The 72,089-nt window shown below is 38.5% G+C and overlaps 1 protein-coding gene across 1 annotated transcript; it reads left to right on the top strand.

Moving 5' to 3' along the window:
- The first annotated feature begins 29,940 nt into the window (after positions 1-29,940).
- On the top strand, positions 29,941-58,200 carry LOC128644620 (proton channel OTOP2). Its single transcript, XM_053697166.1, has 7 exons — positions 29,941-30,717; positions 32,573-32,942; positions 35,140-35,276; positions 38,546-38,604; positions 48,480-48,607; positions 49,105-49,949; positions 57,395-58,200. The coding sequence occupies exons 1-7, from the start codon at positions 30,625-30,627 to the stop codon at positions 57,563-57,565; spliced, it is 1,803 nt and encodes a 600-aa protein (XP_053553141.1). The 5' UTR covers positions 29,941-30,624; the 3' UTR covers positions 57,566-58,200.
- The last annotated feature ends 13,889 nt before the right edge of the window (positions 58,201-72,089 follow it).

Raw genomic sequence — 72,089 nt, 5'->3', positions numbered from 1 at the left:
ACTATAAAGCTAAGCCTTACTGGGTTAAATCATTTGATACATATTTACCAAAATAGAGTTCCAACACTGCAGTGCTTGCCACAAATCAAGACTGCAAAAATGAGACTTTTTATATATATAACTCAATTTAATTGCCTTGGAACACACCTGAGCAGGGTGGTGTGCTTTAACCAGTAGAGAGATTTGGTCAGTCTTCCTGAGAATTAAGAACTACAAGAGGGTTTGGTTTTGCACACGTAACAAAAACATTTTATATATTAGCACACATACTGTGGGAGTGCTGCTAAAATGACCAAAAGAATTTATAATACAAAAAACAAGTATTGGCGCGCATACAAACACATAAGACCACATATATTTTCACATATTTTTAACAAATTTATAAATGCTGCAAACATTTTTTGCCTTCTTAATATTTTTAAACTTTTAAATTTTTTAAATAAAGTTGGGATTTTGCAGCATTTATAAATATGTTAAAAATATGTGAAAATATATGTGGTCTTATGTGTTTGTATGTGCGCCAATAATCGTTTTTGTATTATAAGTTCTTTTGGTCATTTTGGAAGCACTCCCACAGTATGTGTGCTAATATATAAAATGTTTTTGTTATGTGTGCAAAACCAAACCTTCTTGTTATGGAAGTGAATTTACCATCACTTTAAACGTTGTGCAGATCTAGGCCCCCATCCGATATGCAGCGTCGCCCGCAAAAGCGGCGATGCTGGTTTTTGCGCGGGTTTGGTATCCTATATACAGCGCCGCATATAAATGCGGCACGTATATTTCACCCGTCGGATGTAGTTTTTTCACTGATAGACTAACATATAAAACCTGCGCAATTTGGTATCCAATATCCAGCGCAAGGCCTTACGTGCCATAAATGGAGAAATCTTACTCCATTTTCACCTCGCCATAAAAAGCATCCATAGCAGGCCTTGCGCTGAGTATGGGAGCACCGTAACTCCCTAAAATGCCTGCAAAAAAAAAACCTAACCTAACGCATGCGCAAAGTCTATCTACCTGTCAACCGCAATCCCCACTGCAATACCTAATAAAGTGTATTAACCCCTAAACCGCCACTCCCGGAGCCCACCACCACCTACATTATATGTATTAACCCCTAAACCACCGCTCCCGGACCCCGCCGAAACCTACATTAAATTTATTAACCCCTAATCTGACCCCCCTACACTGCCGCCACCTACATTAAATATATTAACCTCTAATCTGACCCCCCCTACACCGCCGCCACCTACATTAAATGTATTACCCCCTGAACCTAAGTCTAACCCTAACACCCCCTAACTTAATTATTATTTAAATAAATCTAAATAATATTAATATTATTAACTAAATTATTCCTATTTAAAACTAAATACTTACCTATAAAATAAACCCTAAAATAGCTACAATATAATTAATAATTACATTGTAGCTATTTTAGGGTTTATATTTATTTTACAGCCAACTTTGTATTTATTTTAGCTAGGTACAATAGCTATTAAATAGTTAATAACTATTTAATAGCTACCTAGTTAAAATAATTACAAAATTACCTGTAAAATAAATCCTAAACCTAAGTTACAAAGCACCTAACACTACACTATCAATAAATTAATTAAAAAATTAACTACAAATATCTAAAATGAAATACACATTAATACCAATCAGCAATCGATTGAACTTCAATCCGATTGGCTGATTAAATCAACCAATCAGATTTTTCCTACCTTAATTCGATTGGCTGAATCGAAATTCGAAGGGGACGCCATCTTGGATGACGTCATTTAAATGAATATTCATTCGTCGTTAGGTCCGTCGGCCTAGAGGGCTGTTCCGTGCCGGAGGTCTTCAAGATGGAGCCGTTCCCTTGTCGGATGGATGAAGATAGAAGATGCCGCTTGGATGAAGAATGTCTGCCGGTCCAGATGTCCTCTTCTGCCCGCGGTCTAGAAGTCCTCTTCTGGCCCATCGGATGAAGACTTCGGCCCGGCTGGGTGAAGACGGCTCAAGGTAGGGGTGATCTTCAATGGGGTAGTTGTTAGTTTTTTTTAAGGGGGGGATCGGGGTGGGTTTTAGAGTAGGGTGTGTGGGTGGTGGGTTGTAATGTTGGGGGGGGATTGTTCTTTTTTTTACAGGTAAAAGAGCTGATTACTTTGGGGCAATGCCCCGCAAAAAAAGCCCTTTTAAGGGCTATTTGTAATTTAGTTTAGGAAATTTATATTTTTGGGGGGCTTTTTTATTTTATTAGGGGGCTTAGATTAGGTGTAATTAGTTTTAAACTTCTTGTAATATTTTTTATTTTTTGTAATTTAGTGTTTGTTTTTGTACTATAGTTTAGTTTATTTATTGTATTTTATTTAAGATAATTGTAGTTAATTTATTTAATTACGGTAATTTATTGATAGTGTAGTGTTAGGTGCATTTGTAACTTAGGTTAGGATTTATTTTACAGGTAATTTTGTAATTATTTTAACTAGGTAGCTATTAAATAGTTATTAACTATTTAATAGCTATTGTACCTAGTTAAAATAAATACAAAGTTGCCTGTAAAATAAATATAAACCCTAAAATAGCTACAATGTAATTATTAATTATATTGTCGCTATCTTAGGGTTTATTTTATAGGTAAGTATGTAGTTTTAAATAGGAATAATTTAGTTAAAGGACCAGTCAACACTTTAGATTTGCATAATCAACAAATGCAAGATAACAAGACAATGCAATAGCACTTAGTCTGAACTTCAAATGAGTAGTAGATTTTTTTTTAACAAATTGCAAAGTTATGTATATTTCCACTCCCCTTGTACTATGTGTCAGCAATCAGCCAATCACAAATGCATATACGTATAGTCTGTGAATTCTTGCACATGCTCAGTAGGATCTGGTGACTCAAAAATTGTAAATATAAAAGATTGTGCCCATTTTTATTAATAGAAGTAAATTGGAAAGTTGTTTAAAATTACATGCTGTATCTGAATCATGAAAATTTAATTTAACCTGAGTGTCCCTTATAATATTAATATTTATTTAAATAATAATTAAGTTAGGCGGGTGTTAGGGTTAGACATAGGTTTTAGGGGATAATACATTTAATGTAAGTGGCGGAGGTGTAAGGGGGTCAGATTAGAGGTTAATAAATTTATTGTAGGTGGCGGCGGTTGTAGGCGTGTCAGATTAGAGGTTAATATATTAATGTAGGTGGTGGCGGTGTAGGGGGGGTCAGATTAGGGGTTAATAAATTTAATGTAGGTGGTGGGCGGGGTCCGGGAGTGGCGGTTTAGAGGTTAAACACTTTATTTGGGTGCGACTGGGTCCGGGGGTGGGCGGTTTAGGGGTTAAACACTTTATTTAGGTGCGGCGGGTGTCCGGGAGCGAGGATTAGGGGTTAATACATATAATGTAGGCGGCGGTGGGCTCCGGGGAGCGGCGGTTTAGGGGTTAATACTAGGATAGGTTTATTGCAGTGTGCGCTATGGTGGTTTAGGGGTTAATAATTAGGCTTATTGCGTTGTGGGGGGTTGTCGGTCTAGGGGTTAATACATTTATTATTAGGAGTGAGAGGGGGGATTGCGTATATAGGGGTATACGTGTCGGGCTATTTTTGGGAGGCGTGTTAGACAGTTACAGGAGATTTAATATTTTAGTTAATTTTTTTAGGCACAGGCAGTTTCTAAAGTGCCGTAAGTCACCTGGCGACTCCAGAAATTTGTAGTTACGCTTATTTCTGGACATCGCTAGTTTATTCCGACTTACGGCACTTTAGCAACTGCCGGCGGGATATATGTAATACCCCCGATGTGCGAGGTGAAACTACGGGCGGCGTGGTTTCCTCGCTTGCGCCGAAAACTATGCCGTATATCGGATCGCGCCCCTAATCTGCAACTACTGGAAATGTTCATTAGGTTATTTCTGCCAAAGGAGGATCAACTGGCTAATAAATCCAAATGTTCGCTTACATTTTCAACAGCACTGTGAATGTTTAATGGGATGTGTTCAATACAGATATGAAGGATTATAATTGTGTGTTGTTAGCTTAAGCACATTATGTATTTGTGACTTTGATGAAGATGAGATGACATTCTTTTTTTTGCCATTGTGTATGAGAAAATCACACACACACACACAGGTAAAGATATATTTACCAAAACAACATCAGATATGTATTGAAATATTTATTTAAGAATAAATAGAACATATTCTGCTATTTCAAGAACATTGGAATGTGAAATATTTATATAACTCCATTCTATGGTTGAAAACATTAATGTGTTTGGGATATTTGAAGTTTGGCTTTTTGCGCATGTCGGGTTAGTGCTCATGCACAAACATTTTCTTTCAGCTTGCAATACGAGCGCAACCCAACGCTCACAAAAAGCCTCTATCAAGCGAAGTTAATGCGCAAGCGGGCGCTCCACTCGTAATCAGCCCTAAATATGGTCCCCTGTCCCTAAGCATCTTAATGTGTTTTCTTTCACCTAGTTATTCATTGATAAACTGGTGACATCTCATGTATAAGTGTGAGTGACAACACTAATTGTGTCAGACAAGTTGTATTAGTTTACATTGGCAATGTCATGGGACTCATCCACAGGTAATGACATATTCTGTTATGATGCTGCACATATTCTTTGTTCCAAGTGTTTAGATGCTACATTACTGTCACAGTAAAAGCCATTTGTTTAGAGAATGTCACTAACATTAACAAAGTGTACATTTAACTATAATCATCAGTACTTTGTAATGTGTACATAGTGTATGTATAGTAACAGTTTCATTGTATTTCCTGGTCTGTAAACAACAGAAAAATAAACAAAATCCTGGCCTAGTCATTTCTCTTAATGGCAGCTGTTCATTCTGATCTATTGTGACTGCGGTTCTGATGAGGACTCTAAAGCTATTGTTTTGGATATCTAAGTAAGGCTGCAAGACTGTAGCACTGGGGACTGGAATAGAGCTGCAGTGCTGTAGTTCTGGGTATTAGAATAGGGCTGCAGAGCTGTAATTCTGGGGGCTGGAATAGAGCTGCAGTGCTGTAGTTCTGGGTATTAGAATTTGGCTGCAGAGCTGTAATTCTGGGGGCTGGAATAGGGCTGCAGTGCTGTAGTTCTGGGTATTAGAATATTGCTGCAGAGCTGTAATTCTGGGGGCTGGAATAGGGCTGCAGGGCTATAGTTCTGGAACTGGAATAGGGCCGCAGGGCTGTAGTTCTGGAAACTGGAATAGGGCTGCAGTGCTGTATTTCTAGGACTGGAATATGGCTGCAGTAATGTAGTTCTAGGGGATGGAATAGGTCTGCAATGCTGTAGTTCTGGGGGCTAGAATAGGGCTGTAGAGCTGTAGTTCTGAGGACTGGAATAGTGCTCAGTGCTGTAGTTCTGGGGACTGGAATAGGGCTGTAGAGCTGTAGTTCTGAGGACTGGAATAGCGCTGCAGTGCTGTAGTTCTGGGGACTGGAATAGGGCTGCAGGGCTGTAGTTCTGGGGGCTGGAATAGGGCTGCAGTGCTCTAGTTCTGGGGACTGGAATAGGGCTGTAGTGCTGTAGTTCTGGGGACTGGAATAGGGCTGTAGTTCTGGGGACTGGAAAAGGGCTGCAGAGCTGTAGTTCTGGGGACTGGAATAGGGCTGCAGTGCTGTAGTTCTGGGGACTGGGATAGGGCTGCAGTGCTGTAGTTCTGGGACTGGAATATGGCTACAGTTCTGTGATTCTGGGGGCTGGAATAGGACTGCAGTGCTGTAGTTCTGGGGACTGGAATAGGGCTACAGAGCTGTAGTTCTGAAGGCTGGGATAGGACTGCAGGGCTGTAGCTCTGAGGACTGGAATAGTGCTCCAGAGCTGTAGTTCTAGGACTGGAAAAGGGCTACAGTGCTGTAGTTCTGAAGGCTGGAAAAGGGCTGCAGTGCTCTCGTTCTGTGGGATGGAATAGGGCTACAGTGCTCTAGTTCTGGGGGATGGAATAGGGCTACAGTGCTCTCGTTCTGGGGGATGGAATAGGGCTACAGTGCTCTAGTTCTGGGGACTGGGATAGGGCTGTAGAGCTGTAGTTCTGGGGACTGGAATAGGGCTGCAGTGCTGTAGTTCTGGGGGCTGGAATAGGGCTGCAGTGCTGTAGTTCTGGGGGCTGGAATAGGGCTGCAGTGCTGTAGTTCTGGGGGCTGGAATAGAACTGCAGTGCTGTAGTTCTGGGGGCTGGAATAGGACTGCAGTGCTTGTAGTTCTGGGGGCTGGAATAGGGCTGCAGTGCTGTAGTTCTGGGGGCTGGAATAGGGCTGCAGTGCTGTAGTTCTGGGGGCTGGAATAGGACTGCAGTGCTGTAGTTCTGGGGGCTGGAATAGGGCTGCAGTGCTGTAGTTCTGGAGACTGGAATAGGACTGCAGTGCTTGTAGTTCTGGGGGCTGGAATAGGGCTGCAGTGCTGTAATTCTGGGGGCTGGAATAGGGCTGCAGTGCTGTAGTTCTGGGGGCTGGAATAGCGCTGCAGTGCTGTATTTCTGGGGGCTGGAATAGCGCTGCAGTGCTGTATTTCTGGGGTCTGGAATAGGGCTGCAGTGCTCTAGTTCTGGGGACTGGAATAGGGCTGCAGTGCTGTAGTTCTGTGGGGGTGGATTAGGGCTGTAGTGCTGTAGTTCTGGGGACTGGAATAGGGCTGTAGTGCTGTATTTCTGGGGACTGGAATAGGGCTGTAGTGCTGTAGTTCTGGGGACTGGAATAGGGCTGCAGTGCTCTAGTTCTGGGTGGGGGGGAATAGGGCTGTAGTGCTGTAGTTCTGGGGACTGGAATAGGGCTGCAGTGCTCTAGTTCTGGGTGGGGGGGGGAATAGGGCTGTAGTGCTGTAGTTCTGGGGACTGGAATAGGGCTGCAGTGCTGTAGTTCTGGGGACTGGAATAGGGCTGCAGTGCTGTAGTTCTGGGGGATGGAAAAGGACTGCAGTGCTGTAGTTCTGGGAAGCTGAGAAGAGCATTTGTGTTGTAGGTCTCAGGGCTTTAATAGGGCTAAATTGCTTTATGAAAACTAAAGTGTATTAGCTGGCCACATGAGGGCAGTAGAGACAATAAATTGCATTTTACTCTAGACCCTACCACTTGCAGATGACAAGCAATAACTGTCCCATAGGGCATCTTTAAAGTGAATGCAAAGTTGAATGAATGAGTTCCTGTTTTTTAAAAATACTAATAAAAACCGGGGCACTTTTATTCATGAAACTTTACATTGCAGTGTTTTTTATTTAAATACCTTTTTCTTTAGCAAACACAGACCGGTGATCCTCCGCCCGCAGCTCCTCTGTACTTAGCACAGCAATGACGAAACCGGCTTCCTCCAATCAGGACATGCACCCCAGAGCGTCCATCTCATGAGGCCACGCCATGATTGGAGGAAGCCGGTTTCGTCATTGAAGTGCTAAGTACAGAGGAGCTGCGGGCGGAGGATCACCGGTCTTTGTTTGCTAAAGAAAAAGGTAAGTTTTAAAAAAAAAAACGCTGCACTATAAACTTGCATCAATGAAAGTACCCCTGTTTTTAATAGTATTTTTAAAAAACCGGGCACTCATTCATGAAACTTTACATTCACTTTAAAGATCTAATCTGCACAATCAAACCAATATCATGGATCATCTGCTTGTAATAACACACACAGGTCCAACAAATAAGCCTTATAGGAGATAACAACAGAAAGGGGACAACTGCACATTTAATTCTAAACACTGCTACTGTGAAAATCTCACTCATCTCAAATGAAGGTTACTTTAAAGTTACACTCCTGTCAAGGAAATTGCAACTTTTTGCTAAAGACCTTTACACTTTTTACACACTTTGCTTAAAGTGAATATAAAGTTAGCTATAAAAGCAAAAGTGAAACGATAGTATTGAAAAAATGAATGAGTTTCATTCATGAAATCGTTAGTAGATACTTATCTTCCGAGAATTTCCCTATTAACGCTACACGGCTAATAGCTAAAGCTACGGTCGCCATTTTCAGAATTTGATTGACAGATGAATCATCTGCCATCAACTAATCGTTGTTTCCTCCCCGGGGGGATCCAACCCCTTTGCACAAACGTCACTGCCCGGGGGAAACAACGATTAGTTAATTGCAGATGATTCATCTGTCAATCAAATTCTGAAAATGGCGACCAGAGGTTCAGCTATTAACCGTGTAGCGCTTATAGGGAAATATCTCTGAAGATAAGTATCTACTAACGATTTCATGAATGAAAACTCTCATTCATTTTTTCAATACTATTGTTTCACTTTTGCTTATATAGCTACCTTTACATTCACTTTAATTGCTCATCTTTCATGATTCAGACAGAGCAGCCATTTTAAAGAAGTTTCTAATTTACTTCTGTTATCAAATTGTCTTTGTTCTTTGGTATCTTTTGTTGAAAAGCAGGGATGTAAGCTCAGGAGCGTGCATGGGTCTGGAGCACTATATGGGTGCTGTTTTCCAAGAATGTGATCTATTTTCAGGAGCACTGGAGGGCACTATTTCCTGTCATGTAGAGCTCCAGATGCCTACCTAGGTATCTCTACAACAAGGAATACAATGGGAACAAACAAATTTGATATTAGAAGCAAATTGGAAACATTTTTAAACTTGTGGTCTCTGTCTGAATCTTTTTCTACACAAACTTCTGAGGCGCCAGTTCCTACTGAGCACAGATAAGATCTCACAGTATATAAATAAATATGCATTTGTTATTGGCTGATTCCTCTCATATGATGCAGGGGGTAGGGTAAATGGAAGTAATTTTTGCACATTTCTCAGAACCTCTACCATTTCCACTGTTGGCCTAAGTTGTCTATTAGATAAAATCTTATAGATAGAGCTGGAGTAACCTAAATGGTGCGTTCCTTTATGGTATCCTATGTCTTCTCATACCATTTCAGCATTTGGGGAGGAAAGATTCGGATATCTGGTCAGAATTCTATCCCAACGCGGAACATGTTATTGAAAAGAAAGAAAGAACAAGATGATTCGGGCAATTCCCAGGCAACCAACAAAGAATTAATTCAAAAATGGAAAACAGCACACCTCAAACTGGGGCACCGAGTCACAGACTTGCCAAGTCCTCACCAGTATTCATCATTCATGTAGACTCCAAATCTGTTAAAATACCTTTTATTGTTTCATTGTTGGGTCCAAACAGAGAATACAACATTTGAAGCCTGCATTAGGCCCTTAGTCATGTATAATTGATTACATACAGGTCTGTACCTATTATACCCCTCACCTGTTATACAAAAAAAAATCACAAACTATATCATAATGACATCTTGTGGCCAAATTTGGTACTATACTTTATCCATCTTTTTCACTCATTATTGATATACAGTAGATTGCTCATAAATAAAATAACAAGCATAAAAAACTGTATGTACAATTAAAAAAGTAGCACAATGCACAACATGATATATAAGGATATATATATAGATATAGATATACATATAGATATAGATATATATCTATATATATATGTCTACATGAATGATGAATACCTAACAAAGAATCAACAGTAGTCAGAGACCGCCACCTAGTGCCACAATGTATATTGATTTTTATTTTATTTTTTTACTTTTTACAATAGGCTTTTAAGCCTTATTTTAATATTTATGTTTAAAATGTTGATAAAAAGGGTGACTTAAATAGCAGCTATTTTCAAATTAAAAACATTCGGCTAGATTTTGCGTTAGTGGCTATGCGAAGCTAACAAGCAGTTTTCCCTCACCGCTCACTTACATGCAGTGCTGGTATTGCGAGTTTTTACAAACACGTTGTTAAAAGACAAGAAGTGAGCATTGAGCTAAATTTTGCTCATTACCGCACTCCAATACCAGCGCTGCTTAAGTCAGCGGTGAGCTGGTCGTAAGTGCTCGTGCACGATTTCCCCATAGGAATCAATGGGGAGAGCCAGCTGAGAAAAAGCCTAACACCTGCAAAATAGCAGCGTAAAACTCCTTAATGCAGCCCCATTGATTCCTATGGGGAAACAAAAGTTATGTCTACACCTAACACCCTAACATGAACCCCGAGTCTAAACACCCCGAATATTACACTTATTAACCCTAATCTGCTGCCCCCGACATCGCCAACACCTACATTACACTTATTAACCCCTAATCTGCCGCCCCCGACATCGCTGACACCTGCATTATATTTATTAACCCCTAATCTGCTGCTCCGGACACCGCCGCCACCTACATTATATTTATTAACCCCTAATCTGCCGCCCCCAATGTCGCCGCCACCTACCTACACTTATTAACCCCTAATCTGCCGCCCCAATCGCCTCCACTATAATAAACATATTAATCCCTAAACCGCTGCACTCCCGCCTCGCAAACATTAGTTAAATATTATTAACCCCTAATCTGCCGTCCCTAATATCGACGCCACTATATTAAAGTTATTAACCCCTAAATCTAAGCCTAACCCTAACACCCCCTAACTTAAATATAATTTAAATAAGTCTAAATAAAATTCCTATCATTAACTAAATTATTCCTATTTAAAACTAAATACTTACCTATAACATAAACCCTAAGCTAGCTACAATATAGCTAATAGTTACATTGTAGCTAGCTTAGGGTTTATTTTTATTTTACAGGCAAGTTTGTATTTATTTTAACTAGGTAGAATAGTTATTAAATAGTTATTAACTATTTAATAACTACCTAGCTAAAATAAATACAAAAGTACCTGTAAAATAAAACCTAACCTAAGTTACAATAACTCCTAACACTACACTATAATTAAATAAATTAACTAAATTAACAACAATTAAATCAATTAAATTAAATTAGCTAAAGTACAAAAAACCCCCACTAAATTACAGAAAATAATAAACAAATTAAAAGATATTTAAACTAATTACACCTAATCTAATAGCCCTATCAAAATAAAAAAAGCCCCCAAAATAAAAAAAAACCCTAGCCTAAACTAAACTACCAATAGCCTTTAAAATGGCCTTTTGCGGGGCATTGCCCCAAAGTAATCAGCTCTTTTACCTGAAGAAAAAAATACAAACAACCCCCCCAACAGTAAAACCCACCACCCACACAACCAACCCCCCCAAATAAAATGCTAACTAAAAAAACCTAAGCTCCCCATTGCCCTGAAAAGGGCATTTGGATGGGCATTGCCCTTTAAAGGGCAGTTAGCTCTTTTGCAAGCCCAAAGTCCCTAACCTAAAAATAAAACCCACCCAATACACCCTAAAAAAACCTAACACTAACCCTCTGAAGAATGACTTACCAGGAGAAGTCTTCTTCCAAGCCAGGCCAAAGTCCTCAACGAAGCCAGGAGAAGTCTTCATCCAAGCCGGGCAAAGTGGTCATCCAGACGGCATCTTCTATCTTCATCCATCCAGCGCAGAGCGAGTCCATCTTCAAGACATCCAGCGCGGAGCATCCTCTTCCAACGGAATTAAGGTAGAGAAAATCCTATTGGCTGATGCAATCAGCCAATAGGATTGAACTTCAATCCTATTGGCTGATCCAATCAGCCAATAGGATTGAGCTCGCATTCTATTGGCTGTTCCAATCAGCCAATAGAATGCAAGCTCAATCCTATTGGCTGATTGCATCAGCCAATAGAATTTGTTCTACCTTAATTCCAATTGGCTGATAGAATTCTATCAGCCAATCGGAATCTAAGGGAAGCCATCTTGGATGACGTCACTTAAAGGAACTGTCATTTAGTAAGAAGACTTCATCGGAAGAGGATGCTCCGCGCCGGATGTCTTGAAGATGGACCCCTGCGCGCCGGATGAATGAAGATAGAAGATGCCGTCTGGATGAAGACTTCTGCCTGTCTGGAGGGACCACTTTGCCCGGCTTGGATGAAGACTTCTCCCGTCTTCGTTGAGGACTTCGGCCAGGCTTGGATGAAGACTTCTCCCGGTAAGTCGATCTTCAGGGGGTTAGTGTTAGGTTTTTTTAAGGGTGTATTGGGTGGGTTTTATTTTTAGGTTAAGGACTTTGGGCTTGCAAAAGAGCTAATCACCCTTTTAAGGGCAATGCCCATCCAAATGCCCTTTTCAGGGCAATGGGGAGCTTAGTTTTTTTTAGGTAGGTAGGTGGCGTCGATGTTAGGGACGGCAGATTAGGGGTTAATAATATTTAACTAATGTTTGAGAGACGGGAGTGCGGCGGTTTAGGGGTTAATATGTTTATTAACCCCTAGGACCTCTTAACGCTGCTTTTTCAGCCTAACGCACAACTCGTAATCTAGCCGAATGTTTGAAGAAAGAAAAAATGAAACAGAGCTAAATATCAGCACAATAATGTCCGCACTAAAATGTATATAAGTATTTTTTATTTAAAAAATGAATAATGTTAAACTTGTAATTCAGTAAATATATTTTGCATAATGCGCACACAAAAAAAGTTATAAAGTACATTTGCAATGTATAAATTGAAATATGTTATACGAGTTGCACATTAACAGTTACGCGCAAGCGAAAAGGAATTTATCACGGGTTTTGCGCATAGCAGGTTTACCTCTCATATTACAAGTTGAAAGTAAATGTAATCGTTTGAGTACAAGTTCGATTTATGCTAGAATGATCACCGTGTCCTCAGAGCTCTGTTCAACTGTTTCGCTAAACAAAAAAGTGTCACAAAACACATTAAACATACATTACAAAGTATAGTTACACTCATAATAACACTAATAAAAATTATTTTAAAACCAATTGCAACAAAAAAGTTATACTTGTTTCTAGTTTGTTTGATTGAGAGCTTGCATTTTATGGTTGTATTAGGAACCAAGGTTTTGGCAGAGACCTTGACGTGGTACCTGGACTTGTCCCATTTGGCCAGATTTGGCAACTAACACATCCAGTTTTGCTTTTAATCTTAGCTGAGTGCTTGCAATTGAGTGCTGAACTTGCTCTGTGTGTTGTATTGATTTGTTTTGTAATTTTCCTATTGGCCTTGTACGCAGACTTGTCTGGGGTTAGCTGCCTGGGACTCTGGGAAGGGTGCAGCTGCCTGAGAGTGCTGTTGAGCACCCAGGGCTGTGCATGTTGTAGGGTCATAGGATGTGTACCCAGTCCAGTCTGAGAGTGCAGTCCCCTTCTGTGTTTTGTGTATATATATATATATATATATATATATATATGTACATTGGAGCCCTTTGCCATCAAATACCTAAAAACACGAGAAACAATTTTTATTCAATTGTAATATTTAATTAAATGTTTAATTGTGTAATGCTCTAAACCCAAAGGTAGTTATACATATTTTACATTCCAATGTTCTTCATATAGAAAAAAATATTCTTTTTATTTTAAAACATATATTTCTATATGTATCTCATATACATTTAATATGTATATATACAGGTATAGATATATACAGATATTTATGGAAATATATATTTATATTTAACATTCCAAGAACATTGGAATATTAAATATTTACAGTAAAACACAGTTAAACACATTATTAAATATTGCAATTGGTTGAAATGATTGTTCACATTTCAAGATATTTCACTACAAAGGGCTTTAAAGTGTATATATATAGGTATGTATTTATATTTATGTATGCATATATAAGTGTATATATATTTATATATATAGGAAACAAACGAGTGTCTGGACAGGATGCTCAAAACAGGTACATTTATTGATTGAAGAAATAGCGCATAAAAACACACATACACTCACAGCGGCTCTGCAAATATCAGCTAGTGAATTATAAACTTGCAGGCATGGATGGTGACATGGCCAGGTGAATGAGGGCTGTTAGGTGCACAGAAAGTGGGCTATGTCTGACGCGTTTCAGCTCTTATAGAGCCTTACTCATAGAGCTGTATTTGTTTTATTTGTTTTATTTATATTTATATATATATACATTTATTTATGTGATTGATCTAGTAAGTTGATCTCAAAGATCCAATATCTATTATGACTCTCATGGGGGCGTGTGTCTCCTGAATTCTGAATTTGTAATGTTCCATTTGTGGGCTCCCACTTTGCCAGGGATATATATTTTTATGGACTATAAGTGAGGGATACATATGTAATTTTTGTACACTTTTATTTTGATACACTTTGTTTGCTCAGCCATATATTTATTATGGATATACACTTGTTACACGAGTTTTATATTTGACACTAGACATCTATTTTATAGCACATTTTTCTGTCAATTGGTACAGTCCTGGTGTGTTTGCACACGGCCTCCATTCATTGGTGGCCTCTTTAGGGGAGGGTTTAACAGGCCTTTATTAGTCTGTTTGTTTGCAGTTTCTGTTGGTCAGAAGAAGGGACGCTGTTTGTCCCGAAACGTCACTAATAAAATTCTATTTGGATAACTTATCTGAAGACCAGTGAGTGCTTTCTTTGACTTTGCTGATGAATTTCCCTACAGAGCACCCTGGCAGCTGATGGTATTTGGTGAGAGTGCATATACCCCCTCTTGTTCTTGGATATATATATATATATATATATATATATATATATATATATATATATATACTGTATATATATATCTCCATACTAGGGATGGGCGTATGTTTTGCAATGAATTTTAACACATTCGATCGTTTCGAATTTCAAATGTTTGTACAACATTCTAACATTTGTTTAATGTAATAGTATTTCTAATGCTTTCTTTAAATGTAATATTTTTCTAATAATTTAATTAGAATTAAGCACAATTCAAATTTGAAAAATTCAAATCAGTATATTTGTAATAGTATTTCTAATTCTCTCTGTATAAGTAATATTTGAATTATGCCATGTGTCCAGTATTCCATCGGGCAGTCCAGTATTTTAGCAAACTATCCAGTAAAATCTTCACAAAGATACAGGACCCGGAAATGTCCAGTTTTTTTATTGTCCCTTGGTGTTAGATAAATATAAAAGAACTCATATGTCTAAATCATTACAAATATGGAACAGAAAGAAGATGTGAAAAGCAATCAAGGGGATTAAAATACTTCTGTTCATGTTACGGGCAGCGAAGGGGTAAAATTACTGCTCAGTTTTTAAAAATATATATCAGGGGATCCAGAGTGGAGGCAAAGGTAGAGCTTTTAGAGGAGCATTGTGTGACTCCCACTTACCATTGTGCACAGTCACTGCCTGTAGATTGTCCAGTACTTTTGTGGAGGACAGCTGGCAACCCTAGGCCCATGTGACAGATACAGACAGAACCAAAACAGGGGTAGAAGAAGGGTGATATGCAATGCAATTTCCCACCTCCTCACTATACCACCAATGGTTGTGCCCAAAAACAATTATAACAATAATAATAGTACAACCCCAATTATGAAAAAGTTGGAACAGTATGGAACAGTATGGAAAATATACCCTCATTTCCAATCTAATGACTGCAACATGTTCCAAAAAAGTTGGGACAGATGACTGTTAACCACTGTGTAACATCACCATTCCTTTTCATAACTTATTAAGCATTTCGGCACTGAATACACTAGTTAGTTAAGTTTAGCAAGTTGATTTTTTCCCTATTCATCCATTATGCATGTCTTCACCTGCAGAACTGTACGGTGCCTTTGTTGCCTTATTTTGCACTTCATAATGCGTCACACATTCTCAATTGGCGACAGGTCAGGACTGCAGGCAGACCATGCTAGCACTGGCACTCTCTGCTTGTAATCCGTGCAGAATGTGGTTTGGCGTTGTCCTGCTGGAAAATGCAGGGACGCCCCTGGAAAAGATGACGTCTGGATGGCAGCATGTGTTGCTCCAAAATGTATAGATATCTTTCTGCATTAAAGGTGCCCTTACAGATTTGCAAGTTACCCATGCCATGGGCACTGACACACCCCCATACCATGACAGATGTTGGTTTTTGGACCTGACACTGATAACAGCTTGGATGGTCCTTTTCCTCTTTGGCCCAGAGAACACAATGGCCATTTTTTCCAAAAACTATTTGAAATGTTGACTCATCAGACCACAAAACACGATTCCACTATGCTACTGTCTATCTCAGATGAGACCGAGCCCAGAGAAGTTGGCAGCGCTTCGGGACAGTTTTGACGTATGTATGGCTTCTGCTTTGCATTGTCCATCTCAGATAAGACCGAACCCAGAGAAGTCGGCAGCACTTCTGGACAGTGTTGATGTATTGCTTCTGCTTGGCATAGTAAAGCCTTAACTTGCATCTGTGGATGCAGCAACGCATGGTGTTGACTGACAAAGGTTTACCAAAATATTCCCGAACCCATGTCAGAATATCCATTATAGACTCACGACGGTTTTTATAACAGTGACGTCTAAATGGTTTTCGGCCTTGCCGTTTACGCACCGAGAATTGGCTGGATTCCTTGAATCTTTTTAATATATATTGTGCACTGTAGAAAGGTGAAATTCCCAAAATCCTCTGATGCATCTGTTGGTAGATTGGCGAGCCTCAACCCATCCTTGCTCTTGAAGGACTAAGCCTTTTTTGGAGGCTCCTTATATACTTTGATTATAACATTGCCTCACCTGTTTCACATCACCTTCTCTTTTCCACTTGTCACATTGCTATTTTTCCTAAAGTGTTGTAGTCATCAGATTTGAAATTTGTGTACAGTTTCTAAAAATACATTAAATTCACAAAGTAAAACATCAAATAATGTGTTCAATATAGTACAGAGTGAATTTCATTTTCAAATTACTCTTTTTATTTGTGTTTTGCTTTTCCATACTGTCCCAACTTTTTCAGAATTGGGGTTGTAATAGCCCCACAGCCAGTTTTACTATACTTTTCATTTTTACTATAGAAAGGCTTTTGTGTAGTGCAGTTTTAAGATTAAAATGTCCCTGGGCACTATACTAAAATTTCATAGGGGGGCAATTACCCCTCCTTGCCCCCCTCTGTAAACGTCCATGGATGTATGGAATTCATGATGAAAGAATAGATAAAAAGTGAAATTCTGGTAATGATAGTATCTTCTATTAATTTTCCTGTAGGTAAATGGAAAAACATTAAAGATAATGTTTCAAAGCCTGGACAGTTTTTCAATATATGAAGAGTTATAACTCCCTCCAAGAACTTCAAATACCAGCAGACATCCAGAAGGAAAAGCCCTCTGATGGCAATTCAAAAAATACAAAAAAAACTCAAGGACAAGATTCAGAAGGGAAAAAAGAGACAGAGAGGAATTAGAGGAGGAAAAAGACGAAAGAGACAAACAAAAGAGAATAAAATAAACACCAAAGGAATATTTAATTTAAATAAGTTAGAACTAAATGAGACACAAAAAAGTGCTTAGTCAAGGAATGTCTTTTGCACCAACCTCTAAATTAAATACATTTAAAACACTAATAAATATTAATCAATACATTAGAAACTTTACTCTTAAGAGATATTTAAAAAAAATCAACTTAAGAATAGTATAAAAACAGAAAAAAACTTAAAAAGCGAAAATAACTTTCAACACACCAATCTAAAAAAGAAATCCACATTCTATCATGTTAAAGATAAAGGGGATAACATCAATTTATTTGAAAAAGGAGTGAGAAAGGATTTAGAGAAATGGAATGGTAAATATATGAATTTTAATTTGACTAAAGAAGAAAACAAGGTGTTCCAAGATTTAAGAAACAATAAAGAAAATGTGATAAAACAAGCAGACCAGGGGGGGGGGGTTTGTTTTAATGAATAAGGATGATTACCTAAAAGAGGCCTCTAGAATACTGGGAGATGAAACCACATATAAAAAATTATTAACAAACCCTATAAAAAAAAGAAAAAAAAAAAGAAAATGTAGATAAATTACTGTTTGATGCTAAACTGAATGGTTTTTGTTAACATGAATTAATATCATTTTCTAATTAAGAAATTCCCTAAAACCACAACTTTTTATTTTCTACCTAAGGTCCACAAATCTCTCACTAACCCACCGGGAAGTCCGATTATATCGTGGATTAACTCTTTCACTTCCAACTTGTCACAATTTATTGACCAATATTTACAAAAATAAGTGGTGACTCTACCAGCCCATTTAAGAGCCTCTACACATTTATTATATTTATGAAAAGAGGTATCCTGGAATGAGAAGTACACAATTGTAACTTATGATGTGACCTCTCTTTATACCAATATCGACCATAAGTTGGGACTGAAAGCAGTTAATCATTTTCTTAAAAAAGACATAAACATGAAAGGGGAACAATGTGAGTTAATTTTAGAATGTATTAAATTTATTTTATCTAATAACTGTTTTATTTTTAACGGGAAATATTATCTCCAACAGAGAGGTACAGCAATGGGTACCAAGTTCAAACCCAGCTATGCTAATTTCTTTATGGGCTTCTTTGAAGCATATTTAATACATAATGGAGCTTGGGGTGTGAACTTGGTACTATACACTAGGTTTATAGATGATATCTTTTTAATTTGTAACGGAGATATTGAACTTTCAAAATGTATTCTTAGAGGATCTAAATTCTAATAATTTGGGGTTAACCTTTACATCTAAAATTAATAGAAAACACTATAAACTTCCTTGACTTAGAAATTAGCATTATAGAGCAAAACATCCAGACTAAAACTTTCTTTCAAGAGAGTGGATGCTAATAATTATGTCCATATTGAAAGTTGTCATCTGACAAAATGGGTAGAAAACATACCAAAAAGTCAATTCACTAGATTAAAGAAAATGTGTAGCAATACTGATGTTTTTGAAACACACTCTTTGATCTTGAAGAATAGATTTTTAGATAAGGAGTATGATGTTAATATATTAGAGAAGGCTTTAGAAGAAGCAAGAGTTAAAGATAGAGAAGAACTTCTAATAAAAAAGAACTGAATATTCCATTTAAAACTAGATTTAATGCAGAACATGGTCACATTGAATCGATTTTAACTAAACACTGGCATTTGATACAAAAAGATCATATACTTGGGGACCATGTCAAAAAACATCTTGAACTAATTTTTACTGAAGCTAAAAATATAAATATAAAATATTGTGTAGCAGCTAGTGATTTTAATAAAAGCATAAGTATGATTGACAGAAATCTATCAGGGAAAAGAATAGCAGGCTACTTCCCGTGTTACAGCTGCAGAGCATGTAAATATAGCACCAAAATTAATAGTATCAGCTCTACCACTAGGACTACACCTATAAAAGATCTTATAAGATGTAGTGATAAGGGTGTAATCTACATTATCCAATGTCCTTGTAACAAGCAATATTTGGGACAAACCCAAACAATATTGAGGGATAGACTCAAAGAAAATTTGAACAACGTTAAACACGGTTTTGAAGGGCATTATGTATGAAAACACTTTAAGGAAGCCCATATTTTGAAAATGTAATACTTTATAATGAAGCCGAACAAATTTATAACTTTGGATCAATTGCTCCTGAGGGACTTAATGTAGAATTAGACCTTAACACTTTTTTAAATTAGTCCAGTAACTTATTTATTTCCATATACGCTAGATTTGATAGTTTCCCATTTAAAGTGAATGCAAATTTTGATGCTAAAGTGCCTGGTTTTTAAAAATTCGATTAAAAACAGGGGCACTTTCACTCATGCTGTGAAAAAAAACTTACCTATTAAACTTGATAACAGCTCCAGCTTCCTCCGGTCGTTGCAAGCCATTTCTGATGTCAGAAATGATGGATAGTTCATTCTCCAATCAAGGCTTCCCCCCAGGGGAATCCGTGTCTGATTCAACGCCGTGATTGGAGGAAGCCTGATTCCTCATTTTAGACCTAGGAAGAGGATTTGCGACGGGTGGAGGAAGCTGGAGCTACTGTGAAGATTTAAAGGTAAGTTTTTTCACAACAGGAGTGAAATGTAAATTTTGATGAATTAAAGTGCCCCTGTTTTTAATTGAATTTTTAAAAACCGGGCACTTTAGCATCAAAATTTACATTCACTTTAACTTTTCTAGTGGTTGTTTTATAGATTGACAGATAATGATTATTTGAAGTAAGAGTGATGGGTAATAAAGGATCTTTTAGATATGTGTTCGCATTAGTTTTAGATTTATATTGTCCATCTTTTTTTTTCCAAATAAGTTTAAATAATATGGGGTTCAAATTTTCTATGTGATAGTGGGCATTATTTGAAAATTAATTTATAATGTATCCATTCCTACTGATTGTTATACTTGTAACTATACTTTTTACTTCTACCCACTTACATTTTTAATGTATTATGAAAAGATTGGACTCTGTAAGGACATGTCACTTTAAAGTGAAAGTAAAGTTTCTTCTGTTGCTCACCGTTATAACATATTATGTATTAAATGAAAGGGACTTTCATTCATCAAATTTTTATAACTTGTTTGCAAATCAAGTTTTTCCTGAAATAAATACTGAATTTTATTGCCGATAAATGCAACCCAATTTTTTGGCTGCATATTGCTTCCTGGTCACGTTCTTATTTGGGCCAACTGAAATACTGGCCATTAGGCGACCGTGAAGCGACGTCATCGGTCTCTTGTGGCATCTGCGCATGCGGTAAAATCAACTATCTACTTTTTTCTTCAATGCGCGTGCCCTTTACGCGCATGCGCAGACCATTCGGGACGGACTGAGAAGAAACTCAAGCTGCTTGAAAGGTATGAAAACGATGCTGCTTGTCTCTTTTTAAAAACGCATAGTAATGAATGAATACAATATTGTTATTCATTCATTACTATGTTGTGAACGAAATACACGCATGCGCTTTGATCGCCCTGTTGAATGCGCACAATAAATTGTCCATGTGAATGCGCTTCTCTAATACATATAGAGCGGGTGGGACCGCTCTATACGCAAACAATGTAAAAAGTAGGAAGAAGTAGATGGGAGGAGTCAGCAGGATATCGGTATAAAAAGAATGTATTAAAAAAAAGGCATAAATCTATACATTTATTAGAAGAAGAAAAAGCGATTTGCTTATTATACAGTTAGGCAATGCAGTACTTTGTTCAAATGGGACCAAATTTACTTTCACTTTAAATCTATGTAAAGGCTTGATTAGACAGCAGGTAATTTCAAATGCCTTAATAGGCAGAACAGGAAACAAATCTATCATCTTGATAAAGGCCACTGTGAAGGCTGAAACACGTAGATGATTGCTACTCATTGATTTTGATTATAGGCTTATTTCATCAGAGCGCTCTGTTTTTATCTCTGCAAAAACTCTCCACTTTGCTGACAGCGTAGGAACGACACACCCGATTGGCTCATACATACCACGTGACCATGATACGTGGAAGTAAGGGAAACGCTGTATGGAAGAAAACTCTCTGGGACACTTCAGCACACCCACAAGAGGATGACCGGACACCTAAGAGGTAGATCCGTAACCCAGCCTAGATTAAAACTGTTGAATACATTTATTGATAGAATTCTTACACTATTTTATATTATATTTTCAATTATTAAATTTTTTTAATTTCGGATGCATATGTGGAATGATTTATGTGTCATTTGTGGATATATATATATATATATACTTACGAATCAATATACTGATATTAACTTCAATACCTTACTTAAAAGTTCTACAGGTGTTTAAATAACCAATCAGCAAAGAGCCCAGGCTACAAGAAGAAGAGGATTTTAAATGTATCATCATCCTTGACAAAGCTGTAATAGCGAAACGTACGTCGGAGATCCTTGGATTACATCCTCACGTCATGAGGAGGGGTGGACTTTTTGGCACATAGACTAAACACTGGGCTAAAGTTTGTGCTGTGGGATTGTGTTCCTGAAGTGTAGCAATAGCTGTATTTGGTGTATATAGTCTTAAGCTGATAAAGTGTCATGTAACCCCAGAGCGAATGTATTTGTAATACTTTTTTAACTTGCTTTTAAATAAAGTGGAACCCCTTGTTATACCTGGGTAACTCCTTGAGTGCTTATCTTAGAGCTATAGTAGCTCAACCATATGTGAGTATCTTTACCAAGAAATCCATTTTATATTACCATAATGGTATAAGTTATGGACTTTTTATGTGTTTTATTTAAGGCAGATCTGATAACTACTGCAGAACTATCACTCCTCCCTCCCCTTCAGAACTGATTACAACTGCAATATTTTGTGAAATATTGTGCACAGTGGATTTTTGGTAACAAGTATCACTATTTACGTGGAATATATTTTTGTATATTTTGCCAAATTTGTTACTTATATTTTTTCCTAAATAGCTATTTACATTTGTTTCTTTTATATAAGTTGATAACCTCACTATTATGCAAGTAATTTTATGTAATGCAATTTTAATCTCATTATATAAGATGCATTGGGATACAAAATATCTAAATTTTATAGAACACAGATGTTAGGTAAAAAGCATAATTCCTTTTAAATACAAAATATGGGACAATGTCAACTTAGTAATAAAAAGGAAATCATGTATGCCAAAAAAATATTGTAAATGTGCCACCCATCCTTACTGAGCTAAACAGGCATATGTAATAAGTCAAACCCAGGTGGTGTTCGGCTGACATTTGCTTCTTGATTAGCTAAGGGCAAATATCATATAGGTATCTAGAACAATGAATATGAAGTAGTCAGGCAAACTCATAAAGCAAAGGGGGCTGTAATAGACCATACACCCCTCAAAGAATTGTTAAAGATCTTAAATGTACAATGTATCCCTAATTATAGTACCTACACAATGCCCTTGAGGGACCTGCTGTCTTGCAAGTCTACAAATATACTTTGAAAAATATAAACCTCCCCATGTGCTTTCACAGAAGACTTCACCATAATCACAAACACATTTTATTACATGATTCAGATAGAGGATACATTTGTAAACAAGTTCACAAAAGTGATGTATGTGGAGTCACCAATTAGAAGTTAACTTCTAGCTCCTGAGCCTACCTAGGTATGCTTTTCAACAACGAATACAAAAGGAACAAAGCAAAATAGATAATAAAAGTAAATTGAAAAGTTATTTAAAATGGTATGCTCTCTCTCAATCATGAAAGGAAAAGTTTGGGTTTCATGCCCTTTAAGTCCTCCTTAGAAGCAAACTAGTCTAGGATATGCAGCATGCACTTTCTGGTGAGCTGTTCACTCTGGTCAGTGAAGATACTTGGATATTATATATATATATATATATATATATATATATATATATATATATATATATATATGCTTTCTCCTCACAGGTTCAGCATGGAGAGATTTCAGTAGTCTCAGAGGAAGGGGATGTGACTAGTAGGGTGGGCCTAGGCAGCACAGAGGTATGTTAGATTTACTGGTACATCTCTTCCAGGAGGGCTATGGCCAAGGCCGGATTGGCCTACCAGGATACCAGGAGATTTTCCGGTGGGCTTCAGCAGCTGGGGCTGGGAAGCTACAATTTAAAGGGGTAATTAATAGATACAATTGGGCTTTAAAGTGCATATAACAACAATCTAGAACTTTTTTTTAATACAAACTAATATAATATAATTTGGGGGGGGGGAAATATTGGGGGAAGGAGTATCCCAGTAATCCTCAGTAATAGGGTGTGCACATTAAACTGAGTGAACGGAAAATAGGTCTGGTCTCCAAATTTTCCAGGGTTTCTTTTAATTCCCAGTCCGTCCCTAGCTATGGCGATCAAAACATGGTGGCTATTTCCTGAATAGCTACACTTCCATGAGATGGAGTTCTTGTTACGAACTTTGTTTAAATTATGTATTTATTGGTAATAAAGTTTCCCTTGTTGAAATGTGTTCTTCCACACAAAGTTTCTGGTCTAATCACTTTGGATTTTCTGTGTTTTTGCATTAACCTATGCACAGTAAGGAAGTATGGTTGGACCATTGTTGAGCATTTCAGGCTGCTGAGGGTTAAATGTCAGTTTTTTCAACGTAAAAACTTGCAGAACTATCCAAGCAGATGTAAGTATTTGTGCCCATGCCTTACCCATAATGCAAACTGGCATTCTTTTTTACCCTGTGAGGTTCTAAAAAACCCAAAACATTATTCAGCTAAAACATGGACCCTTTGTGATGGGACCTTTTGATAGTTACCTGCAGAAGTTAAAGCTTATGAAAATGAGTCTGATAAGAAAGAGGTGCTATGTATTAATAGAGCTCAAATAGAGAAACTCTTTGTTACTTTTTAAAGCATTTTATACACGGTTTTCACGATAAATCAATTTTCTGGATTTTATCTTTCATTGCTCTTCACTTCAGGTTTGTTTACAAACCTGCTTCTCAACAGATAAGGTTTTAATTTCCTGCATATTTATCTTCTGTAACACAGAAGTTTTTGTTGATCCATCCCCCAGTATGTGTGAGTAACCCACTAGGTACGCAGCTTAGCAATGTGATGTAATGTGGTTTTAGGCTGGAGGTGGTGGGGGGGAACTACTATTTTGATTTTTTTCCTTATAAGCAAGAGAATGATCTGGTGACATTGGTAACATTGTATTGCACGAAGTTCACATGAGATAACTGTTACTTCCTTATTCTACATTCCCACATACTTTATCCAAGAATGTTATAAAACATTATGTACTACTTGATTTAAAACTAAACATAAAAAAGTGTCCTTAACCCATAAGTGACAACACAACTATTCATTTAAAGGTAAATGTTATGGTTGTATTCTATTTTATTGAAAAATGTATTTCCAAAATCATCTGCTGAATTGCAGATAACAGATGAACCAGTTTACCTGTCTTGTCTGCTCAACCAGTGTTAAAGGTGCACAACACTCAAAATTAAACTTGATAGAGCATGCAATTAAAAAAAATGTTTATTTTGTTCTTTTGATATCCTTTGTTAAAGAATACAGTATGTTTTACTCTATACGTTTGGGGATACATGAAATACAAGTAGAATTTAATCAAAATGTAAAACGTAAAAACTTATTTGATCCTTAAAGGGACATGAAACCCAAACTTATTTCATGATTCAGATAGAGCTTAACAATTTACTTTTAGCAATTTTGCTTTATTCTCTTGGTATTCTTTCTTGAAGGAGCAGGAATCCAGTAATGGAAGCTACCTGAACACATCTGTAAGCCAATTAAAAGATGTATATATGTGCAGCCACCAATCAGTAGCTAGCTTCCAGCTCCTGAGCCTACCTAGGTATGCTTTTAAACAAAGGATACAAATAGAATGAAGCAAATTAGATAAAATAAATCAATTGCAAAGTTGTATAAAATTGTATGCTCTATCTAAATCATGAAAGAAAAAATGAGGTTTTGATGTTCCTTTAACATGGGAACTACCTCTGATCCTTAAAGGGGTAGTGTACTGAAAAGTCCTGTTACCAATACCTGTTGGAGAATATTAAAGTGTTTACATATAGCTCCTTTACATTTATCTTGTCATGTGAAGTAACAGTTTTTCCTCTTGAAACCTCCCCCTATGCTAAAAATGTCAGTACAGGAGAAAAGGCTACAGTCAACTCCAAAATTCTTATTGTTTAAAAAGATAGATAATCCCTTTATTACCCATTCCCCAGTTTTGTACAGGCAACATAGTTATATTAATATACTTTTTACCTCTGTGATTACCTGGTATCTAAGCCTCTTCTGACAGCCCCTTGATCTTATGACTTTTTATTTATTATCTATTTACTTGCATTTTAGCCAATTAGTGCAGTGTCATGCACAACTCCACAGGAGAGAACACACTGTTATCTTTATGGCCCACATGAATTAGCAGTCTCTTGTTGTGAAAAGCAAATAAAATAGCATGTGATAAGAGGCTGTTTTTAGTGGCTTAGAAACAGGCAGACATTTAGAGGTTTAAAGTTATAAAGTATATTAATCTAACAATGTTGGTTGTGCAAAGCTGGAGAATGGGTAGTAAAGGGATTATCTATCTTCTTAAACAATAACAATGTTAGTGTTGAATGTCCCTTTAAAGGGACAGTCAAGTCCAAAAAAAACATTTTTCAAATAGGGCATGTAATTTTAAACAACTTTCCAATTTACTTTTCTCAACAATTTTGCTTTGTTCTCTGGGTATTCTAGTTGAAAGCAAACCTAGGAAGGCACATATGATAATTTCTAAGCCCTTGAAGGCCGCCTCTATTTTATTTACTTTTCACAGCAGGGGAGAGCAAGCTCATGTAGGCCATATAGATAGCATTGTGATCACGCTCGTGGCTAGTGGCAGACACTGCACTAATTGGCTAAAATGCAAGTCAATAGATAATAACTAAAAGTCATGTGATTAGGGGTGGTCAGAAGATGCTTAGATACAAGTTAGTCACAGAAGTAAAAAGTATATTAATATAACAGAGTTGGTTTTGCAAAACTGGGGAATGGGTAATAAAGGGATTATCTATCTTTTTAAACAACAAACATTCTGGTGCTGACTGTCCCTTTAAACAAAAAACATCAGAAGAAATCATCCCCCCAGTGGGGGGTGGGAGGGAGACAACAATGTTCCCTGCATTAGCTTTAAAAACAACAATCTCTTATCAGTTGCTTGCTAGAGTACACGGTCCCTTTAAGGCAATAAAAGGAACTAAAACTCAAAATATTCTACCATGCATACAACTAACTCAGCTTTTTTGATAAACATGGAGACACCTCTACAAGGATAAAGACAAATAGCACAGACAAAATTAACGTTCCAAAAATTTAATAAATGATAAACTCCATCTTTTTGAGAGACACATAATGAAAAAGGCCTTTAATGTCCTTTAATGAAAATCTCAAACATAGCAAACTGATATCTTTATGAGTTAACTTGACTGGATATCTTTATCTGTTAACTTGACTGGATATCTTTATGTGTTAACTTCACTGGATATCTTTATCTGTTAACTTCACTGGATATCTTTATGTGTTAACTTCACTGGATATATTTATCTGTTAACTTCACTGGATATCTTTATCTGTTAACTTCACTGAATATCTTTATCTGTTAACTTCACTGGATATCTTTATCTGTTAACTCTACTGGATATCTTTATCTGTTAACTTCACTGGATATCTTTATCTGTTAACTTCACTGGATATCTTTATGTGTTAACTTCACTGGATAGCTTTAGCTGTTAACTTAACTGGATATCTTTATGTGTTAACTTCACTGGATATCTTTATCTGTTAACTCTACTGGATATCTTTATCTGTTAACTTCACTGGATATCTTTATCTGTTAACTTCACTGGATATCTTTATCTGTTAACTTCACTGGATATCTTTATGTGTTAACTTCACTGGATATCTTTATCTGTTAACTCTACTGGATATCTTTATCTGTTAACTTCACTGGATATCTTTATCTGTTAACTTCACTGGATATCTTTATCTGTTAACTTCACTGGATATCTTTATGTGTTAACTTCACTGGATATCTTTATCTGTTAACTCTACTGGATATCTTTATCTGTTAACTTCACTGGATATCTTTATCTGTTAACTTCACTGGATATCTTTAGCTGTTAACTTCACTGGATATCTTTAGCTGTTAACTTAACTGGATATCTTTATGGGGCATATCTATCAAGCTCCGAATGGAGCTTGATGCCCCGCGCAGGCTCGCCAGAAACAGCAGTTATGAAGCAGCGGTCTAAAGACCGCTGCTCCATAACTCTGTCCGTCTGCTCTGAGCAGGTGGACAGACATCGGCGGAATTCAACCCGATCGAGTACGATCGGGTTTATTGACAGCCCCCTGCTGGTGGCCGATTGGCCGTGAGTCTGCTGGGGGCGGCGTTGCACCAGCAGCTCACAAGAGCTGCTGATGCAATGCTGAATACGGAGAGCGCATTGCTCTCCGCATTCAGCGATGTCTGTCGGACCTGATCCGCACTGTCGGATCAGGTCCGACAGACATATGATAAATAGGCCTCTATGTGTTAACTTCACTGGATATTTTTATCTGTTAATTTCACTGGCTATCTTTATCTGTTAACTTCACTGGAACTAGAAGATCAATTTTACAAAACATACTGTGTTCCTAAATACACAGTAAGACACAAAAACAGACAGTGAAGTCAAAAGTAAACAGCTCACAGTACTGAAATATAAGCCATTAGTCTTTCTATCCACCTATGTAAGGAACAGCCCTTTATGATACATAGGGGTAAATGTACTGAACTGCATTTGCATGATCAGTCACCAGAAAACTCGCTCATTTAGGGTGATTGACATTTGAGCAAGGGCCGGCATGGTACAAGCAAGCTCTTGTGCAAGGTGAAATTTCAGCAACTGCAAACATGATAAATATTGTTGTATATTTATGTCTTTATTAAAACCCATGAAGGACCACACTTTAATCTATCCCAGTTCTTGCAGAAATATGTTATCCTGGATGCTGAACTCATCTTTCACTCCTTGTAACTGCAATCCTATGGGTTGCCATTTTGTTTAATCCATAGGTTAAAAAAAAGTTGGTTTATAGAGCATAACAACCTGAAATGTAATCAGACCCTTAGCGACTGCAGCTCTTATAAAGACAAAGCAACCCAGATCCTAAAGAAAAACACATTACTATTAGATAAAGCCAGTCAGGGGTCTCCATATTTAGATTTTACACTAAAAAATAATCTTTTGAAAATAGTTGTGTTTTTTCCCTTGCAACCTATCTATACCTATCTATCGTGATTCAGATAGATAATGCAATTTTAAACAACTTTCTAATTTACTACTATTATCATTTTTTCTTCATGCTCTTGCTATCTTTATTTAAAAAGCAGGAATGTGATGCATAGGAGCTGGCCCATTTTTGGTTTAGAACCTGGGTTATGCTTGCTTATTGGTGGGTAAATGTCAGCATCCAATAAGCAAGCGCTATCCTTGGTGCTGGACCTAAAATGGGCTGGCTGCTAAGATTTACATTCCTGCTTTTAAAATAAAGATAGCAAGAGAACGAAGAAAAATTGATAATAGGAGTAAAAAAGAAAGTTTATAAAAATTTCATGTTCTATCTAAATCATGAAAGAAAAAATTTGGGTTCAGTGTCCCTTTAATCAGAGAAAGAATCATAATGGAGAACATTGGAATTGGTGGAAATGCTGGTACATCTCCTCTCCTACCCAGCATGCAATGCACTTACTGGTGTTTCACCCCCGCCCAATTATACCTTTTATATTAGGGGCTTTAAATCTTAGACATGATGAGCTCCGAGTGAAGTTTATAAGTTTTATTATGAATGTGGTGTAAATCAATCAGTCGATAGAATATAAATCTGGCCTGCTGGGAGAAAGAGGAACTCATAGTCATAGACAGGGATTGCAGACAGATTAAAGACTAGAAAAGATAAGCTTGGGGCTGCAGACATACAGATCGGGGTTACCTACAGGTGAGGATCTACAAACAGAATAGGTGCTCACTTAGATTCCAGGGACCAAAAACACAGAATCCTAAAAGATGTTCATCAAGAGAGATTGAACCAAGAGAAGCCCTCTCCAAAATGCAGTTTCATTAAAATATTGTAAGCATTGAATAAGAATCTGCTCAAACCATAGACACCAAACTCACCAAAATCACTAGAGATACCAGACCCAAGAAATACCAAGGTCTAGAATATCAAGCTTCAGAGGAGCTCAATTCCAGAAATACCAAGATCTAGAATATCAAGCTTCAGAGGAGCTCAATTCCAGAAATACCAAGCTCTAGAATATCAAGCTTCAGAGGTGCTAAATTCCAGAAATACCAAGTTCCAGAAATACCCAGCACCAGATATACCAATATCCAGAGCATTCATCAAAAGACTCCAGCTGCTGAAACTTTCAATTTAAGGATCAAAAACCTTCTGCCAAAGTAGCTCTCGGGATTCAGGTAAGATTTAAATTATATACTGCAAATATAAATAGAAACTCCTTGTCTGGCAGTCTCCCGGGGTCTGACCCTGTAAAGCTTCCAGAATTGCAAAATTACAGGTTACACATTTCAGGAAAAAGTTCCTGGCACACCATGTCACTGTGACACACCACCTAACCCCTGCCAATATTCAACCAGTCATCTCTACAGGGGTTATGTATTGCTCACAAATAATATAATTTGCTCATTCACTGCTCACTGCTTTCACACTCTATTCCCATGCACCTGCTAATAACCTGCACACATTACCCACTGCTCACTGCTTTCACACTCTATTCCCATGCACCTGCTAATAACCTGCACACATTACCCACTGCTCACAGCTTGTACACATGCTTTCACACGCTGCTCACTGCTAGCTTTCTGCAAACAATTTGCTTGTACACTGCTCACCACTACTTTACTACAATTTTCACAAACAAAGTAGTCACAGCTTTTAACTCACACTCACTTCTCACTTGCACTTACTTATGGGTAACCTATAGCTAACTTACAGATAGCAACTTAAACATACATCTTACTGTTCACAACTAGCCTATTGATAATACATTGCACTTGCTTTGCTCCCCACATTCATACACTATTTGCATGTAATAATTTGCACGTACAATATTCACTATTAACACACACACTGCTCACATCTAACCATGCACCTACTTGCACACAACATTCACTTATTGCACACACTTAAAGATAAACTACTCACTACTTACACACTTATACACTCACCCATAGCTTACATGAGCACTGCTCACAAGTAACTGGCAAATACTTCTCACTGCTTTTATACACTCTGCTCACACAATACTCAAAGGGAGCCTACTCACAACCTACACATTCAGACTTCCACACTTGTCATAGGTGATCTATTGCTAATCACTTACATGCACACTGCATGGGAATGATTTTGGACAGGGATGCATATAAAAGAATCCAAAATCTTAGGAGTCAGAACTAGAACTTTAGGAGACCTGGCTTCTGGGATATGCCAAGCCCTGCACAAATTACAGGTAATCTGCTGCTAACAACCTGCACATATGCTGTTTATTACATTGTACACATTACTACACACAAAACAATAGGCTTATACTATATTCCACACAGACATTGCTCCAACAATCACACAAATCTGCTCACCCTACTCTGTATACACATGCACTACTCTGCCTAAATCACCTTCGCACACACACATGGGTTACCTTGCATACAATCTGTGTTAATTTGCTCTGCAACTTGTCCACTTGTACAATGTTGTGCACACACAAAACACAGACATGAATTCCTCTACACCGACCTGGTTTTGCACATGCATTACCTTGTGCACATAATCCTTTTAACATACAATGCTCTGCAGATGCAATTCTACACCAAAAAATGTATACACTGTATGGGCATTTATCTTTGTATGCATTTTGTTATCAACATGCACATTCTGTATTCCCAACATTGTGCATACCCTGCTTTATATACTTAAAAGGATACTAAACCCAATTTTTTTCTTAAAGGGACAGTCTAGTCCAAAATACACTTTCATGATTCAGATAGAGAATGTAATTTTAAATTATTTTCAAATTTACTTTTATCACCAATTTTGCTTTGTTCTCTTAGTACTCTTAGTTGAAAGTTAAACCTAGGAGGTTCATATGCAAATTTCTAAGCCTTTGAAGACCGCCTCTTCTCTCAGGGCATTTTGACAGTTTTTCACCACTAGAGGGTGTTAGTTCATGTGTGTCATATAGGTAACATTGTGCTCACGCACGTGGAGTTCAGGTGAGCCAGCTCTGATTCGCTAACATGGATGTCTGTCAAAAGAACTGAAATAAGGGGGCAGTTTGCAGAGGATTAGATACAGGCTAATCACAGAGGTAAAATGTGTATTAATATAACTGTGTTGGTTATGTAAAACTGGGGGATGGGTAATAAAGGGATTATCTATCTTTTTAAACAACAAAAATTCTGGTTTAGACTGTCCCTTTAAATGATTCAGATAGAGCATGCAATTTTAAGCAACTTTCTAATATACTACTGTTATCATTTTTTCTTTGTTCTCTTGCTATCTTTATTTAAAAGCAGGAATATAAAGCCTAGGAGCCGGCCCATTTTTGGTTCAGAACCTGGGTTATACTTGCATATTAGTTTGCTAAATGTAGCCACCAATAAGCAAGCGCTATCCAGGGTGCTGAACCTAAAATGAGCCCGCTCCTAAGCTTCACATTCCTGCTTTTTAAATAAAGATAGCAAGAGAATGAAGAAAAGTTGATAATAGGTGTAAATTAGAAAGTTGCTTAAAAATTGTGTGCTCTATCTGAATCATGAACAGAAAAATTTGGGTTGAGTGTCCCTTTAATGCTCTTTCTATACCGTCTTCTTCATACTCTGCATACAACATTCCAACTTACTTCTATTACCTAATTTGCTTCATTCTTTAGATATACTTTAATGAAGAAATAGCAATGCACACGGTGAACCAATCACAGGAGGCATCTATGTGCAGCTACTAATCAGCAGCTACTAAGCATATCTAGATATGCTTTTCAGCAAAGAATATCAAGAGAATGAAGCAAAATAGATAATAGAAGTAAATTAGAAAGTTGTTTAAAATTGTATGCTCTTTCTAAATCGTGAAAGAAAAAATTTGGGTTTCATGTCCCTTTAAGTAACATTTATAAATAACAGAAAATGTTATAATATCACAAAGTATTACACTGCGCCCCACCCGGCTTCTTCATAATGCCGCCGAGCTGGTAAAATATCCTGTGGAGAATATTTTGTGTATATAATCTTACCATTCATGGTATAATTAGACTGAATAAATAACAAATAGAGGCAATTAATAATAATATATTAACAAGCTTTCCCCCTCAGCACGTGAGCATGAGTCCTGACACCAAGGATGAAACCCCCACTGCTATTAGTACCATATCCACAGCACCCACCTACACACATGACAAGATAAGTCTGGGACAATCATCTCTCATATCTGATGGACCCCCTGAAGTGTGGAAGAAGGGAGGCCGCCTCCTGTCTGCACTGCTTGCACTAAATGTGCTGCTGTTGGCATGTGCACTGGTGAGCAGTGGGGCTTTTAGTGATGTGAATGTGGCAGAGAGAGAGGTTCTGTCCTTCCTCAGTGTCCTAATGGGTCTCAGCGGATGCTGGATGGTACTCTACCTCTTGTGGACTTACAGACACCCAGACCTCAAGGACTCACATGCTGGACCAATATGGCTGAGAGGTGAGAGCGATATACATCACAATATGATGTCTTTGTTAAAGGGATATGAAACCCAATTTTTTTCTTTCATGATTCAAATAGAGCAGCAATTTTAAGCAGCTTTCTAATTTACTCCTATTATCAATTTGTATTTGTTCTCTTGGTATCTTTATTTGAAAAGCAGGAATGAAAGATTAGGAGCCAACCCATTTTTGGTTCAGCACCTGGGTAGCAGCTATACAGGGTGCTAAACCAAAAATAGACCGCATCACATTCTTGCTTTTTAAAATAAAGATACCAAGAGAATGAAGACAAATTGATAATAGGAGTAAATTAGAAAGCTACTTAAAATTGCTGCTCTATTTGAATCATGAAAGAAAAAAGTTGAGTTTCATATCCCTTTAATGTTGGAAATTCCACTTGTCCTCAGGTTCCAGACTTTTATTTTAATTTTCTGTTTTATTGTCTCTCTTTTCATTCAAATACATATGCATTTTGTGAATACATAGAATAATGTCATATAAAAAGATTATACCTGTATATGGAGGAATTTAATGTGTAAAGAAGCTTTCCTCAGTATTCAGGGATTTATGGAAGAATAATAGTAAGGAAGATCTTTCACCAAACACAAGAGAATTTACTATTGACATTGAAAAATGTTATAAGAAGATTCCCCCGAAATAACAAACAGCTAGATTACAAGTTTTGCGTTATGAGCGGTGCAGTGCTAGCTTGCACGTTATTGTCACCGCTCACTTCCCTACAGCGCTGGTATTAAAGGTTTACAAAAACCCGGCGTTAGCAGGCAAAAAGTGAGTGTAGAGCAAAATTGAGCTGCATACCGCACTCCAATACCAGCGCTGCTGAAAGTCGCGGTGAGCTGGTTTTACATGCTCGTGCACGATTTCCCCATAGACATCAATGGGGAGAGCCGGCTGAAAAAAAGTCTAACACCTGCAAAAAAAGCAGCGTAACGCTCCGTAACGCAGCCCCATTGATTACTATGGGGAAACAAAATTTATGTTTATACCTAACACCCTAACATAAACCCCGGTCTAAACACCCCTAATCTTACACTTATTAGCCACTAATCTGCCGCCCCCGACATCGTTGACACCTACATTATACTTATTAACCCCTAATCTGCTGCTCCGGACATCGCCCCCACTATAATAAACATATTAACCCCTAAACCGCCGCACTCCCACCTCGCAAACACTAGTTAAATATTATTAACCTCTAATCTGCTGCCCCTAACATCGCCGCCACCTACCTACACTTATTAACCCCTAATCTGCTGCCCCCAACGTCGCCGCCACTATACTAAATTTATTAACCCCTAAACCTAAGTCTAACCCTAACCCTAAAACCCCCTAACTTAAATATAATTAAAATAATTCTAAATAAAACCTACTATCATTACCTAAATTATTCATATTTAAAACTAAATACTTACCTATAAAATAAACCCTAAGCTAGCTACAATATAACTAATAGTTACATTGTAGCTAGCTTAGGGTTTATTTTTATTTTACAGGCAAGTTTGTATTTATTTTACCTAGGTAGAATAGTTACTAAATAGTTATTAAGTATTTACTAACTACCTAGCTAAAATAAATTCAAATTTACCTGTTAAATAAAACCTAACCTAAGTTACACTAACACCTAACACTACACTACAATTAAATAAATTACCTAAATTAAATACAATTACCTAAATTACAACAAAAAACACTAAATTACACAAAATAAAAAAAGAAATTATCAGATATTTAAACTAATTACACCTAATCTAATAGCCCTATCAAAATAAAAAAGCCCCCCCCCAAAAAAAAAAAAAAACCCTAGCCTAAACTAAACTACCAATAGTCCTTAAAAGGGCCTTTTGTGGGGCATTGCCCCAAAGAAATCAGCTCTTTTACCTGTAAAAAAATACAAACAACCCCCCAACAGTAAAACCCACCACCCACCCAACCAAACCCCCCAAATAAAATCCTAACTAAAAAAACCTAAGCTCCCCATTGCCCTGAAAAGGATATTTGGTCAACAGTATCAAGGCTGCAAGCAGATTGAGCAAGTTACCATTTAATCCCTAATGTAGTGAGTCTGTGGCTGGCAAGGTAGCATACTATTAAACCCTCTTAAATGTATCCTTCCTAACTTTACTTCACCCTCATGGGGTATTCTTCACTCATGCACTTTTTTGTCTTTGTTACAGTGGGCCTTGCACTGTTTGGTGTATGTACTCTTGTTTTGGATGTTCTAAAGATTGGAAAGACTGTCAATCTGGGCAGCTGTGCATCCCCCCTCAGTATAGTCCACCCTGTAATTCAGTGCGTATTTGTGGTAATACAGGTAAGAACAGGAAAAAAATCCATAATATTTTGTTATGTATGTCTATGCTTTTAATCATTATTCTGCTGTGTTTCTCTGCACCCTGCTCTCTCTGCCTCCCTGCTCCTCTTGTGTTGTGTTTATCTGCCCATTTTCTCCTTGTGCCCTGCAAGTCTGCCCCTTTTCTCCCTGTGCACCGAAAGTCTGGCCCTTTTCTCCCTGTGCCATGCAAGTCTGCCCCTTTTCTCCCTGTGCCCTGAAAGTCTGGCCCTTTTCTCCCTGTGCCCTGAAAGTCTGGCCCTTTTCTCCCTGTGCCCTGAAAGGCTGGCCCTTTTCTCCCTGTGCCCTGAAAGTCTGGCCCTTTTCTCCCTTTGCCATGCAAGTCTGCCCCTTTTTTCCATGTGCCCTGCGAGGCTGCCCCTTTTCTCCCTGTTCCCTGCGAGGCTGCCCCTTTTCTCCCTGTGCCATGCAAATCTGCCCCTTTTCTCCCTGTGCCCTGCGAGGCTGCCCCTTTTCTCCCTGTGCCATGTGAGTCTGCCCTTTTCTCCCTATGCCATGTGAGTCTGCCCCTTTTCTCCCTGTGCCCTGCAAGGCTGCCCCTTTTCTCCCTGTGCCCTGCAAGGCTGCCCCTTTTCTCCCTGTGCCATGCAAGTCTGCCCCTTTTCTCCCTGTGCCCTGCGAGGCTGCCCTTTTTCTCCCTGTGCCATGTGAGTCTGCCCCTTTTCTCCCTGTGCCCTGCGAGGCTGCCCTTTTTCTCCCTGTGCCATGTGAGTCTGCCCCTTTTCTCCCTGTGCCATGTGAGTCTGCCCCTTTTCTCCCTGTGCCATGTGAGTCTGTCCCTTTCTCCCTGTGCCCTGCAAGGCTGCCCCTTTTCTCCCTGTGCCTTGCAAGGTTGCCCCTTTTCTCCCTGTGCCCTGCGAGGCTGTCCCTTTTCTCCCTGTGCCATGTGAGTCTGCTCCTTTTCTCCCTGTGCCATGTGAGTCTGCCCCTTTTCTCCCTGTGCCATGGGAGCCTGCCCCTTTTCTCCCTGTGCCATGTGAGTCTGCCCCTTTTCTCCCTGTGCCATGTGAGTCTGCCCCTTTTCTCCCTGTGCCCTGCGAGGCTGCCCTTTTTCTCCCTGTGCCATGTGAGTCTGCCCCTTTTCTCCCTGTGCCATGTGAGTCTGCCACTTTTCTCCCTGTGCCCTGCAAGGCTGCCCCTTTTCTCCCTGTGCCTTGCAAGGTTGCCCCTTTTCTCCCTGTGCCCTGCGAGGTTGTCCCTTTTCTCCCTGTGCCATGTGAGTCTGCCCCTTTTCGCCCTGTGAGTCTGCCCCTTTTCCATGTGAGGCTGCCCCTTTTCTCCCTGTGCCATGTGAGTCTGCTCCTTTTCTCCCTGTGCCATGTGTCTGCCCCTTTTCTCCCTGTGCCATGGGAGCCTGGCCCTTTTCTCCCTGTGCCATGTGAGTCTGCCCCTTTTCTCCCTGTGCCATGTGAGTCTGCCCCTTTTCTCCCTGTACATGACTAAGAGCCTATTGTAGGTTTGAAACGTTGTTCCTGTAAACTTTTGGACCCAACTAATGAAAATAAAGGTCTTTGAAACAGTGTTTTGGATGTATGACTATTTGGATTGACAAGATTTGGCAACTCTTACTCTGTGCCGCACAAACAGGTGTGCTGTTCTCCTTTCCCTTTTCTCCCTGTGCCCTGCGAGTCTGCCCCTTTTCTCCCTGTGCCCTGCGAGTCTGCCCCTTTTCTCCCTGTGCCATGTGAGTCTGCCCCTTTTCTCCCTGTGCCATGCGAGTCTGCCCCTTTTCTCCCTGTGCCATGTGAGTCTGCCCCTTTTCTCCCTGTGCCCTGCGAGTCTGCCCCTTTTCTCCCTGTGCCATGTGAGTCTGCCCCTTTTCTCCCTGTGCCCTGCGAGTCTGCCCCTTTTCTCCCTGTGCCCTGCGAGTCTGCCCCTTTTCTCCCTGTGCCATGTGAGTCTGCCCCTTTTCTCCCTGTGCCATGTGAGTCTGCCCCTTTTCTCCCTGTGCCATGCGAGTCTGCCCCTTTTCTCCCTGTGCCATGTGAGTCTGCCCCTTTTCTCCCTGTGCCATGTGAGTCTGCCCCTTTTCTCCCTGTGCCATGTGAGTCTGCCCCTTTTCTCCCTGTGCCATGCGAGTCTGCCCCTTTTCTCCCTGTGCCCTGCGAGTCTGCCCCTTTTCTCCCTGTGCCATGTGAGTCTGCCCCTTTTCTCCCTGTGCCATGCAAGTCTGCCCCTGTTCTCCCTGTGCCCTGCGAGTCTGCCCCTTTTCTCCCTGTGCCCTGCGAGTCTGCCCCTTTTCTCCCTGTGCCATGTGAGTCTGCCCCTTTTCTCCCTGTGCCATGCGAGTCTGCCCCTTTTCTCCCTGTGCCATGTGAGTCTGCCCCTTTTCTCCCTGTGCCATGTGAGTCTGCCCCTTTTCTCCCTGTGCCATGCGAGTCTGCCCCTTTTCTCCCTGTGCCATGCGAGTCTGCCCCTGTTCTCTTTGTGTCATGTTTCCTTATCTCCAAAAAGTACCATAGGCTTTAAAGTGAATGTAAAGTTTAATGAATAAATGCCCGTTTTTTTTAAAATACTCTAAAAACAGTGGCACTTTCATCATTAACCTTTTTTGAACCGTTTTTTAAAATACCTTTTTCTTTATGGAAAACAGATCGGCGATCCTCCGCCCGCAGCTCCTCTGTACTTAGTACAGCAATCGTTGCTAGGACCCTAAGGCGTCTATGTAAAGTTTAATCAATGAAAGTGCCCCTGTTTTTAAGAGTATTATTCATTAAACTTTACATTCACTTTAATAGTGCAGTGTGAAGAAGAAAAAAACCTTAAGGGTCTTTAAAGGGACATTCCAGACAAAATTGGAATCCACATGGATGCATTTCAGTTTTTAATATAGCTGTTTCAAAAGTGTATTTAAATATGCACCAGCATTTTAAACAAAGCACTTGCTCAGTGAGCCTAAAGTGCTTATACCATATGGTAATGACTCAATTTGTTAATTTAGGGCATGATGCAAGCCCCACTGACACCTGAGCAGCTGCAGTATTTAAAATGCTGGTGCACTGAGTATATCCAGCTATACTTCACATGCACGTGCAGATAAAAATGTTAATGCTAAAACAGTGATAACGTTTACTAGAAGCATTGTTGCCAGTACATGTACTGTATATTACAAATATGTTTCTATTCAAAGATGTAATTCATCTATGTGTGTTTATATTTTGACCAAATGTCCTTTTAAATCTATAGAGTTCCCCTACTTTTAAGTCTAATTGATGTTTTTTTCTATGCAGACATATTTTCTATGGGTCTCCTGTCAGAACTGTGTGCAGATACATATTAATCTCACAAGGTGAGCTCAGTGTGAGTGTGAGTGTGCAGATACATATTAATCTCACAAGGTGAGCTCAGTGTGAGTGTGAGTGTGCAGATACATATTAATCTCACAAGGTGAGCTCAGTGTGAGTGTGAGTGTGCAGATACATATTAATCTCACAAGGTGAGCTCAGTGTGAGTGTCAGTGTGCAGATACATATTAATCTCACAAGGTGAGCTCAGTGTGAGTGTGAGTGTGCAGATACATATTAATCTCACAAGGTGAGCTCAGTGTGAGTGTGAGTGTGCAGATACATATTAATCTCACAAGGTGAGCTCAGTGTGAGTGTGAGTGTGCAGATATATATTAATCTCACAAGGTGAGCTCAGTGTGAGTGTGAGTGTGCAGATACATATTAATCTCACAAGGTGAGCTCAGTGTGAGTGTGAGTGTGCAGATACATATTAATCTCACAAGGTGAGCTCAGTGTGAGTGTGAGTGTGCAGATACATATTAATCTCACAAGGTGAGCTCAGTGTGAGTGTCAGTGTGCAGATACATATTAATCTCACAAGGTGAGCTCAGTGTGAGTGTGAGTGTGCAGATACATATTAATCTCACAAGGTGAGCTCAGTGTGAGTGTCAGTGTGCAGATACATATTAATCTCACAAGGTGAGCTCAGTGTGAGTGTGAGTGTGCAGATGCATATTAATCTCACAAGGTGAGCTCAGTGTGAGTGTGAGTGTGCAGATACATATTAATCTCACAAGGTGAGCTCAGTGTGAGTGTGAGTGTGCAGATACATATTAATCTCACAAGGTGAGCTCAGTGTGAGTGTGAGTGTGCAGATACATATTAATCTCACAAGGTGAGCTCAGTGTGAGTGTGCAGATACATATTAATCTCACAAGGTGAGCTCAGTGTGAGTGTGAGTGTGCAGATACATATTAATCTCACAAGGTGAGCTCAGTGTGAGTGTGTAGATACATATTAATCTCACAAGGTGAGCTCAGTGTGAGTGTGCAGATACATATTAATCTCACCAGGTGAGCTCAGTGTGAGTGTGAGTGTGCAGATACATATTAATCTCACAAGGTGAGCTCAGTGTGAGTGTGAGTGTGCATATACATATTAATCTCACAAGGTGAGCTCAGTGTGATTGTGAGTGTGCAGATACATATTAATCTCACAAGGTGAGCTCAGTGTGAGTGTGAGTGTGAGTGTGCAGATACATATTAATCTCACAAGGTGAGCTCAGTGTGAGTGTGAGTGTGCAGATACATATTAATCTCACAAGGTGAGCTCAGTGTGAGTGTGAGTGTGCAGATACATATTAATCTCACAAGGTGAGCTCAGTGTGAGTGTCAGTGTGCAGATACATATTAATCTCACAAGGTGAGCTCAGTGTGAGTGTCAGTGTGCAGATACATATTAATCTCACAAGGTGAGCTCAGTGTGAGTGTGAGTGTGCAGATACATATTAATCTCACAAGGTGAGCTCAGTGTGAGTGTCAGTGTGCAGATACATATTAATCTCACAAGGTGAGCTCAGTGTGAGTGTGAGTGTGAAGATACATATTAATCTCACAAGGTGAGCTCAGTGTGAGTGTGCAGATACATATTAATCTCACAAGGTGAGCTCAGTGTGAGTGTGCATATACATATTAATCTCACAAGGTGAGCTCAGTGTGAGTGTGAGTGTGCAGATACATATTAATCTCACAAGGTGAGCTCAGTGTGAGTGTGAGTGTGCAGATACATATTAATCTCACAAGGTGAGCTCAGTGTGAGTGTGCAGATTTATATTAATCTCACCAGGTGAGCTCAGTGTGAGTGTGCAGATACATATTAATCTCACCAGGTGAGCTCAGTGTGAGTGTGAGTGTGCAGATACATATTAATCTCACCAGGTGAGCTCAGTGTGAGTGTGCAGATACATATTAATCTCACAAGGTGAGCTCAGTGTGAGTGTGCAGATTTATATTAATCTCACCAGGTGAGCTCAGTGTGAGTGTGAGTGTGCAGATACATATTAATCTCACCAGGTGAGCTCAGTGTGAGTGTGCAGATACATATTAATCTCACAAGGTGAGCTCAGTGTGAGTGTGCAGATTTATATTAATCTCACCAGGTGAGCTCAGTGTGAGTGTGAGTGTGCAGATACATATTAATCTCACCAGGTGAGCTCAGTGTGTGTGTGAGTGTGAGTGTGCAGATACATATTAATCTCACAAGGTGAGCTCAGTGTGAATGTGAGTGTGCAGATACATATTAATCTCACAAGGTGAGCTCAGTGTGAGTGTGAAGATACATATTAATCTTACTAGGTGAGCTCAGTGTGAGTGTGAGTGTGCAGATAAATATTAATCTCACAAGGTGAGCTCAGTGTGTGTGAGTGTGCAGATACATATTAATCTCACAAGGTGAGCTCAGTGTGAGTGTGCAGATACATATTAATCTCACAAGGTGAGCTCAGTGTGAGTGTGAGTGTGCATATACATATTAATCTCACAAGGTGAGCTCAGTGTGAGTGTGAGTATGCAGATACATATTAATCTCACAAGGTGAGCTCAGTGTGAGTGTAAGTGTGAGTGTGCAAATACATATTAATCTCACAAGGTGAGCTCAGTGTGAGTGTGAGTGTGCAGATACATATTAATCTCACAAGGTGAGCTCAGTGTGAGTGTCAGTGTGCAGATACATATTAATCTCACAAGGTGAGCTCAGTGTGAGTGTGCAGATACATATTAATCTCACAAGGTGAGCTCAGTGTGAGTGTCAGTGTGCAGATACATATTAATCTCACAAGGTGAGCTCAGTGTGAGTGTCAGTGTGCAGATACATATTAATCTCACAAGGTGAGCTCAGTGTGAGTGTGAGTGTGCAGATACATATTAATCTCACAAGGTGAGCTCAGTGTGAGTGTGAGTGTGCAGATACATATTAATCTCACAAGGTGAGCTCAGTGTGAGTGTCAGTGTGCAGATACATATTAATCTCACAAGGTGAGCTCAGTGTGAGTGTGAGTGTGCAGATACATATTAATCTCACAAGGTGAGCTCAGTGTGAGTGTGCAGATACATATTAATCTCACAAGGTGAGCTCAGTGTGAGTGTGCAGATACATATTAATCTCACCAGGTGAGCTCAGTGTGAGTGTGAGTGTGCATATACATATTAATCTCACAAGGTGAGCTCAGTGTGAATGTGAGTGTGCAGATACATATTAATCTCACAAGGTGAGCTCAGTGTGAGTGTGAAGATACATATTAATCTTACAAGGTGAGCTCAGTGTGAGTGTGAGTGTGCAGATAAATATTAATCTCACAAGGGGAGCTCAGTGTGAGTGTGAGTGTGCAGATACATATTAATCTCACAAGGTGAGCTCAGTGTGAATGTGAGTGTGCAGATACATATTAATCTCACAAGGTGAGCTCAGTGTGAGTGTGAAGATACATATTAATCTCACAAGGTGAGCTCAGTGTGAGTGTGAGTGTGCAGATACATATTAATCTCACAAGGTGAGCTCAGTGTGAGTGTGTAGATACATATTAATCTCACAAGGTGAGCTCAGTGTGAGTGTGCAGATACATATTAATCTCACCAGGTGAGCTCAGTGTGAGTGTGAATATACATATTAATCTCACAAGGTGAGCTCAGTGTGAGTGTGAGTGTGCAGATACATATTAATCTCACAAGGTGAGCTCAGTGTGAGTGTGAGTGTGCAGATACATATTAATCTCACAAGGTGAGCTCAGTGTCAGTGTGCAGATTTATATTAATCTCACCAGGTGAGCTCAGTGTGAGTGTGCATATACATATTAATCTCACCAGGTGAGCTCAGTGTGAGTGTGAGTGTGCAGATACATATTAATCTCACCAGGTGAGCTCAGTGTGAGTGTGCAGATACATATTAATCTCACAAGGTGAGCTCAGTGTGAGTGTGCAGATTTATATTAATCTCACCAGGTGAGCTCAGTGTGAGTGTGCAGATACATATTAATCTCACAAGGTGAGCTCAGTGTGAGTGTGTGTGTGTGTGAGTCTGCAGATACATATTAATCTCACAAGGTGAGCTCAGTGTGAGTGTGAGTGTGCAGATACATATTAATCTCACCAGGTGAGCTCAGTGTGTGTGTGAGTGTGAGTGTGCAGATACATATTAATCTCACAAGGTGAGCTCAGTGTGAATGTGAGTGTGCAGATACATATTAATCTCACAAGGTGAGCTCAGTGTGAGTGTGCAGATACATATTAATCTCACAAGGTGAGCTCAGTGTGAGTGTGTGTGTGTGTGAGTCTGCAGATACATATTAATCTCACAAGGTGAGCTCAGTGTGAGTGTGAGTGTGCAGATACATATTAATCTCACCAGGTGAGCTCAGTGTGTGTGTGAGTGTGAGTGTGCAGATACATATTAATCTCACAAGGTGAGCTCAGTGTGAATGTGAGTGTGCAGATACATATTAATCTCACAAGGTGAGCTCAGTGTGAGTGTGAAGATACATATTAATCTTACAAGATGAGCTCAGTGTGAGTGTGAGTGTGCGGATAAATATTAATCTCACAAGGTGAGCTCAGTGTGAGTGTGAGTGTGCAGATACATATTAATCTCACAAGGTGAGCTCAGTGTGAGTGTGCAGATACATATTAATCTCACAAGGTGAGCTCAGTGTGAGTGTGAGTGTGCATATACATATTAATCTCACAAGGTGAGCTCAGTGTGAGTGTGAGTGTGCAGATACATATTAATCTCACAAGGTGAGCTCAGTGTGAGTGTGAGTGTGAGTGTGCAGATACATATTAATCTCACAAGGTGAGCTCAGTGTGAGTGTGAGTGTGAGTGTGCAGATACATATTAATCTCACAAGGTGAGCTCAGTGTGAGTGTGCAGATACATATTAATCTCACAAGGTGAGCTCAGTGTGAGTGTGAGTGTGCAGATACATATTAATCTCACAAGGTGTGCTCAGTGTGAGTGTGCAGATACATATTAATCTCACAAGGTGAGCTCAGTGTGAGTGTCAGTGTGCAGATACATATTAATCTCACAAGGTGAGCTCAGTGTGAGTGTGAGTGTGCAGATACATATTAATCTCACAAGGTGAGCTCAGTGTGAGTGTGAGTGTGCAGATACATATTGATCTCACAAGGTGAGCTCAGTGTGAGTGTCAGTGTGCAGATACATATTAATCTCACAAGGTGAGCTCAGTGTGAGTGTGAGTGTGCAGATACATATTAATCTCACAAGGTGAGCTCAGTGTGAGTGTGCAGATACATATTAATCTCACAAGGTGAGCTCAGTGTGAGTGTGCAGATACATATTAATCTCACCAGGTGAGCTCAGTGTGAGTGTGAGTGTGCATATACATATTAATCTCACAAGGTGAGCTCAGTGTGAATGTGAGTGTGCAGATACATATTAATCTCACAAGGTTAGCTCAGTGTGAGTGTGAAGATCCATATTAATCTTACAAGGTGAGCTCAGTGTGAGTGTGAGTGTGCAGATAAATATTAATCTCACAAGGTGAGCTCAGTGTGAGTGTGAGTGTGCAGATACATATTAATCTCACAAGGTGAGCTCAGTGTGAATGTGAGTGTGCAGATACATATTAATCTCACAAGGTGAGCTCAGTGTGAGTGTGAAGATACATATTAATCTTACAAGGTGAGCTCAGTGTGAGTGTGAGTGTGCAGATAAATATTAATCTCACAAGGTGAGCTCAGTGTGAGTGTGAGTGTGCAGATACATATTAATCTCACAAGGTGAGCTCAGTGTGAGTGTCAGTGTGCAGATACATATTAATCTCACAAGGTGAGCTCAGTGTGAGTGTGAGTGTGCAGATACATATTAATCTCACAAGGTGAGCTCAGTGTGAGTGTGTAGATACATATTAATCTCACAAGGTGAGCTCAGTGTGAGTGTGAGTGTGCATATACATATTAATCTCACAAGGTGAGCTCAGTGTGAGTGTGAGTGTGCAGATACATATTAATCTCACAAGGTGAGCTCAGTGTGAGTGTGAGTGTGAGTGTGCAGATACATATTAATCTCACAAGGTGAGCTCAGTGTGAGTGTGAGTGTGCAGATACATATTAATCTCACAAGGTGAGCTCAGTGTGAGTGTGCAGATACATATTAATCTCACAAGGTGAGCTCAGTGTGAGTGTCAGTGTGCAGATACATATTAATCTCACAAGGTGAGTTCAGTGTGAGTGTGAGTGTGCAGATACATATTAATCTCACAAGGTGAGCTCAGTGTGAGTGTGCAGATACATATTAATCTCACAAGGTGAGCTCAGTGTGAGTGTGCAGATACATATTAATCTCACAAGGTGAGCTCAGTGTGAGTGTGAGTGTGCATATACATATTAATCTCACAAGGTGAGCTCAGTGTGAGTGTGAGTGTGCAGATACATATTAATCTCACAAGGTGAGCTCAGTGTGAGTGTGAGTGTGCAGATACATATTAATCTCACAAGGTGAGCTCAGTGTGAGTATGCAGATACATATTAATCTCACCAGGTGAGCTCAGTGTGAGTGTGAGTGTGCAGATACATATTAATCTCACCAGGTGAGCTCAGTGTGAGTGTGCAGATACATATTAATCTCACAAGGTGAGCTCAGTGTGAGTGTGCAGATACATATTAATCTCACCAGGTGAGCTCAGTGTGAGTGTGAGTGTGCAGATACATATTAATCTCACCAGGTGAGCTCAGTGTGAGTGTGCAGATACATATTAATCTCACAAGGTGAGCTCAGTGTGAGTGTGCAGATTTATATTAATCTCACCAGGTGAGCTCAGTGTGAGTGTGCAGATACATATTAATCTCACAAGGTGAGCTCAGTGTGAGTGTGTGTGTGTGTGTGAGTCTGCAGATACATATTAATCTCACAAGGTGAGCTCAGTGTGAATGTGAGTGTGCAGATACATATTAATCTCACCAGGTGAGCTCAGTGTGTGTGTGAATGTGAGTGTGCAGATACATATTAATCTCACAAGGTGAGCTCAGTGTGAGTGTCAGTGTGCAGATAAATATTAATCTCACAAGGTGAGCTCAGTGTGAGTGTGAGTGTGCAGATACATATTAATCTCACAAGGTGAGCTCAGTGTGAGTGTGCAGATACATATTAATCTCCCCAGGTGAACTCAGTGTGAGTGTGAGTGTGCAGATACATATTAATCTCACCAGGTGAGCTCAGTGTGAGTGTGCAGATACATATTAATCTCACAAGGTGAGCTCAGTGTGAGTGTGCAGATTTATATTAAGCTCACCAGGTGAGCTCAGTGTGAGTGTGAGTGTGTGTGAGTCTGCAGATACATATTAATCTCACAAGGTGAGCTCAGTGTGAGTGTGAGTGTGCAGATACATATTAATCTCACCAGGTGAGCTCAGTGTGTGTGTGAGTGTCAGTGTGCAGATACATATTAATCTCACAAGGTGAGCTCAGTGTGAGTGTCAGTGTGCAGATACATATTAATCTCACAAGGTGAGCTCAGTGTGAGTGTGAGTGTGCAGATACATATTAATCTCGCAAGGTGAGCTCAGTGTGAGTGTGCAGATACATATTAATCTCACAAGGTGAGCTCAGTGTGAGTGTGCAGATACATATTAATCTCACCAGGTGAGCTCAGTGTGAGTGTGAGGGTGCATATACATATTAATCTCACAAGGTGAGCTCAGTGTGAGTGTGAGTGTGCAGATACATATTAATCTCACAAGGTGAGCTCAGTGTGAGTGTGAGTGTGCAGATACATATTAATCTCACAAGGTGAGCTCAGTGTGAGTGTGCAGATACATATCAATCTCACCAGGTGAGCTCAGTGTGAGTGTGAGTGTGCAGATACATATTAATCTCACCAGGTGAGCTCAGTGTGAGTGTGCAGATACATATTAATCTCACAAGGTGAGCTCAGTGTGAGTGTGCAGATTTATATTAATCTCACCAGGTGAGCTCAGTGTGAGTGTGAGTGTGCAGATACATATTAATCTCACAAGGTGAGCTCAGTGTGAGTGTGAGTGTGCAGATACATATTAATCTCACAAGGTGAGCTCAGTGTGAGTGTGAGTGTGCAGATACATATTAATCTCACCAGGTGAGCTCAGTGTGTGTGTGTGAATGTGAGTGTGCAGATACATATTAATCTCACAAGGTGAGCTCAGTGTGAATGTGAGTGTGCAGATACATATTAATCTCACAAGGTGAGCTCAGTGTGAGTGTGCAGATACATATTAATCTCACAAGGTGAGCTCAGTGTGAGTGTGAGTGTGCAGATACATATTAATCTCACAAGGTGAGCTCAGTGTGAGTGTCAGTGTGCAGATACATATTAATCTCACAAGGTGAGCTCAGTGTGAGTGTGAGTGTGCATTTACTTTGTGACCCAGCCTCTATTAGAAACTTAGAAATATCCTTTTTTTTAACAATCAAAATCCCACAGCTGTGCTAAGGGGCAGGTACAGATGTTGTAATGTTGCAGCAAGTGTTTTCAGTAAGATATTAGTTTCACAGTTTTATTCAATCTAAAACCAATGTCTTAAAGGGACATTAAACCCATCATCTTTCTTTCATGATGTAGGTAGAACAAACTATTTTAACAACTTTCCAATGTACTTCTATTTTCAAATTATCTTCATTTACTTGTTATCCTTTGTAGAAAAGCAGGACGGTAAGTTCAGGAGTGTGCACGTGCACAGCACTAAATGGTAGAAGTTTTGCAACAATGTTATACATTAGCAAGAGCACTAAATGGCCTCACTATAATTGTGCATGTTACCTATCTAGATATTTCTTAAAGGAGCAGTAAATATAGTAGATTTGCATAATCAGCAAATGCGTGATAAGAAGACAACGCAATGGCACTAAGGGGCCAATTTATGAAATGTCTGGCTGTAGCAGATCATGTCCGCCCGACATAGCTAAATGCCGACAGCATACGCTGTTGGCATTTATCAATGCACAAGCATTTCTTGTGAAATGCTTGTGCAATGCCGCCCCTGCACATTTGCGCCCAATCTGATCGGGATGATTGCTGTCCGCCACCTCAGAGGCGGACCTGAAACACTGGGGGTAGATTGCAGCATCCGCTGCTTGATAAATCTACCCCTATGTCTGAACTCCAAGTGAGTAGTAAAAAAAATTCTGACAAATTTTAAAGTTGTCTTTTTCCACTCCTCCTGTATCATGTGAAAGCCATTAGCCAATCATAAACGCATATACGTATATTCTGTGAATTCAACATTCGTTTAACAGAATAGTATTTCTAATGCTATCTTTAAATGTGATATTTGATTTTTTTCTAATTATAATATTGTATAATTTGAATAGCAAAATTTGTAATAGTATTTCTAATGCTCTCTTTAAATGTAATATTCGAATTTTGCAATATTCAAAATAGAAAAATTCAAATCTATATATTTGTATCTATTATGTATCAATTTACTAAACTCCCTACCACATGAACTATTAAACTTTTGATTGTATTTGTTAAATCGAATGTTACATTAAAAATTTCAAATGTGGATATTCAATCTAATTATGAACATTCACAAACTAAAGTAACATTTGAATACGGAATTTTAATGGAATTTTGTTCTTATCAACATTTGATTGTCCAAAACGAATGTCCACAGGACTATTCGTTCTCCAAAGCGAATTGCACTTTCACCACATTCGCCCATCCCTAGTACCGATGAGATTTCTTAGGCCATTTCTCCTGAGCGGCAAGGTTTTAAATATCAGGCCCTCCGACTTAACCACTTCTGCTTTTGAAAACGACAGTAAAACTTTATCATGTGTGAATCGTCAAGTGTTTCCCACTTTACTGTTTTTATTAACTAACTAGGAAGTTTCCTTGAAGGCTGGCAACTGTCCACTAATGGTTGTGGTTATATCCCATGTCCCACAGATGTGGTCTTATGCTGACCCTCAGCACTAACCTGGCTATTTGGATGGCTGCTGTGACAGAGGAGTCTAACCACCAGACACATTTATTAAACGAAGACCACATTAGCAACAAAAGTCATCAAGCGAGAGGTAAGAAGAGGCACCAATGAGCTGTCATTTGTACATTATAATTGAGTCAAGAAAAAGCAAGGATTCCCCATACACATAGCACTGGGAGAAGGAAATAACATTGCTGCCATAGTATGAAAAATCTTTATTAAATTGAGAAAAAATGACCAAAAAACAATTTCTAAACCAATAGTCACTTTCATCTAGAGTTGTTAGTTAATTTTGGATGGTGGATAATGTATTCATAATAATAATAATAATAATAATAATAAAACTATACTCAACAAAGATCAACAGCTCTTTCCTTTTTAACCTTTAGTTCCATCACAATGGACTTCTAACTCCACTTGTGATATATAGTAACAGGGATACGTAGTCAGATGGTTAAAACAAAGGGAATGCCACAGCATATACAAAAGATGTATGACATAAATTATTGGGAGGGGAGACTAAATGTCAAAGGTCTCTGTTTTTATGAAAGTTCTTGTCACAAGATGTGTTCTCTGTTTCCATTCCAGCTGGTGGCTCCGATGGCTGTAAATGTACCACTGACTTGTGTAAAATCATGGAGACTGGCTATTACTACCTGTACCCCTTTAATATTGAGTACAGTCTTTTTGCCACAACAATGGCCTATGTGATGTGGAAGAATGTGGGGCGTATAATAAATCAGCACTCCCACCACACACACCATACCTTTAAAGTACGCAGTCTGTTTGTTGGAATAGTCTTCGGGATTGGAGTGCTCCTGGCTGGACTTGGTGTCTTTATTGTCTATGAAGTTGAAATGAATGCAAAAACAGGTTTTCCAAAAGCTCTCAATATGTTCTACATATTTAATATTGTGGCTCTCAGTCTCATGTCCTTGTGCTCTATAGCTGGTTCCATCATCTATAGATTTGACAAGAGGGACATGGATAACCATAAGAACCCCACTCGCACTCTGGATGTGGGTTTACTAGTTGGTGCTGCATTGGGTCAGTACTTCATCTCTTTTTATTCTATAGTAGCCGTAGTGGCCAAAACACCTAGTGATTTGCACAATGCTTTAAACTTGGTTTACTCGCTACTTATGCTTGTGCAGCACACAGTCCAAAACATTTTCATCATTGAGGGTTTGCACCGGCAACCTCTACATGATGGTCCTTCAATGAGACATGAGAAAGATTTGTACAACAATGTTTTCATTAATCATGATGCTGCCACATCCCATATCAACCATTCTGGAACTGACCAGGTGATGGAAATAGACTCAAACCATCAGGGAATTCCAGCCCATATAATTTCAAGTGATTCAGGTGCTAACTGGAAGAGGAGTAGCCTAAGAGAGATCTCACAGTTCCTGCTTTTCTCAAACATAATAGTAAGTAGAACATTTTGCAAGCAGAATGGAGGTCACACACTCAGTGTCTCTTGTGGTTCCACTATGTGGGTTTCTCAAACTACCATAATTACATGCTGAGTATATTAGTTCTATACAAGATATATATATATATAAATAAAAGCTCAACGTTCCTGGCACTTCTGAAGAGAGCACACATCCAAACGAAAGGAATAAAAGTATACAAAATGTATTCAATCCACTGGTTAAAAACATGCAGGTATCCAACACATAGATACATCTGTGTATAAGAACAAGACTGTAGTGGGGTAACCAAGCCCCTCATTATCAGACGCGTTTCATGCTATATATATAGTGATCCAGCATCAAATTCAAGACAGTAAACTATTAGTTGTATACAAGATATATCTATCTATTTTGTTTTACGGTATCAAATTCAAGATAGTAAACCCTATTGTAATTTGAGTAGGAAGGAAGTATGGGGTGAGAGTATTGTCTATTATTTTATGTACACACCTTTCCTCTTTATTTGTCTGTACTTACCAAAATCCATTGAAACCAAGTCAAAAATACTAAGCCATATTTTACAACAAAAGATAAAGCAATAACAACTATTTAGATAGGACCATAGATGGGATGAAGGTGTCTCTTTTTCTAATGCCACTTATTTCTTATTGTGGATTCTTGTGACAGTCTGTTACATATTTTGGCAGTATCACTATCATAGTGGCTTTGTTTTTTTTTTTCCAAGAAGGGTACATAGTTTTTCTTGTTTAGACATCTGTGGGAAATCTATCATTTGTGCAAGTCACTTCTCTGTGTCTCTGCTGTGACACACTACACACACATTGTGACTGATATCTGATATCAAAGGGATATGAGCTTAGCATTTAAAAAAGTTTCTAATGTACTTATATTATGACATTTGCTTCATTCCAATGAAACTCCCCGTTGAAGAGATACCTAGGTAGACATCTGGAGCACTACATGTCTAGTGTTCTTGCAAATTGATAACATTATTGTAAAACTGCTACCATATAGAGCTCCATAAATGGGCCGGCTCCTAAGTATATGTCCCTGCTTTTCAACAAAAGAAACCAAGAGAACAAAGAAAAATTGATAATAGAAGTATTTTAGAAAGTTGTTTAAAATGGCTGCTCTGTCTGAATCATACAATATTTTTGGGGGGTTTCATTTCTATTTAATAAACACGTCTGTGCTTTGGGTTGGTGACATTAGTGAGGTACACAGTTAGTTTGTACCTTTTTGCCAAAGACTTACAACGCTCTAGCTTGCTCTGCTGCTCGTGCTGACCCACCCTATGGTCTTTTTTATGTCCTATGTCTTCCCATCAATTCCATTCTGCAGCAATGTTATGTAGAGGCCAGAAAACATGCAGATACATTTTGTGAAGATCTTCTCACTTAAGCTAGTGAAGACTCACAGGGTAAAGATGTGATCTGTGGTTCTAAGACTCACAGGGTAAAGATGTGGTCCTGTATCTAAGCCCCTACAGACTGCCCCTTATCTCAGTGCATCTTGCAATTGAAATGCAATCTTGCATTTTAGCCAATCAGTGCTGGTTCTTGTATAACTATTATCATTTTCAACATGATTGAGCACAATATTGTCTATATGGCACACATGAACTAGCACTGTCTGCCTGTTTTGCAAGATTTAAAATGCTAATAAAAAGCCCCCCCCCCCTCAATACCCTACCCCCCCTCCCAGATCCCTTACCGTTAATGGATCCCACATAGGATCCCGCTCATTGCCCCTCCTCCCACCTTCCCACTCAATTACTTACTTATTTTTTTTTCCATTCCCTGTAGCATGGCGTAGCGGTCCCACCCACTCCCGCCCTCCTCCCGCCCCTACAGCAATGGACCACCCACCCGCCTCCCTCCTTACCCTCCTACCCACTAACAATCGGCACCACCGCTATCCGATGCAGAAAGGGCCACAGAGAGGGCCACATCAGTAACTCTGCAAATCTATTTCTGCAGTGCCCCACTCGTGGCAGAGAGAAGCCCAGGACTGCAGTGACGTACAGGGTTCTTAAGGGCATAACGACCAGCGTCGTACAGGGCATAACGACCAGCATCGTATACATATTTGGGGGGGGCTAGATTACAAGTGGATCTCAATTTATCTCTCCTTTTTGCGTTAACCTTGCTAGATGGCTTTTTGTGCGCATCGGGTAGTGAGCATATTACAACTTGAAAGTAATACGTTTCTGCATGAGCGCTAACTCGACGCACACAAAACCCTGAACTTCGAATATCATGACCGTGTTAATGTAATCCTCCATAGACTTCAATGAAGTGCAAAAAGTGGGGAGGGAAACCTAACACCCTTACTCGCGCGCAAACCGGTGAAATATATATATATATATATATATATATATATATATATATATATATATATATATATATATACCTACATATCTATATGATTATTTATAATATAGGTTTATACAAATATACTGTATATAGGAATATCTATTTAAAAATACTTAGAACATATTCCCTTTTGTGCAGAACATTGGAATGTGAAATATTTACAGTAAATACACAGTTAAACACTTTATTAAATATGAATATTGTGTAAATATGCTTTTTCATGTTTTCAGCAACTTGACTGCAAAAGGCTCCAATACTCTTATATGTATATAATGTCTATATATATATATATATATATATATATATATATATATATATATATATATATATATATATGTGTCTGTAAATACATATATACAAATGTATATACATATGTTCACATATATACATATATATATATACATACATACATATTTAGACATGTATATGCATATATCTTAAAGGGTCACTGCACCCAATTTTTTTTTCTTTCGTGATTCAGATAGAGCATGCAATTTTAAGCAACTTTCTACTTTACTCCTATTATCAAATTTTCTTCATTCTCTTGGAATGTTTATTTGAAAAGCAAGAATGTAAGTTTAGATGCCGGCCCATTTTTGGTGAACAATTTGGGTTGTCCTTGATGATTGGATAGCACCAATAAACAAGTGCTGTGAGTCAAAAATGTGCTGGCTCCTTAGCTTAGATGCCTTATTTTTCAAATAAAGATAGCAAGAGAACGAAGAAAGTTGCTTAAAGGGACACTCAATAAAATTAAACTTTCATTATTCAGATAGAGCATGCCATTTTGAACAACTTTCCAATTTACTTCCATTAACAAAATGTGCACAGTCTTTTTATATTTAAACATTTTGAGTCACCAGCTCCTACTGAGCATGTGCAAGAATAAGTGTGTATGCATTTTTGAATGGCTGATGGCTGTCACATGGTACGTGTATGCATTTGTGATTGGCTGATGGCTGTCACATGGTACAGTGGTAGTGGAAAAAGACATAACTTAAAATTGTCAGAAAAAAAATCTACTACTCATTTGAAGTTCAGACTAAGTGCTATTACATTGTCTTGTTATCTTGCATTTGTTGATTATGCAAATCTACTGTGTTGCATGCTCTATCTGAATCACAAAATAATTTTTTTTTGGTTTCACTGTCCCTTTAATGTTAAAGCCTTTTGCAGCCTTTTTTCCCTTACACCTGAGACCTCATATCTTTGAGCCCTTATAATTGTTTTATGCAAAAAATTTTTTAAATAATTTACTGTTATTTTGAATATAACTGTAGTTTTAAATGTAGCAGTTAACTAGAACTCTGAAGTTGCGCTATCACGACACACGTTAAATTCAATTGCGCTCACATGAACGCGCTTACTTTCAACTAGTAACTAGCCAATAGCACACACATATGTATTTCTACAGCTCTCACTCTGCTGCTAGCTGCTAATATCAGGTATCAAGCGTCAGAAAATTCCCTGTCCACAAGTTACTGTCCTGGATTGGGATATCAGAACTGGCTTTTGAAGTCCTTTTTTTTTTTTTTTTTTAACAATCTCCAGAAGGAATTATAGACTCTTGAATTTGGGAAAGCTTTGTTTTTAGGTGGTGTATTTTCTTGTGTTTCCTTTACTTTGCTGTTATATAGCAAACCATGGGGCTGATTTATCATACACTGTTGGCATTTAACATTGCACAAGCAGTTCTGGTGAACTGCTCGCGCAATGCCGCCCCCTGCAGATGTGCGGCCAATCGGACACTAGCAGGGGGTGTCAATCAACCCGATCGGGCAGATTGATGTCCGCAGCCTCAGAGGCTGTGGACCAGTTAAGGAGCCGCGGTCTTAAAACCGCTGCTTCTTAACTGCTGTTTCGGAAACAGGGTCATCAGGGGCCATTCACCCCTTGATAAATCCGCCCCATGTCTTCTCTTTTCCTTTGTTTAAAGGGACACTGTACCCAAATTTTTTCTTTTGTGATTCAGATAGAGCATGCAATTTTAAGCAACTTTCTAATTTACTCCTTTTATCAATTTTTCTTCATTCTCTTGGTATGTTTATTTGAAAAGCAAGAATGTAAGTTTAGATGCCAGCCCATTTTTGGTGAACAACCTGGGTTGTCCTTGCTGATTGGACAGCACTAATAAACCAGTGCTGTCCATGGTTCTGAACCCAAACATTTGCTGGCTCCTTAGCTTAGATGCCTTCTTTTTCAAATAAAGATAGCAAGAGAAGGAAGAATAATTGATAATAGAAGTAAATTAGAAAGTTGCTTAAAAGTGCATGCTCTATCTGAATCATGAAATAAAAAAATTGGGTTCAGTGTCCCTTTAACCCCTTAATGACCACAGTACTTTTCCATTTTCTGTCTGTTTGGGACCAAGGCTATTTTTACATTTTTGTGGTGTTTGTGTTTAGCTGTAATTTTCCTCTTACTCATTTACTGTACCCCCACATATTATATACCATTTTTCTCGTCATTAAATGGACTTTCAAAATCTACCATTGTTTTCATCATATCTTATTATTTGCTATAAAAAAAAATACAAAATATGATGAAAAAATGGAAAAAAACACACTTTTTCTAACTTTAACCCCCAAAATATGTTACACATCTACAACCACCAAAAAACACCCATGCTAAATAGTTTCTAAATTTTGTCCTGAGTTTAGAAATATCCAATGTTTTTATGTTCTTTGCTTTTTTTGCAAGTTATAAGGCAATAAATACAAGTAGCACTTTGCTATTTCCAAACCACTTTTTTTCAAAATTAGTGTTAGTTACATTGGGACACTGATATCTGTCTGGAATCCCTGAATATCCATTGACATGTATATATATTTATTTAGAAGACATCCCAAAGTATTGATCTAGACCCATTTTGGCATATTTCATGCCACCATTTCACCGCCAAATGCGATCAAATAAAAAAAATTGTTCACTTTTTCACAAATTTTTTCACAAACTTTAGGTTTCTCACTGAAATTATTTACAAACAACTTATGCAATTATTGCACAAATGGTTTTAAATGCTTCTCTGGGGTCCCCTTTCTTTAGAAATAGCAGACATGTATGGCTTTGGCGTTGCTTTTTGGTAATTAGAAGGCTGCTAAATGCCACTGCGCACCACATGTGTATTATGCCCAGCAGAGAATGGGTTAATTAGGGAGTATGTAGGGAGCTTCTAGGGTTAATTTTAGCTGTAGTATAGTGTAGTAGACCACCCCAAGTATTGATCATTTTGGTATATTTCATGATACCATTTCACCGCCAAATGCGATCAAATAAAAAAAAACGTTAAATTTTTCACAATTTTAGGTTTCTCACTGAAATTATTTACAAACAGCTTGTGCAATTATGGCACAAATGGTTGTAAATGCTTCTCTGGGACCCCCTTTCTTTAGAAATAGCAGACATGTATGGCTTTGGCGTTGCTTTTTGGTAATTAGAAGGCCGCTAAATGCTGCTGCGCACCACACGTGTATTATGCCCAGCAGTGAAGGGGTTAATTAGGTAGTTTGTAGGGAGTTTGCAGGGTTAATTTTAGCTTTAGTGTAGAGATCAGCCTCCCATCTGACACATCACACCCCCTGATCCCTCCCAAACAGCTCCCTTCCGTCCCCCACCCCACAATTGTCTGCCAGTACCCAGTTTGCATAAAAAAAGTGTTTTATTATTTTATTTTTATTTTTTTCTGTAGTGTAGCTTCCCCCCCACAGACTAACATCCCACCAGCCATACCGATCTAGCTAAATTAAAGATAATATCCCCCTTTTTCCCCACTTCAAATTCAAATATTTCTGTAGTGCAGCGGTTCCCACCCGCTCCCTCCCCGTGCACGCGCCCGCCACCGCCTCCCCGTGCACGTGCGCGCGTCCGTGCGTGCCCCCGGGCATCCCCGCCCCCGATCCCGCCCACCTCCGCATCATCCAGGGCCATCGATGGCCGCCACACGCCTCCCACACCGGCGCTCCCACCCACCAACGAACTTAGCCGTTAATGTCCGGTGCAGAGAGGGCCACAGAGTGGCTCTCTCTACATCGGATGGCTAAAAATGGTTATTGCAGGATGCCTCAATATCGAGGCATTACTGCAATAACCGGAAAGCAGCTGGAAGCGAGCAGGATCGCTTCCAGCTGCTTTCCCCACCGAGGACGTGCAGGGTACGTCCTCAGGCGTTAACTGCCTTTTTTTTGAGGACGTACCCTGCACGTCCTCGGTCGTTAAGGGGTTAAGGTTTGACAGTTTTCTGTTGTGCTGCTATAGAATAACACATCAGCCAGATTTAAATATTTTTAAAACCCTTGTTAATGCAATTGTTTTTAATAGCCAAACTCCACCCACTGTTTGCCTTATTTGGAGGAACCAATCTGGGCTTTACTCTGCAGACAACAAGGCTAACCACAGTCATTATGTTAGTATAAATTGCATTGTTTTGCAATTGTTATCACTTACAGCCATTTAGGGACAGATATGAAGCAGTGTTAGCCATGATAAGTCAGCAGAGTGCAGTTAGACAAATCCTCGATTCTCAGAGCTAAATTACATGAAAAGGGGGCAAAACAAATCATGGAAATATATTGCAAAGTTGTTTCGTTACACAACATTTTATATAAAAATCTCAAGGTGCTTACTGTCACTATAATGCTCTTTATCGGACCATTCATTTTTTTGTACCATTTCCTTTCTTCTTAGAGTGACCAATCAATTAGGTGTGCTAATTTATGCAATATAGAAGGGTTGGGTACACTGGGACATATTTAAGTATGCTGCCTCTTGGATAGTTGAAATCATAAATAGTAAATAACGGGAAAAGCATGAACAATAAATAAAGTATAAAACATTGTTCTTTCATTATTGTTTATAAATATTTTTTGGTAGATCTAATTCTGAGCTTAAAGGGGCCAACAGCATAACAACCTTTTTCATCCAAGTAAACAAATTAAAAAAAAAAAAACTCAACCTTAATTTGCATGATATAATTTAACTTCTTTCCCTTTTATCTATTATTTAATATTTTCAGTACTCCACACCTTCTTCTCTTTAACATTTTTTTCACTGCTTTTCTGTCTCCAGTTCTGGATCATGCCAGCATTTGGTGCCCGTCCAGAGTTCGATAACCCCTTGGGGGTAAATTTCTATGGTCCAACCATATGGACAGCCATCGTCAACATAGGCCTCCCGTTTGGGATCTTCTACAGGATGCACGCGGTCGCCAGCCTTGTGGAGGTCTATCTTATGTCCTAACACAGTAACATTATAATGGCAGCAAAATAAATAATAAAACATAAGTATAAGGTGAGATTATATCAATGAGACATTGTACAAAATGGGTATAGATACATTTAGGGCATTAAATACTAATCTCAAGAAAAAGTTGAACAAAGCAATTCAAAATGGACCAAAAGCAAAGTGTACCTCATTTTCACAGCTTTCAAATTTTACATTTCATTCTTGAGAAAGATAAAGGGGCTGGAGATAATCTTGGATGCTGTGTCACCATAAACACCTGTGCAAGACGAGAACTCACTTTATCATGTGTTTAATAGTGGGATTCATAAACATCTATCACATTCAAGATCAATAAAAAATGACACACACAAGAATTAGAGTAAGCATTATTTGTATTACTTTTTTATCTGTTATATTTGTAATATGATTGTGATTCAATGTTCAGTTCTCACATTTTCCTGCAATGTTCTGCCTTCTCTGTGCGAAACTACTTGAGTCTTAAAGCCGCACCGCGTGTTTGCAGCTCTGTGGGTGAGCTTGATGCATGAATTGAAGCATTTGATGATGCGCATATGACATAACTGCCGTGCAATATTGTAACATGCGTTGCAACATGGAGGCTATCTGTTTGATCTATAAGAGAGGGTTTAGCAAATACAGATATTCAGTTCCAGACCACAGCAATAAAGAGAATATCACAATATAGTGAGTCACACTATTCTTTTGTTTCCCAGTGCATATAAAAGTTATGTTTACACTGTACTGTAGTCTATTAGGTGTGCAATAGTATTATGTCTAAAAAACATAAATGTACATACCTTAATTAAAAATACTTTATTGCTAAAAAAAATGCTGTCCATCATCTGAGCCTTCAGTGAGTCATGTCCGCCGCACATCGATAAATGCTGACAGCATATGCTGTCAGCTTTTATCATTGCACAAGCTAGCAGTTCTGTACTGCTTGTGCAATGCCGCCCCCTGCAGATTCGCGGCCAATCGACCGCTAGCAGGGGGTGTCAATCAGCCCGATTGTATAGGATCGGGCGGATTGAAGACAGCAGCCTCAGAGGCAGCGGACAAGTTATGTAGCCACTACTGTTTTCGGCCCCATAAGCTCTATGCTGGTGGATATGTGTGTGTGTGTGTGTATATATATATATATATATATATATATATATATATATATATATATGTGTGTGTGTGTGTGTGTGTATACAGGTATACAGTATATGTGTATATATGTGTATACTTGTGTATTTATGTGTTTATGTGTATATATGTGTGTGTGTGTATACAGGTATACAGTATATGTGTATATATGTGTATACTTGTGTATTTATGTGTTTATGTGTATATATGTGTGTGTGTGTATACAGGTATACAGTATATGTGTATATATGTGTATACTTGTGTATGTATGTGTTTATGTGTATATGTGTGTGTGTGTGTGTATACAGGTATACAGTATATGTGTATATATGTGTATACTTGTGTATTTATGTGTTTATGTGTATATATGTGTGTGTGTGTGTGTGTGTGTGTACAGGTATACAGTATATGTGTATATATGTGTATACTTGTCAATTTATGTGTTTATGTGTATATATGTGTGTGTGTGTATACAGGTATACAGTATATGTGTATATATGTGTATACTTGTGTATGTATGTGTTTATGTGTATATATGTGTGTGTGTGTATACAGGTATACAGTATATGTGTATATATGTGTATACTTGCGTATTTATGTGTTTATGTGTATATATGTGTGTGTATACAGGTATACAGTATATGTGTATATATGTGTATACTTGTGTATGTATGTGTTTATGTGTATATGTGTGTGTGTGTGTATACAGGTATACAGTATATGTGTATATATGTGTATACTTGTGTATTTATGTGTTTATGTGTATATATGTGTGTGTGTGTATACAGGTATACAGTATATGTGTATATATGTGTATACTTGTGTATTTATGTGTTTATGTGTATATATGTGTGTGTGTGTATACAGGTATACAGTATATGTGTATATATGTGTATACTTGTGTATTTATGTGTTTATGTGTATATATGTTGGAAAAATAGTGACAATAGACTTGTTCGACTCAGGGTTGCAACAAACCTTCAAAAACATAATATTTGTGAAGTACAATAAAGTGAAAGTTCAATAAAGTGACGTACACCTGTATAACATGCCAGAGTTCTTAAAGGGACACTAAAGTAAAAATGAAACTTTCATAATTTAGAAAGTGAATGATATTTTAAACAACTTTGTAATGTACTTCCATTATCAAAATGTGCACAGTCTTTTTTATATGCACACATTCTGAGGTACCAGCTCCTACTGAGCATGTGCAAGAGTTTGCAGCATATACATATATGCATTTGAGATTGGCTGATGGCTGTCATATGATACAGCTGGAGGGGGAACAGAAATAATTACTATTTATTTGAATTTCAGACTAATTGCTATTGCATGTTTTTGTCATTATTATATGTATGTTATTAAAAAAAACTGTTTATTTCAAGTTGTGGGAGTTGCTCAAGGTCCCTTTATGCCATAACGCAGGGATGAGGAACCTTGGCCCTCCTGATGTTTCAGAACTACATTACCCATGATGCTTAGACACTCTGAAGTCCAGTTGAGCATCATGGGAATTGTAATTCTAAAACATCTGCAGGGCCAAGATTCCCCATCCATGCCCTAAAGGAACTATTACTTTTTAAGTTTCCTGTGATTTATCACTCAGCATCTACCTAGCAACCAGATTTAGCCCCAGGATTGAAATGCAGGTACACAAAACCTAATCCTAAATGAAAATGTTGTTCGTCACTTCAGCCTAAGCCTCAGGAGCCAAAAAAATGCAGCCCGACAATACTTTGTAGTTGCATCTCCCCAAACCAACCTCTACCTCTTTTCATTTACAACACACACAGTGCTCTGCCATATACTCTCTCCTGTACTGTGTAGATCAAATGTATATACTTCTGATTTGTATGTAGGTTGTTAGCACTTATCTTATTTAATGTTTGTTTACATAGAATAATATTTTTTTGTTTCATACTTTGTTTAATAATATAAAGAGTGAAACATAAATTCCAACATGACTCCTAAAACAATAGATATTCCAGAATTGTGAGCACAGCCCTTTTTGCTGTACATACATTATAATATATGATAACAGTTTACGTGACTGGTTTTGATTTAGGTTATGGAGAAATTTTAATTTAAGAAATAAAACACTTGTATACTGAAATGTATCTAATAATTGAAGGATGTAAGTAAACAGCTTATTTTATTTGTGATTTTGATTACAATGTAACAAATTATTGAAATTAACATAGTATTTGGACATACAAATAGATATTTTGTAACAAGCTCTTAAAAATGTTCAAATATTCAACCTCAGTATGTGTAAATAAAATAAATAAAAACATTACAAACCTAAATGTATTATTGTATTTCACGTTTATACGAATCTATGAGTGTATTATAATATGTTTACCTGGAAATAGCATTAAAGGGACACTGAAAGAAAAAAGAGGGGACAGGCGCAACCGCGACTCAAAGCATCCGTTTATTTAACACACATATATATGACCTACAAAATTGCACTTACAAGATGGCAATAAGTTATTCGCCTTAAAACACTCCAATCTTTTCCGGCCAGCAGTTAGGTAATCTTTTTTGAGGACTGTTTTATGTAACGCCTTTAATTAAAAAGCAGAGATTGTTTATTAGAGCCAATTAGGGAGTGCATCACCTGAGCCTTTGACTATATTATCTGTAGGGATGGGCAAATGTGCTGAAAGTGTAATTCGTTTGGTAGAATGAATAGTCCTATGAACATTCCTTTTGGACATTCGAATGTTCATAAGAAAGAAAATCCATTAAAATTCGATAATCAATTTTTTTTTCCGGTTTTCTAATGTTGCTTTTGTTTTTGAATGTTCATAATTAGATCAAATATCCACATTCAAAATTTTGAAAGTAACATTCGATTCAACAAATACTATTCAGAAGTTCAATAGTTCACCTGGTAGCGAATTTAGTAAATTGATACATAATAGATACACATATATCAATTCCAATGTTTCTATTTTAAATATTACATTTAAAGAAAGCATTAGAAATACTACAGTATTACATTAAACAAATGTTAGAATGTTGTACAAATATTCTAAACAAATTAACAAATGTATTAAAATTTGTTTCATTTTTGGAATGTTGCATAACATTCGCAAATCACTAATCATCTGAACCAATATCTGGTAAAAATTCCCTGACATCCAACCTTTCAAGGTATGTAGATACATTTTTACAGAAATATGTTCAATCATGTATGAGTAAGAAAGGGATTATCTTTTAACCCCTTAAAGACAGAGGACGTACCAGGTACGTCATAGAAAAAACTTCCCTTAATGACAGTTGACGTACCTGGTACGTCCTCTGTTGTGTGAAGTGCTGGAAGCCCACTAAAATAAAAAAAAAAAAGATCGATCTAGATGCAGTGGCATCTTTGTTCTTTAATAAGGGATCTGGGAGGGGGAGGGTTGAATATTATTTAGGGGGGCCAGCTACACTACAGCAAACATATATTTTATATTAAAAAACTTAAAAAAAAACTATTTTGGGGGGCAAATTGGGTACTGGCAGACAGCTGCCAGTACCCAAGATGGTGGCATATAGACAGAGGGGGAGGGTTAGAAAGATGTAAGGGGGGATCAGGGAGGTTGTGGGGTAAGGGGGGATCTATCACTGCAGACTTTATGCCAAAAAATAAAAAAAATAAAAAAAATATTTTTATTTCAGTACTGGCAGACTTTCTGCCAGTACTTAAGATGGCGGTGACAAGCTACCTAATTAACAAGCTACCTAATTAACCCCTTAACTGCTGGGCATATTACAAGTGTGGTGCGCAGCAGTATTTAACGGCCTTATTATTACCAAAAAGCAACACCAAAGCCATATATGTCTGCTATTTCTGAACAAAGGGGATCCCAGAGAAGCATTTACAACCATTTGTGCCATAATTGCACAAGCTGTTTGTAAATAATTTCAGTGAGAAACCAAAAATTTTGAAAAATTTAAGTTTTTTTTTTTATTTGATCGTATTTGGCGGTGAAATGGTGGCATGAAATATACCAAAATGGGCCTATATCAATAATTTGGGTTGTCTACTACACTACACTAAAGCTAAAATTAAACCTAAAAGCTTCCTACAAGCTCCCTAATTAACCCCTTCACGGCTGGGCATAATACACGTGTGGTGTGCAGCGGCATTTAGCGGCCTTCTAATTACCAAAAAGCAACGCCAAATCCATATAGGTCTACTATTTCTGAACAAATGGGATCCCAGAGAAGTATTTACAAGCATTTATGCCATAATTGCACAAGTTGTTTGTAAATAAATTCAGCGAGAAACCTAAAGTTAGTGAAAAAAATTGTGAAAAAGTCAACAATTTTTTTTATTTGATCGCAATTGGCGGTGAAATGGTGGCATGAAATATACCAAAATGGGTCTAGATCAATGCTTTGGGATGTCTTCTAAATATAAATATATACATGTCAAGGGATATTCAGGGATTCCTGAAAGATATCAGTGTTCCAATGTAACTAACGCTAATTTTGAAAAAAAGTGGTTTGGAAATAGCAAAGTGCTACTTGTATTTATGGCCCTATAACTTGCAAAAAAAGCAAAGAACATGTAAACATTGGGTATTTCTAAACTTGGGACAGAATTTAGAAACTATTTAGCATGGGTGTTTTTTGGTGGTTGTAGATGTGTAACAGATTTTGGGGGTAAAAGTTAGAAAAAGTGTGTTTTTTTCCATTTTTTCCTCATATTTTATCTTTTTTTTTTTAGTAAATTATAAGATATGATGAAAATAATGGTATCTTTAGAAAGTCCATTTAATGACGAGAAAAACGGTATATAATATGTGTGGGTACAGTTAACGGGTAAGAGGAAAATTACAGCTAAACGCAAACACTGCAGAAATGTAAAAATAGCCATTGTCATTAAGGGTAAGAAAATTGAAAAATGGTCCGGTCATTAAGGGGTTAAACAATACAATTTTTGGAGTTGACTGTCCCTTTAAAGCAATTTGGATCAAAGAACCATCAGGTATTTTACATCCACCTCAGACTGAATTGCACACACTATATTTAATCTTGTAAAGACTGGGAACCTCTGTGTTTATTTCACTTAGCAAAACCATGGTTTTTGAACTTAAACTTTTTATAAATATCATCCTGAGGACCCTCTTTAGAGTAGAGACATTTTCATACTGAATCGCTTCAATTATTGATTTAATCTTTTATTGTGTTTTCAATAAATGTCTGATTTTAGAACTACATGTGTATAGTTTCATATACAATAAGGTATTTTGCCTAGCCTGTTGGCACCCATGTCAATATGTTTGTATATCTGAAAGGTTAAATTGGGAGTTATTTAACCAGTATAGCGAGCAGAGAGGCACCCTGAACTCATACCAAAATGTATATTTTCAGTTAATTCCATGTGATGGCTTGTAGACTCTCATGAGTGTGCTTCCATAGGCACTTATAGGTACCTCGCTCTGATGTCGTCACAGATAGGGTTAAGTAGCGCAGTTATGGCAGTATTTTTAAATATATATGTATATGCTTATATACATATATATTAATGTGTTAATATGTGTATATACACATAAATATATATATATGTGTAAAATCATATACATATATTTAAAAATACTGCCATCACCGTGCTACTTACCCCTGTCTGTGACAACATCAGAGCGAGGTACCTATAAGTGCCTATGGAAGCACACTCATGAGCGTGTGCTGGTATTACACAGTGGAGCGCTAATATCGCTTTCATTAAAGCAATATTTTGCGCTCCACTTGTAATCTGGCCCTAAGTGTTTTATGCAAACATAATGAAATTGCTGTAAATCCTACCAGAGTAGGCAGAGTGTGGCAGATCTCTCCTACAATAAAACATCTGTACACTGATTCTGGGCAGTCAATATTTATTTATTCATCCTCAGAGCATGAGGAGGAAGGTCACAACTTTATCACATCCTGAAACCCCTCCTGAGATGTGTTTAGGGCTATAAAAGAGAGACTACAATGAGGGCCAAATCATTCCAGGGGTTAAAAAAGATTGCAACCCTAATAATACCTCTCAATGACGTGTAGATCAGCACTTCTAAATTTACTTCACTCCATGATGGAAGCAGATAAATTACTGAGTTGTACACGGGAGTGGGAGGGATTAAAAGCTTTAATATGTTGGGTGTTCACCATGATAGAAACAGGGCCGGATTGGGCAGCCGGGATACTGGAAAAAATCCCTGGCTCAGCTGCTGCAGTAGAGTGCAGCAATTAATTAGCATTTAGCAAATATTTTGATGTGACGCCGATATTATATATTGCGGCTGGTAATACTAATAGTTACTCTTAGGCTAAGAGGCACGCTACTACCATACTAGACTGTGACTGTCTAATATAATAAATAACCCCCTCCGGCCGGGCCCGCAACGGAAGTTAACCTACCGCAACTTAGCCAATCAGACTGAGTCTGTGTCTGTCACTCACAGGCTCAGCTCAGTCTGTCACTGGATGAAGCCAGGGAGCAATGCAGGGGTGGGCCGGGCCAGCCCGGCTTACATCACACTGAATTGGCTGTCTTTCGTTTCATAGTCTCATACACCACGTGACATAGTAGAGGGAGCCTGGGAGTGTCAGAGAGCCAAGCCTAGTTGAGTTGCAGGCCACGTGGGGCCACGTGTGGGAGGGACGGAAGACGACGGTCACAGGACATGGCCACCTGGCAAGCAACGCAGAGGGAGAGAAGTCTGATGTGAACAACAGTAGCACCACCAGCTCGTGCATAAGCAATAACTTGGTATGTAATTAATAATTACCCTGTTCAAGGACTGTTTTAAAATAGTTTATTAACTGTAATGTTTTGGCTTTCTTAGGTTAGATACTATTGCTGTTTGACTAGCCATTTATTTCATAAAAAAAAAAAAACACGATATATATATATAAGTGAATCTAATGTAATGAAGGGCAACAACAGGCAGCCTTTAGAATAAAGTAAGGAGGTTTGTGTTTGCATGCATTATTTATATACAGACAGATCAGATGAGATCACCGGACAGTGTGGACACTAATAATGGGAAGACATGTAGGTACTGTATGTGATATAGAATGCATAATGCCCCTTTATGGCATCATGATATATAGATCCCATATGGCACATGATCCTGTACAGCATATTAATGTGATCTACATTCTTATTAATTTCCCATGAAGCATTATTTCTTGCAAGTTTGAGAATTTGTATGGACTGGGCTGGAGGGGGCGAGGCTTGGCTGGAGGGAGCGGGGCTGGAGGGAGCGGGGCTGGGCTGGAGGGGGCGGGGCTGGCCTGGAGGGAGAGGGGCTGGGCTGGAGGGGGCATGGCTGGGCTGGAGGGGGCGAGGCTTGGCTGGAGGGAGCGGGGCTGGGCTGGAGGGAGCGGGGCTGGGCTGGAGGGGGCGGGGCTGGCCTGGAGGGAGAGGGGCTGGGCTGGAGGGGGCATGGCTGGGCTGGAGGGGGCAGGGCAGGGCTGGGCCGGTCTATACAAATTTGCAGGGCTGGTCTGATTTCCCTGTCCGGCCCTGGATAGAAAACTGCATTCAGTCATATTAGGCAATCATTATCAATACAGCAGAGTCCTGTACTGCATTCTACTGGATGAGCCCGCTTTTGTTATCTCTGTTCTGCTGATCTGTCCCTGCTGTTCTCCCTTCCCTTTACAAGTCCCAGTTTCACAAAGTAAAACCAAAGACCATCCTGCAATGGTCCCGTTGTTTAATGTCCCTTTAACACTGATACTAGGAGTGAGCCAAATGTGGACACAGGAAATACCAGCGAAAACATCATCAGAGCAAGTGACTGTATCTTGTGTTCCAGGTTTTGTAACAAAATTGCAAACTATAAACTGGCTCCTTTCCTGTTCTCACCTCAGCCCCAGGAAGGGTGTGAACTGCAAATATTACTGATTATATAAATATCAGGTAGCTCAGAGGCTTTTGTCATTTCTTGTTTAAAGATCATTAATAAGGAAATAAATCTTTGTAAAACACCAAATCCATTTACAAACATTATTATTGTTAACATTTATTTGTATAGCACCGCCATATTCTGTAGCGAAACACAGATTTACTGCTCAAATACTGCAACTGTATAACTAATTAAAGAAACAGCTGTCCTAACTTTGTCCCATCCAAAATAAACTAAAACCTAAATTATTATATTAAAGGCTAAAATTCCCCATCCTAAATAATACTGCCATACCAAATAACAATCTGATCCAAATAAAATTCTAGCCTTTGAAATGATAAATCCGTATGTAACAGATGTTCAGATAATAATACTTTGGATGCAAAAGAGAACATTTTATTTAATTACATCCTAGTGTTCTCCTAAGGACCTTTATAAAAAGCACACTACCTGGGTGATTATACTGACCATCCACTTAAAATCAGAGCCAATATTAAAGAGACAGTCAAGTCCAAAAAAAACTTTAATGATTTAAATAGGGCGTGTAATTTTAAACAACTTTTTAAACAACCAATTTACTTTTATCACCAATTTTTTTTTTTTTTCTTGGTATTCTTAGTTGAAAGATAAAACTAGGAGGTTCATACGCAAATTTCTTAGACCTTGAAGACTACCTCTAATCTGAATGGATTTTGACTAATAGAGGGCATTAGTTCATGTGTTTCATATAGATAACATTGAGCTCATGCACGTGAAGTGACCTAGGAGTGAGCACTGATTGGCTAAAACGCAAGTCTGTCAAAAGAACTGAAATAAGGGGGCAATCAGCAGAAGCTTAATTACAAGGTAATTACAGAAGTAAACCGTGTATTATTATAACTGTGTTGGTTAGGCAAAACTGGGGAATGGGTAATAAAGGGATTATCTTTCTTTTTAAACAAAAAAAATTCTAGTGTTGACTGTCCCTTTAAGCTAAATTGAGCAATTTTTTTTCTTTTTAACAGATAATCCTCTGTTAGACAAAATTAGATGTTCAATTGCCAAACTGTCAAAGACAGATGTTTGCAATCTTGATGATAAAAGGGACCTTCAGAGAGAAGGTCTATTCTGAACCACCAAGGTAAGCAAGAGGACATCTGAATCAAGTCTGTGTACCAAGTCCTGCTAGGCCAAGCCCAAGCTATCATAAGCACCAACGTGTATTCTTGCTTTATCCTTGCTATCACTTTGGATAGCAACACAAATGGAAACAAATATGTATATTAGACCAAGAAACTATTATGGCATCTATCTTATCCACCAGAGTAAAACCAAATATGGTACAGTACTGTTAAAACTTATAATTCAGGAGACAAATCGTAAGGTCTACTACTGGCAAACACAAAAGTCTCACTTCCTGGTTGAACACTCTGATTTCTCCCCTGATGATTTATGTCAACTATTGTTGTAACATTGTCTGACTGGAATTGAATCAATGTAAGACTCCTTAGGCCAAGCTTACTCTGTAGAGCTCTGAAGACTGCACAGACATAATCTCGCTTCCCGAGAAAACCAAACTCCTTGTGCTCTCAGAGTCCCACAGACTGCACTTAACCTCTTAGGTTGAAGTCTGTGGTAATAACAGTCCAAACTGTTCAAAGGAAGGAGGCACATTGAACCAGATATTGGTGGGTCTGCCACCATGTCAAAGATTGTTTTGTTTCCTGATCCAATAGGATCTTGACACAGGTCCTTTTAATCTCTGCTGAGGTCTGAGATGAAACCATGAAAAAAGGGACTGCATCTGAAGCAGACACTATGAGACCGACAACTTCCATGTATTCAGCAACTGACGTATTTGTCAGACATGCATAGGTGCAAAGACACTGAGAGGCCTATTTATCATATGTCTGTCGGACATGATCCGACAGTGCGGATCAGGTTCGACAGACATCGCTGAATGCGGAGAGCAATACGCTCTCCATATTCAGCATTGCACCAGCAGCTCTTGTGAGCTGCTGGTGCAACGCCGCCCCCTGCAGACTCGCGGTCAATCGACCGCCAGCAGGGAGTGTCAATCAACCCGATCGTACTCGATCGGGTTGAATTGTGGCGATTCCTGTCCGCCTCATCAGAGCAGGTGGACAGGGTTATGGAGCAGCGGCTTGCCAGAAACACGGGGCGTCAAGCTCCGTACAGAGCTTGATAGATATGCCACTGAGTCTTTGATAGAGTCTAGGAAAGACAATTGAGTGTGAGGTGTCAATGAATACTTTGGCAAATTGATGTGCCAACCATGACTATGTGTGTTTCAAAGATAGCTGAAGAAAATGCACCTTTACCAGAATGTCATGTAGGGTGCTACCAATATACCTTGAACTTGTTCCTTTTTTTTTTTTTTTATATTTTTTATTGAGGGAAAAGCGGTACATAGATAAATTGCAAAACAGAAAAAAGAAAAGGAAATCAGGATACATCTTCATCTTGTATAATCGACATGGGATTACATCTTAGATAAAATAACATATAAAGAAAAAGATTTTCACCATGTTGCTTGCATTTAATACATCTTTCCCACTATTTTATCGGTTTAGCTTTACTGGGATATTTTGCTTTTCCCCCCTTGAACCATTTTCTCTTTTCTTACATTCTTTGTACGGAACATTTATATATACACTGATATACTTTAAATAAATTATACTGTTCCTTAACCATTTTCTTGAGTTTTCCTGCACAATGTTACTCTTATTTATCTTAATTTCTCACTAGGGGGCTAAAAAAAAAAAGACCCCTCCATTATATAATAGAGTAAACACAAAAAAAATCAAAGAAAGATTGCCAGCATATTAAAAAACATTACCCACCGGGGGGGGGCGGGGGGGAGGAGAGAAGAAAAAAAAGAAACGAAGAGAGAGAAAGAGAGAGAAGAAAAAAAAAAAAAAAAACCCTGATATTACCAAAACTTTGTTATAAGCTTACCCAATTTGAAGGTAATGTGCCATTTACAATTAATTCTAGGAAAGGTATAGAGTCTTGAAATGTAGATAGTATCTGGTGTTGCACTGTGGTAGGTGATATGTATATATACTTTTTCCATTTCTTAAAAAATGTAATCACCTGGTTTTCTGCCCCTTTATCTAATCCTATGGTTTCTATCATGATCTGACCTCTCATATGATTCAAGAATTCCGTTAAGGACGGAGCATTTTTATGCTTCCACTTTTTACATATTTCATTTCTTGCGATTAAGATTGCCGTGTTTATAAATAATCTATCTCCAATATTATGTATTGGATTTAGAAAAAAGACATATTTTGCCACTATTTCTGTCCTGTCATTTACGTTTCTGTTTATCCAGTATTGGATTTTACTCCAAAATTGTGTGATCTTTGGACAGTTCCAGAAATAGTGCAGTAAATCCGCATTTGGTCTATGGCATTTAGGGCAAATCTGCTGGAGTTGAGACCACTTAGCAATTCTGGATGGGGTTAGATAAAAATTGTTAATTACTTTATATTGAGACTCCCTTAGGTTAATTCTATCTGTGGCTTCTAGAGTTTTCTTTATACTATCTGTTATGTCTTTTTCCTGGAGTTGTGGAAAATACTTTAGAAATTTTTGTTTACTCAGTTTGATGTAGCTTTCTCCCTCCTGAACCATAATGTATTGGTACCAAATTGATATAGATCTATTACCTGCTTTATAAAGTCTGATGCCTGACTCTATACTCCTCTGAGTCCAATTCACGCCATACCTTTTTTCATATTCGTTTAAAAAATGGCGAGTCTGTAGGTAAGCATAAAAGTGTTTAGCTGGCAGATCATAATCCTCCATCAGCTCTGCGAATGGTCTAATTGAGCCTGTCAAAGCTTCTTTCAATTGTGATGCATAAATCAACCCTTTATTTTCCCAGACCTTAAATATTTCGTTACTGTATCCTGGTAAAAAGGCTGGATTACCGCAAAGCGGAAGATGATTAGATATCTGGAATTCTATGCCCAATATTTTGCAATATTTCTGCCATGCCAGCACAATATTTGCAATAGTACTTAATCTACTGACGTTGCTTGGTAGTTGTTTATATGGATAATGCATGATTGCTTGTAAATTGAATGGTTTGATTAATTCCGTCTCCTGGTCATAATATGTAAGGTAGTCTATTTTACTGAGCCAGTCTATCCCGAATTTAACCAATGAGACTATATTATAATATTTTATATTAGGACATGCAAAACCCCCAAACAGTTTCATCTGTGCCATCTTGCTTGAAGCAATGCGTGGCGACTTTTTCCCCCAGATGAAAAACGCACAAGCCTTATTATATCTATCAATATCATTTTTTTTAATAATAGTGGTAGATTTTGTAGTACAAACAGAAATTTTGGAAAAATAATAGACTTTATTACATTTACTCGGGCTGAGAGCGATAGGTAGTATAGATTCCATTTTGCTAGATCATAATGTAGGTTTTGAAATAGCTCTTTAAAATTGAGCTGATACCAGTATGTTGGATTCTTGCTGATCTTAATACCTAGATAGTTAATGCTATGAACTACTTTGAAATTACCTGCATAGCTGTTTTTATCTTTTATAATCCACAAGATTTCTGACTTACTAATATTTATTTTGTACCCTGAAAATGAACTGAATAATTTTATTATTTCCATAAAATGGGGTATGCTCTGTCTCGAATCCTGTAGGAATATTAACAGATCATCGGCATATAGTGATATCGATACTTTCTGTTTCCCTATTACCACCGGTGGGAGATGTTTTCTAAGATATATTGCTAATAATTCTAGTGCAATATCAAAGAGTAGGGGTGAAAGAGGGCAGCCCTGTCGGGTCCCTCTTCCCAGAATGATATATTGTGATAGCTCACCGTTGATAAGCAATTGAGACCTGGGTTTATTGTATACTACCCCTATCAGATCAACCAGGGCACCCGAAAAACCAAACTTCCTCAATGAATTTATTAGGTGATCCCAGATAATTGAGTCAAAGGCCTTTTCGGCGTCTACAGTGACTAGTGCTATATCTTTCCCTTGGTATTTTTTCCTGGGGTCCTGGCCGATCTGATAGAGGTGGTCCAAAGTAGTAAGTACTCTACGCATGTTTCGTACTGAATTCCTTCCTGGGATGAAACCTGCCTGATCGGGATGAATGATGTCGCTAATTGATTTTTTCAATCTATCTGCCACAATAGCCATTAATATTTTATAGTCATGATTCAGGAGAGAGATCGGACGATATGAAGCGACATTGGTTGGATCCTTTGCTTTTTTATGAATTAGGGTGATTACTGAGTCAGAAAAGTATCTTGAGTTCATATCTTTCTGTAGATAGTACTGATTAAATAATCTGGATAAAGTGGGGGATATCTCTGCTGCTGTTATTTTGTAAAATTCTGCAGATAAACCGTCTGGCCCGGGAGCCTTGCCAGACTTAGCTCTTTTAATAACAGTTAATATTTCCATTTCAGATATGGGGGCATTAATAGTTTGTAGTGCTTCTTG

Source organism: Bombina bombina, unplaced genomic scaffold (genome assembly GCF_027579735.1).
Source record: "Bombina bombina isolate aBomBom1 unplaced genomic scaffold, aBomBom1.pri scaffold_482, whole genome shotgun sequence".
Taxonomy (NCBI): domain Eukaryota; kingdom Metazoa; phylum Chordata; class Amphibia; order Anura; family Bombinatoridae; genus Bombina; species Bombina bombina.
The sequence above is the reverse complement of the archived record's forward strand: the minus strand, read 5'-3'. Positions and strand labels throughout refer to the sequence as shown.

What these genes read in the sequence shown, in the direction of transcription:
- LOC128644620 (XM_053697166.1), top strand. Translation starts at nt 30,625, where the DNA reads ATGCATATAAAAGAATCCAAAATCTTAGGAGTCAGAACTAGAACTTTA. An exon ending in TGGACCAATATGGCTGAGAG is followed by an intron (nt 32,943 to 35,139) that starts GTGAGAGCGATA and finishes TCTTTGTTACAG; the next exon opens with TGGGCCTTGCACTGTTTGGT. An exon ending in ATACATATTAATCTCACAAG is followed by an intron (nt 38,605 to 48,479) that starts GTGAGCTCAGTG and finishes CATGTCCCACAG; the next exon opens with ATGTGGTCTTATGCTGACCC.